Genomic DNA, 55,196 nt, shown 5'->3' on the forward strand with positions numbered 1-55,196 from the left:
GGGGGGGGGGGGGGGGGGGGGGGGGGGGGGGGGTCCCGTCCGGTGGTCACGGCTGTCCCGTTCCCGGAGGACGGGTCGCGTTAGCGGGGGTTCGGTTCCAGTTCCCGGGGAAGAATCCCGCCTGCGGGTGGGGGGCTCTCACTGTTGGGGGCGGGGGGTCCCCCCGCGGAGCTCACCCCGTCGGGTGCCCCCTGACCGCAGCGTTGGGGGGGACGCGGGGGGTTTGGGGGCTGCGGGGACCTCTTTTACAGGTATCCGGCCCCCCACCCCCGGACCCGGAGCGGCTGCGATGAGGCTCAGGATGATTTCGGCTGCCTCCGTCCTCGTGCTGCTCTTCCTGCCTTCGGAGAGCTGCTCCCCGCTGCAGCCCCGCTGGGAGCCGGCCGCCCCGCGCCCCCCCCATGGACTGTGCCGACCGCGGGGGGCAGCGCCCGGCCCGGACCCCCCCCCGAACCCCGCGTGCGCTGCAGGCAGGGAAGAGACGAGAAGGGAAACCCAACTCTCTCGACCTCACCTTCCATCTTTTGCGCGAGTTTCTCGAGATGTCCCGGGAGGAGAGACTGGCGCAGAAGGCGCTCAGCAATAAGCTGCTGCTGCAGAGTATAGGGAAGTGAGGGGAGGGGTCCCGACGGACGGAGGGGACGAAGCCCGGAGCAGCGAAGCGGGGACCCCCCCCACCCCCACCCCACCTCCCTCGGAACCCCCCCACCCCGCGCGGTGCTCCCGCTGCTGCTGCTGCGCATTAAAGTCTCCCTCGCACCTGCCCCGCTGCGCTGCTGCCCCGCGCTGTGGCGGCGTCGCCTTTCCGTGAGGGGGGGGGGGGGAGGAGGGCTTTCCCTGGGTCCCAAAACACCCGGGCGTGCGCGGGGGGCAAAGGCGATTCCCAGGGCAGGAGTGGGGAACAGGACGGAAGCATCTCACCCTACACTGGGGACCGAGACCACCCCAGCCCCATGGTGCCAAGTGCTCTCTCAGACCCAAATTTTGGATGCCCACATGTGCTCCAATCTCGCTCCCTAGAGCCCCACTCACCCATTCGTGCTGCAGGAACGTGGGGTGTATGTGTGTGTGTGTGTGTGGGGGGGGGGGGGGGGGGGGCGCCCCTGCACAACCCCTGTGCGCGGGTCCACCAGCAGAGCTTGAAATTTCACCCACAAAATGGAAGTATCCCCACTGGGCGGTGCTGGGGATGGGGAAAAGGACATGGGGGGCTGGGGGGCACTGCAGTAGGCACCCATGGGACAGGGGGCACTGAAACGTGTGGGCACACGGACCCAGCTCCAGCTGCTGAAAGGGCCGCGGGCACCACTGAGCCCCCACCATTGCGTTCTCGCTGATCTCAAAGCAATTTCTGCCTCTTGGGGTCACAGACATGGAGAGGGGGGATGAACCGGGGTTTGGGGTGCATCAGAATGGGGCTGAGCACCTGAACCCTGCACCAAGGTGGGGTTTTGCATGGGAACAGGTGGGATCTCTGGGAGACAACGAGGGAAGGGTGCTTGGGGATGAGGGCAGAAATGAAAAGCTCAGGTGATGAGCTGTGAGGAACGCACAGGTAACAGCTCAACCCGTCCTTACTGCAAAGCAGCCAAAGCATGGCTGCGTGCAGCTGTGACTGCTCTGTGCCCACACTCCACACTGCATGGTGTTTCCCAGCCCATGGGAGCAGCGGTCCACGGCAGGCAGCCCTGCACAGCCCAGGGGTGGTGGGAGCCCGTCCTGCAGGAGGGCTGCTGCTCAGCACTGAGGTTTGTGCTGAACAGAGCTCTGAGCATCACGCACTGCTGCAATAACGCACAGCTGCGACAGCTGCCCCAAAGCCATGAGCAAAGAGGCCAAATCACAAAGGGGAAACGGTCAACCCAAAAGAACCAGAGCTCCCCGATAGAAAGCAATTTTAAACGCGCTCCCAGACCCCACGCTGCTGAGCTTCTGCTCCCCTCACCCCCCAAACAACCCCAGCACTCACCCCCAGCTGCCTTTTGGAGGCTGGGTGGGTTCACTTCCACGGGGCTGGAGGGCAGGATGGGAAGGATGCTCTGTGGGATCCTTTCCCCATTCAGCACGTTGTCCAGGGGCAGAGCTGCGGTTGCCCACTTTGAAACAGGAAACAAAGAAGCCATCCTCCAGAATCGGGCTGTTGGTTAAAAAAAGAACAGCAAACACATTAAAAAAACCCAAAACCAAACCAAACAAAAACCAGCAACGGTTGCAAACAAGGTGTTTGCAGGAAGCACTCACCCGGAATGCACCGACAGCCCTTTGCTGCAGCACGCAGCGCTGGTAGCAGGGTGAGCACACGCACAGGGTGCACACAGTGCCCCACACAGCTCTGAACTCCCATCTCAGGAGCACAGAAATATCCCAGCAAACTTCACATAGGCAACTGAGCATCCATGCAACACCTACAGAGCAGCCCTCCTCCCATGCTGCCATCAATTCAGGATCCCAGATACAGAAAAGAACAAAGCCCACACGTAATTCTGCATTGAAAACATTTATTTTACAACAGTGGTTTCAGATAACTTAGCAATCTTTATTTTAGTTTCTATCTGGACATACGATACACAAATTACCATGCTAAAACATAAAATAATTCCTTCTGCTGTAACTGCAGGTATGTACAGGAGCTCAGTAGTATCCAGTGTTACAATCCACGAGGTTCCGACAGCCACATCTACTTACATACAATTCAAAGTATGGTCCTTTAGTAACATAACAAAATATATATATGTCTTTATTATAATTGCTTCTCAGATGCATTTATACTTTGTGGGGGGGGGGGTTTGTAGGTTTTTTTTTTTTGTATTTTTTTTACAGTCTTTTTTCCTTTGCTTTCGGCCACTGGTTCCCCCCCACCCCACAAGCAGCCCCCCACACATCCCCCCCCCCTGCACCCAGCTGTGCCTCTGCACAGATCACCACCTAGCTTCAGTTTTATGCTGTGCAACAGCTCCAAGTCCTACAGATCCCACCTGTGAGCACTACAGACTGAGCCTACAGACCACGCTGCGCCAACGCTCACGTCTCCATGCACCCCAACAAAGAGGGAAGGCTGCTTTTCCCTCTCCAAGCAGGCAGCTCTCCCATTTGTACCACCTGTTTATTTATACAACAGGAGCCTTCCATCACTTCCCCCATCAGTCACAGATCCCATCTGGTTTTCCCTGCAGCTGAAAGGTGGAAGCACAGCTCCGGACGCACAGAACCTGTCTGCCTGTGAGAAGGACTTGGGGCCAAATTCAGTGTTTTACCATCACAGAAAAACAGCAGCAAGGCCTGGGTGCACACCTGGTGTATAAACATGTACATATGTGCATATATACATACATACACACACGATGCTGCAATCCAAAACCTACAGCACAGCTTTGTGAGCCGACTCGCACTTGGTGAGTACGACGCGCTGACAACTGGAAGAGGAAAGAACCCGGTGCAGTTACCTCCAGAGATGGATCTCTCAACCGCTTTTCAAACACCCCACACACCAGCAGCACGAGCCAAAGCTCTTCCAGTGTCGCCCCTGGGTTTCAGCTCCTTCCCTACAGCAAAGCCAGAACGGTGAAGCCCAGCTCCTGTCAAGCAGGCCGGGGCTGAGGGACGTTGGCAGAGCTCAGATGTCGCCCCGTTTGGAAGCCATCGCTGTACAGCATGGTAAGCAACTGCTACAGACCACGAGAACACACCCACATTGCTGGTGGGGGGGGAAAGAGAGCAGAGAAGACAACAGCACTCAAAGAAGAATGGCCATGTTATAGAAGAGCTTCCTCTACACATGCACATATACATAAAACCACCAGAAGTCGCCAGCGTCTATCCTTGAAACAAGGAAATCCACTGCTCACGTTAACGTTGGCATCTTATTTTCAAACACAAGTTTGTCTTCCAGATGTATGGCATTTGGCTTGTGCAAACATAAAAGACAGACAGCTTCCCCAGCAGTTCCCTCTGGCACAGAACACATCCTTCTGGAATGCAAGGAGCATTTCGGTCCCAGCACTGAAGCTCTGAGCACAGCGCATGGAGCAGAACAGGTCCTGCAGGACTTGGGCACTGACAACTCCTGCCGCTGTGTCAGCTAAGAGTTACACTTCTTCCAGGGCATTATAAGCAGCTGTTGGTGTAGCAGAACACTACTAGATGATTTCCACTATAATACAGAGAAGCAGCACCAAACGAGGAAGCAAGTTAAGCTTACACCAACCTTACACTGCACACAGTGGTACTGGGGTTACGTACCAGCGCTCAGATTCTAGGATTAATGCACAGAGACAGCATCTGGAATTAAGAACACGAGGCAGGGGCTGCCCAGTGCCACCAGTCCTGAACCTCCTGTTCAACATCACGTCCAGTTGCAGTGAGTGAGGAGAACCACAGCACCGACACGTCCTAAAGGAGCCCGAAATGTCAGTGACACCAAAGGGCACCGGAGAGACCGTGGGCACCAAGTACGTGAGAACAGAGCAGCTCTCCTGGAGCCCAGTGCTCTGAGACACAGCCTGAAGAAGCACGCGTAGGTCCCTCTACACCACAAGACTTTAAGAATGGGACAGGAATGTATTTTCTGCCAGGCTCCCACCTGTGGACACCCCCATGTGCATTTATGGGCTCCGACACAGAGGGCTGGGAGAAGCCACCCATCCCACAGCACTGCTGCAGGGCAGCTGCTCACACCTCCTCCACACGGCTGCAGGCTGTGTGCAGCCCAGCCCTGCCCAGCATCACACATTACCAACACGATGAGCACTAATATCTAAAGCAGTTTAAAAATATTACAAATTTAAAAGTAAGACTAAAAAGGGAACGTGGCTAGAAAACATCACTGCGTGGTATCAGCAGAAATCTACACCGGATCGGACGCCACTGAGGTTCACTTCAGTTTATATACAGATAAATAATTCAGAATATCCTACACACGTCACTAACTCAATGAAATTGGCATCTAATGCCCTTTGTTTGCTTCAAGTGAGAGTGCAGCTGGGCATCCCCAGCCAGAGCAGCAGCTCCCTCTCCTCCTGGGCCCTGCAGCCTTGCAGAGGGGCTCCTGGGGGCCGTCCTGCACGAGGAGGAGCCGCAGGGCAGTGCCAGGAAAAGTGCTGCCAAGTGGTTCTGTGCACTGGGAGGAGGTTGGGCTGCTGACACGGAGGTCTCAGGCAACTCATAAAACAAAACAAACGACAAACTAACAGGAATGCGACCTACAACAACAACAGAAATCGAAGCTCAAGTTTTAATTCTGGCAACAGGCTGAGCAGAGAGTGGCAGCGCTCAGGTGGAGCTTTGGAAGGAACCATCCTGTGTCCGAGCAGTGAGCAGGGCTTGGTGCCCGCCAGGCTCTGCTGCTTTGCATCTGGCAGCTCCACCAGCCCACACCCCGAGCCACACCACATTTGTTCACCATTATTTCCAGCACAACTTTGTCTTCACTGGGATTAACTTTTGGCCATTTTGAAGTGCAACTCACGTTAGAGCCCGGGATGCTCTTATATCTTATCTACAGCAACACAACCAAGCAGGCATTCACCCATCCCTTATACAGTTCAGGAAGAAGCGCATTAATAACTTTAAACTCAGAGGGTAACGTGGGCAAACAAACCATTTCAAAAGAATCACCTACAAATGTGTTTTCTCCTCATTCCCCTGCGCAGCTCCCCTTGGAGCGCCCAGCACATCATGCTGGCACTAACAGGACAGGCCTCCCTTGCCGTTCACACACCACCCACAGAACAGCTGAAAGGAAGGCAGCAGCTCTTACAGAACTCCAACAGCCCCTTATCCTGGGTATCACCTTTTTCAAGCAGTGCAAAACACGGACAAAGGTGTCACCTCAGCCTCCACATGGCAGCTCTGCTGTCAGCAGTCCCACACAGCTGGTCTGTGCTGCACACCTGGATGGACACAGGGAGCATTACACAGCACACAGGGTTAACTTCCTCCTGCTCGTTCTACCCACCCAACCTCACCAACATGCTCATTTACACGGCCTCAAAGCACTGCCAGCTCCGTTACCAACAACGTGAAGTGACCCATGCAGCCTCTAAGGGCAATTTTAGCCAGTCAGCTCTGAGGGAGGAAGCCTGCAGATGGCTGTGCAGCTCAATATTGAGATGTGGCACCAGGCAAAGCCTACAAGGACAGCCAATGTGATGCTATTCAAGCTTTAAAACTGCTTTCCTTTTTAAGGGGTCAAACAAAAGCTTTAATTAAATAATGACCTCGAGCCAAATAATGCACTGCTGTCCTCAAGGCCACCCAGAGAGAGATTCTGAGTTAGAAGCATCTTCCAGTAATCCTCAGCATTTCAGGACAGAAGGACTACCAGCAAGGAAGGAATCACTAACAAGTGTGCTGCTTCAATCTAGTCAGTAAATTAGGAGTGTTTGGAATCTTTGGAACCTGACGTGGCACCAAAAGCATCCCTTATCTGCAGCAGGCTGACAGGCAGGCAATAAACGTGCTGGTACCCAAGCACACACCTCACAGTGCTCGTGTGCCTTCATGTCACACTTGCTGTGCCCTGCCATGTGCAGCTCATGCAGAGATGGAATGAAAATCTGTTCAGGATGGTTCTCTGGCAGCAGATCCCCCCCTTGTTTCCTGGCTGTTTCCTACAGACTGTCAGAGCTCTTTGCCCCCCTTCCCAAGTAACACCTGTATCTTGTAAAAGAGCAGCATGAAAGACCTCAAATGAAACCTGGGATGGAAGGCTGTGAAAAGCCTCTCCACAGAGACAGGTGACCAACAGGGGAGGGGAGATGGAGGTACAAAGGACAGGAGAGGCATTGTGATAGAAAACAGATAGACGTGATAGATCAAGGTAAGGAGAAGGCAATTAACTGCTAATCATGCCATGTGTAAGCTTACGAGTTGCTGTTCCAGATCCCGACCCCGTATCATTCAAACCAAGGTTATTAATAACAAAATATGCCAGCAATTCAGCAGCTAAAATGCCTATTTAACAGTTAAATCCCAATGAACAGCTGTTTCAAAAGCAGTATTCAAACACGATTTGGCTTCAAAATAGCTCAGGAAACTTTTCAATCGTTTCCCCACCGTTGTTCTGAGGGAAAGAAGAACACTGGTGTAAACAAGTCTAAAGGTAAGACAATGTGCAAATCATACAATAGCAACATAAAAAGTGTTTTGTTCTTAAAAAGCCATTTCAGTACTCCACAGAGATGCTCATGAGAAAATTAAAGGGCTAACATACTACAACAACCTTAAAGAACACCACAGGACACCCCACCTGTCTATCAGTATCTCAGATTGTTAGACAAAAATTAAAACCACAGCAATTATTAACGTTTATGCTGTCACCTACTGCCTGTGTTCTATTCACCTGCTAGTGAAAACCAATTAACCAGTTCCACTTTAACATTCTCACGCAGTCAAAGAAGCTGCACTATTTGGTGTGTAGCATTTCAGGAAAAGGACTGAACTCAAACCAGAACAGCATTGTGCTTGAAGTCCCACTGTCACCACCACTAAACCCATTCACAGCTGCCTTTGTGACAAACCACGCTTTGTGGTCACACCATCACTGCAGATAACCCTCGTGCAGAAAGAGCTGCTGATCAGTTTAATGGTTCCAAGAAACTCTCCCTCCTTGTTTCTCAAGGTGCATTCATTGAAGCTGTAAACCAGCATTAAAAGAGAATTCTAGCTTTGCAGGACTGGCATTTTTTGGTTCTTGGCTTTGTAAACTTGCTTCGTTAGCAATGCAGAAATAGAAGAAGGAATAGGATAATTGGCTTGTTGCACCCAAATACAAATCATGGACTTTCTTTTCAGGGTCTTTGACAGCTTGGCTGTATGAAAGTATGGTGGCTCCTGTGAAACTTGAAGTCTCATTTTAGGCCAGTACCACTGCTTAAAATGCAGAATGTCTCCATCACACGTACTGTGACAACTCAATACATTACACCACAGACATTTAACAGAACTCCATACATGCTATTAAAAAAAAAAAAAGAAAAAAAAGAAAAAAAACAACCAAAAAAAAAAACAAGGGAAGAGAAAGGAAACGTCAGACCGTAGCTAAACTGCTTTACATACTGCATGCTACAGCACTTCAGGTATCATGGAGATACGACACTGAAAGGTGACAAAAGGCTGAAGGGATTACAAAATACTTTCAGCAGGTTGGAAAGCTGCCTTCTAACTGTGGCAGAATTTTTCCCCCTCCCCATTCTCTACTTCTAATGTTCATGATTCTAGTGTTGAGTTGGCCATGTATTTTTTTTTTTTTTTCTTTTTAATCCGTTCTAATTACAGTGTTTCCTTAACTTAATTAAATCCATCAGTGTGGTAGCTAGGGTGAGAGTCAGCTGTGAGCTGGGTTGTCTCTGTGGCTGATGCTGGCTGTATCACAATAGGTGCGTCTGAGGCCTCTGAAAAGCAAAGACAAAAGGCTTAGTATGCCAAGGCAGAGGGAAAAAAAGCAGTGCTGTGTGCTTTGGTAAGCATAAGGTACCTCCCTCTGCAATGCTTTGATAACACCATTGTCAGGGGGTGAGCAACTGCACCCTGCATAAGCTGTGCTTATTCCCACTGTCCTTATTGTTTCTTTTCTTTTTCTCCCCTTTTTCTTTCTTATTAACCCATCCTTATCTCAACCTTGGGCTCTCCAATTCTCCCCGCCCCCCCCCCCCCCATTCTACTGTGGTGGGAGCGAGCAAATGGCTGCAAAGCATTTACCTGCAGCTGGGTTAAACCACAACACCCATTTCCCTGAAGCTGACCTCACCAGGTTCAGTGGAGTTTTCAGCAACTGAATTTCTGGTGCCAGTTACCCACACAACTGTTTCAACTCTTGTGCTACAGTGACTCCCCCTCAGGGACCCGTGCTGATCTGCCTACAGAACAGGCACTGCTCCTCACACAGCACCCTGAGCCCCCAGTCAGGGACTGACACACTGAACACCAGAGGTTTACAGTCCTACAAACCTCGCAGCTGCACTGCTTACCCCTTTCATCTGACTGCAACTGTGCCTCCAAGTCCTCTGGAGAGACGTAGTATTCCTGCTCCTCGCCTTCAGGAGGTTTAGGTTTACACTTCCCACAGCAGCAATTACAGCAGCAACACAGACAGCAGCAGCAGTAGCAGCCTGTGATGAGCCCACAGAACACAAACAAGGCCTGCAGGAGACAGAAAGCAAATTCCCCAAGTGAGAACAAACAGTTTTCAAACGGAGCCCTTGAAGCATTTGAAATGCCAATCCAGAACCATTTCTCTTTGTGCTTCAATTTACCTTTGCCCACCAGCTAGACAGCACGAAGTACGTGTTCACATTTTCTTCTCCAAACTGCTCTGCTACATACAGACCCAGGGAGCCATATTTATCATAAATGTTCCTCTTTGTCGCATCGGTCAATATTGCATGTGCATTATTGATCTCTTTAAATTTTTCTGCTGCCTCTGGATTATCAGGGTTTTTATCAGGATGGTATTTCAGTGCGAGTTTCCTGCCAAAAGCAAAAAAAGAGATTGTAGATTAGATGCTGGGATTTGGGTTCCTGGTTTCGTTTTGTTGGGTTTTTTTCAGTTCTGCTGCTTGTCACTGAAGGGAAACTTCCAAGTGCCAGCTGAGAATCTCTCTCCAAGGACAGTTTGTTCATTGCTCATTCACTTCCCTGTTGATTCCAAAATGCTACAGCACTGTCTAGCTTCACTCACAGGACTGACTTCAGAGTGTTGGACAGGATCCTTGGAAATCCAGTGAAAAAAATTAGGATACTGAAGACAAGAAGAAAGCACTTTGCCCCTCAGCTCCAGCGATTTCCACCAGCAAGTTTTGCTCCTGCTAAAGCAAAGGCCAAGCTAGCAGAAAAGAAACACACCACAAGTCTCAGATACAGCATCAAAGAACAAAGAGAAGCTACAACTCATCTACAGCATCTCAACACAAAAATAGAACAGAAGCACTTGTGGTTAATTCACCAGTTGCTTTGCAGGTACAAGGCACTTCAGTGCAAGGCTGGCTAGAACAGAACCAGCTTCAGGAAATCACAGTGTACCTCCCCACCTCATTCTACATCTCTTTCAACTACATGACAGCAGTTTGCAGTCCCCAGAGATCATTGAATACAGCACAAAAACTCAGATTAAGCACTGATAAATTTGCAAATTCAGACGCAGCCCAAGCAATAGAAGAAATCACTTCTGGCCAGGCATCTCCTGACTGCACGATTGCAGTTTGAGTCATTTGTGCTTCGAAGGAGAAAAATGATTCAGAATGATAGTTCTAATAGTTCTGCACCACCAAAAATGGCAGGTGACCAGCAGGGATGTACCAGCAGAGCCCCGTGTCCGACAGCCACACCGAGAGCCTGCAGACATTTGCACACCACAGCTCCTCAGGAGGGAAATATTCAGATAAATGTACAGTAAGGACTTGTGCAAGCATAGATTTGGGTGCACGCAAACACCACAGCACTCAAACAGTAAAGTGAGCTGCACTTGAAACATTTGTAGGCTGTAAATTATGCTGCTTGGGAAGATAACATTATTCAGGGCTGCCAAAGGTGCCACTGGATCGGAGAAGACTGAGATAACCAGTTTTCATAATTAGAGGGAGGGTATGTCAACTTAAAGAGGACCTAGCTACTACCAGGCTGTGATAGAGAAATACTTTTCATGTCACATTTCCTGCATACACACTGATCCCACAGGCCAGCAAAGGACATTCCAGATCAAATGGAACGAAAACAAGAAGTGGCCACTAAAAGAGCAGAAGAGGCAACAGGATTAGATGAAGCTCCAGGTGTGAATGAGGCAGCTCCTGAATCCCCCTTGAATCCAGCTGTGCCCTTCTCCCCTAGGAGAAAGTCTTCTAGGTTTCCCCCCCCATGAGGTGAAAGTGTTTTTCAGTCCATTGTGCTAGAAGATGATTGCCCCAAATGTGCACTGGAGGACTTGGAGAAGACACAGATAATTCTGGACCAATTTATTCATACGTTTCACTCAGTCATTGCTGGTGGCATAAAAAGTGGCTTTGAAAGGGAAAAGCTTTGGTAAACACTGAAGATTAAAACAAAACTTCTGAAAGGAGCAACCTCAAGTGAAGACGACTGCTGACACCTAGTGAGATGGGAAACACACTGCCACTGCCCAGGTAGTCCCAGCATGGCTGCAGCTCCCTCCTACAGCAAAGAACAGATTGCATGCAGGCAGGTTTGGAGGGAAGGTAGGAAGGAGGTGAGGATGGTTTGTTGTTCATTTAATTAATGGGGAACCGTTCCGTGTGACTAAGAAAAAGGGTTAAGAAAAAATGTTCTTTTAAAAATAACTCCACGGACATTTTCAAGATGTCAAAAGACATTTGGAACGTGGCTTTAGAAAAGAAATCACTGTTGATACCCAGTTTTCACTGTTATTTACATCTTTAATCTATACTTTGCTGTGCCAGAAGTCGAAATGATGGACAGAAGTACAGGACTGCCCACCTGTGGTCTCTAAACCACACGCAGAGCTGCACAACACAAAGGGAGAACTGAATTCTGGTGGCACTGCTATGGCTTTGTTCAATTTTATCTGAAGAGTTTTCAGAGCCACGCGGCACAGTGGAGAATTTCACCTGTTAAATCCCTGCTGTCATCTGCCCCAGCTCTGACACAAGATGCTGTCAGTGACAGTGACATGCAACTCCATGCAACTTCTGTTAAAGCAAACCACACGTTTCTCCTCCGTTTTCTCGCGTGCTTTTCTCACACAGATTTTAAATAAACCAACTGGAGCCTATATATAAACACCTCATCTGTTGAGCACCTCAAGATATTGGTTTTATTGGGTGATACTTGGAAGACTGGAAGCGTTACCTGTATGACTTTTTAATATCATCAGAAGTAGCATTCTTGTCCAGCCCCAGCACATGGTATAGTGACTCTCCAGAGGTAGACAGCGAGCGTTGCCTCTGGTCTGCCATCTTGGACTAACCTGAACAGAGAAATGTCCCTGCCAAAATAAGAAAGAAGAAAAAGATGAGATCAAGAAATGCTTAAACCAGAAAGAGCACAAGGCCTTGAACAAATCAGCCCTGAAACTGGAGGCTTTGGGGTAAGAAACTTATGTGAAAATTCACGTTTTAGGTCTTAATGGGCTTTGAAGAGAAAAGGCTTCTTAACACACGGGAAGTATAAAGGTTGCCAAAATATCAGGGAATTCTCAGCAAAAGCAACAGTTCCCAGCACAGGGCACACAGCCCAATCACTGCTGTATGTACTCAGCTCCACTCTTTAAAAAAAACAAACTCAAAATCAACAGCTGAGCTCCAGCTGTAAGGATCACACACACATCCCTGTTGCTACTGCACTGTCTTTCTCAGTCTCACTGTTATTCACTCCCAATAACACCTACATGAATAATGGACAACAGGCTGCTGTCAGGTGGAGCTGCCTTCTGCACTGCAGAGGTGAACTCAAAGTTCCAACTCCTTAACCTGGGCTTTTATTTGCATTCTCCATTGCATGCATTCCATACATTAAAAGAAAAACCACAACCACCTCCAAAAACCCAAATCTTATAACTGAAACCAGGCACAGCAGAATCTGTTAGCCAAAATCCAGCAGACCTAGGCCAATGCTGCTCTGAGAGAGAGAGAGAACACCTGGCTGCTTTGGGAGGAGGCAATCTCCCCTGTAACAACATCAAGTTGTGAACCAAACATTTAATATACATGCTAGATAAACCCTCCTGCTGGAACTTGACTTAACCTCCTGCTCTACAATCAGACATGCAAGACCCTCGAGGTGTCCCGAGCCATAGGCAGGCATGGTTATGTCCTCTAACATCCTTAGCAGCTTAGCATTTGCCATTCTTTAGCTGCAGAACTGCAGCAAGGATGAGCATTGGAGGGAAGACTATTGGCTATTTTTGGATTATGTCATTACAGTTAGCCCACACCAGATTATACAGACTTTGAAAAAGATATTTAAAGCACCAGACTTTTCTAATTTAACCCTTTATCTTATATAATAAAGCTAATAACTTCGGGTTTCAAAAGGCTAACCTCCAAGAGCTACCCTCAGACCTTGCTTGTTTCACTCCTCAGTTCTTTACATGCTCTCAGAGCACTGATACGCTTCACAAAAATACCAGTTCTGTTTCTGCCAACACACAGCTCTCATCCTTCTTGGACAGGGTGACCAAGGGGCACAGACAGGCAGCACAGCTCCCTGCTCATCTCCGAGCCTACCAGTAACTGCCCAGGTGTAGCAGCTTTAAATCACTTTAACACTGATACCTGCAGCCAGTTTCTTTCGCTGGAAGTGAAGTTCAGCACCTGCTGACCTTGTAAACTCTCATCTAATTTCCTTCGAGAAGTTATTCACAGCTCTGGTAAGTTTAATGAAATGCTATCTAATAAGGAAGCTGATTAATTAATAATGACGATAACAACACTGAAATACATGCAAAATCTGGAAGGCAAATAACGTCTTTTTCTTTTAACAACACAGCATAAAGCTACTGAAAACAACCCACAGAAGAGGAGAGGAAACTTACTAAGAAATAGGGCACCCACAGGAGGCATAGCCCTCAGGGAGCAGCTTCTCACACCAGCAGCCTCCCTGCCCCCTCTGCCTAAGCAGCCCCAGTGCTGAGGTCAAAGACTGCTGATCCTGACGTGGAGCTGGTAATCTACTAATCACAGTGCACAGCTGCCCTGCACTGCCTCTTGCACCCATGGCCAAAACCACCTCCCCTTCCTGACACCCATCCTGGGAATTCTCCCAGGCAGCTCCTGCCATACCCAGCAGCAACCAGCCCAGGGAAGCTTCTCCACCACCCCACCACGGTGCTACCTAGAAGTCTGTTGCTCCATTTAGGCCTAATGAGCTTCCTTCCTAGTCAGCCCAACATGCCCTGGGTGCACAGATGCTGCAGGTCACAGGTACAGTCCCTGTGTTCATTAATCAAACCTCCACCGTAAAACTGGGCCAATGGGTTTGGCAAAAACAAATTCAGCTCGATCCAGCTGTGTCTGTCAGTCTGCAGGCTGCCTGTCAAGAATAAAGGGAGACACAGGAGTAACATTTCCTACCGCTGCAGTTTTTAATCACTTCCATCTGAGAAGTTCAGGGTACCTGGGGGGGTCAGTGCAATGGGATGCCTGCATTTTTAGTGCCAGAATGAAAAGGGCACAGGCAGAAGAACAGAAGACAAGGTGCTAACTGGAATTCATCTGGGAAACTTGTTATTTAAAGGAACAGAATGGTCTTATTACAATGAAGGTAACCTTTGGCTCTTCAAACATGGAACAGGATTAGAAACACAATAAAGCTGCAAGCTTTCTGCATTCAGAACACTCCATAAAACAGGATATTACCTGTCCCACTGCTTCCACAAGTGGCTCTCAATCACAGCACCATAAGCTGCTCTGTGTTTTTAAGGAGGGCTGCATCCAGTAACAAACCATCTGCTGTATGCTCTAAGCAAGCAGGATTCCCTCAAGAGGTTTCTCTCAGAAGGCTCTGAAGAAAGGTAATCCCCCGGATTAAACAGCAGCTTTTAACCATCTGTGTACCAGCACAGCCTGCATCAGCCAACTGTAACAGCAAACACACCTGCTGGCAGCACAGCCACAACGGGGTCATCGGTGCCATCTCAACAGAGAGATTTAGGTTAGGCCTGACTGGTGATCTGAAAACTGGCCTTAGCATCTGACAGACATCAGTGGTAAGCTGGGCCCTTTTATAACCTGAGTTTAAGTAAGAAAAATAGCAAACTGCAATGACAGCAAAGAGAAATGGGAAGTTCCCTGCCATTCTAGGGAATTAATACTCACAGAACATCCAGTCCTGTGACATCACAGAGCATCCAGTGAGCGCCAGCACCAAGGATGACAGCAGGTCAGGCAGCCAAAGGCAGGACTAAAACTTTTAATTTTGGCTTCGTGAGCAGAGAGAATTCTCTAAGAAACTTTGAGTGTTGTTTCCTCAGCATTACACTGCATGTAAATAAGTGGGCTTTATTTTTAAGCTATAAGAAATCCAAAACTACAGCACTCACCTGGTACCTAGTTTGCCTATTCTAAGACAAGCAGTAGCTGCCTCCACACCCCTCTGGAACAGGATCTCCTACAAAAGACAGAACAAAAATAAATCACTTTTTCACTAACTCCTGCTGAGGACCTGTAGCAAAGTTGTCATCATCCCATCAGTTGAACTTAAAGCAGATCAGCACTGAGGCCATCAGGTTATGGGAGCTGTTACAGGCTCACAGCACGGTCAGCTGGCAGCAGGGAGCACATCCTGAGCTCTGTGCACCGCCAGGATGCTCGCAATCACACACTGCCCTGTGACACAAGTCCCAAATAAAGTCAAGATTATTTCTGTTGCCCAAAATGCTTTGTAGTAAATCTCCATGGTGGCACATAGTCAGACGTGATGGGCTGTCAGATGAAGGTACAAATACTTTAAGGTGCAGACCCAGGGGCTGCGTGTTCTATCTGTAGCTTCAGCCTCCGTTCCCAAGCCTCCTACTACACCAAAGACAAACACACAGCTAAAACGAGGCAGCTCTGAGCACAGAAACCATAACAACTGCTATCTGCTCCAGACTCCAGCCTTCTGCACCTTAGGCATTGGTGAAATAGCTGTACTTAAAACAAGAGAAGTGTGTTTTTTAAGTCTCAGTAATCTGTAATGTTGTTAGAGAGAGACTGCTAAAGGAGCTTAGCTGATGTGAGGGACTGCAAGCTGCAGCTGAAGAACCAAGTCTCACTTTAGCATACAAGGAATGGAACCGGAGAGGATCCAGCAGCACAAAGCAGCAGGCAGCCCTTCCAGTGGTTGAGGCACAGCTGCACCAATTGCTGCAGGACGCGTGCAGGTAAGAGGAGAAATGATCTACAAACCATCGATTCCTTGTGTAATCCCTGCCTCTTACATGTGAGGATCAGAAGAAAAGAGGAAAGAAGGCTGACTTATCAGCCGACAGACAGGAAGGCCACCTGAACACAAACTGAGATCAGCAATGGATTGAAGGCACGGCAAGAAGGGTTGTCACACAAACGAAGGGACACGCTCGGGAAAGTTGCCTGTTGTTCCAAGTGTCTCATTGCCCCAGAACCAGCTCCTCTAACCTCATCTGTCCCACAGATTTGGATGCGAGTCAGACAGTTGCTTCTCCTTACAGCAGTGAGCCATCACTCAGACCTGAACGCCTGCCTCTGTCTGCTCCCACCTCTCCCAGAGCTGCTATTATCCAACCATCTCGGGACAGAACTGCCAGCCCCCAGCCCCACACCTTACGCACACTTACAGGTAATTAAAGAATAACATCTAAAGCTGCTCACCACGCCATACCACAGCCAGCTGCAGATGGCCCCTTCTGGCAGCAAGCCCCACCTCCCCACTGCCTGAGCAGGGACAGCATCCACCCTTAACAACCCTGGGGCTACACTGAAACTTGTAACAAACTTAAGGGCAGTGATACCAGTCTTGTTCCCCTAATTAGCTTAGCAGATTAAAATTCAGCCGTGCAAGTCTGAGGGCAGACCTGTTACAAAAACCTGTGACCTTGTACTTACACAAGAGTGAGTTCCAAACACCCTCATGAATCGTTTCCACACCAAAGCATCAGATTCCCATCTTTCATCCCCCCTCCTCACCTACAGTCATTACTCCTTATTTGATTCTTTGTGCCTTCCCTACTTGGGGTTCCTTTGGCAAAACATTATTGTTTATGGCACTACAGTTGTTTATATGGCAGCGTGCAAGTGTCACAATCCACACATGGCTATATAGAAAACAACTGCATCTTACTCAGCTGTGTTAAAGTCTAAGGGAAACCAGCAGTTCTGCCTGCCCACCTTCTCATCACCCTTGCTTCTCTATTAAAAAACCTCTGCAGTGCTTTGAATCACCGACTTCTCATCGCATGCGAGTGCGCTGCAACCCACAGGGCAAAGCACTGCTCGCTGCTGGGGGAGCCATGCCAAAGGCACTGCTCTCCTACAAACAGCAGCACCTGATCTTCGTGGCCTTTTCCAGCCTTACTGACTGTGGTCACACTGATCCGATGACTCTGCTGCTGTCGTTCATGGGGGCAGATGGAGGGGCGCCATGGGAGCAGGTGAGCACGGCGTGAGCAGGGACCAACATTATCCCACAACCACTCCAACCAAACACACCAACCTTCCTATAAAAAGTGACAAATAAAAACACAGACAAAGCAGAAGCAGACAGCAGAACATACACAGCTGAGCTCCCAGATCCAACCACCCCCAGCCATGGCACTCGCAAGAGCAGCTGGAGTGCCTCTGCACAGCACCAGGAACCAATGGAAGCACTCTCTGAAGTTGGATCCCATTTTTTCCTCCTTTGCAGGTAACTACACCATCTCCCTTCCCCATCTAGACAGAAAGAAAGCAGCTTAATTTCTCTCCACGCACTTTTATCTCATGCATCCAACGGGGCCTTCCCTGCCCAAGGAGAGGAGTGCCTGTCACACGTACCCCCAAGCTGTGAGCGCTTCCATCCCAAAGGCTTTGCCTTTAGCCAAGTGGAAAGATCAAGCACCTCCTCCTGCCAGCTGCACTTCACCTCTTCTGCTGGTGCACGGGGAGGAGATGCCATCGTTTCCCCATTTCACTTCTCAAAGAAGCTGCCAAGAGAAATGGATGTGCTCATGTCACCCTGTGACAAGCAGAAAGCACAGGCCTTCTTTATTAGACCAATGAAACAAAGGCAAAGAAGCACCGTGGCTGCGCCATCTTCCAGAGTTAGACATGAAAACCTTAAGGCCCCTTCCAACTGAAGGCAGTTAGTGATTCTATCACCATAAAGGAGGTTAAGAAAAGATTTTTGTTATGAAACCTGAACTGCCCAGCGCTGCCTCCACAACCCAAACTTCTACATAGTGCCATGGCTGGAAAACACAGCGCCATTCCTTCCCTGGAGACACCTGGTTGGTGCTGGGGGGGCACCTCATAATGCAGATCTGTGCCAGTCTGTGCTCAGCTCGCTGCCTCTGCTGGGTTCATCTGGCTCCAAAACGAAGCCCAGCGGTTGGCCAAGAGGCCTTCATCTGAATGGACACTTTCTCATGGGGGATAAACTCGTTGGTATTTTCTAATTATACAGAGCCATTTCATCAACTACAAGATTTATTTTACACTACCTCCCTCCTACAGGCAGCGTGCTGATGGCTCCTGCTGTTATCTCACCCTGCAAACATCCCATCCGCAATCCATGAGATGAGCCATGTCCTCACAGCCCCACTCAGCCTAGCCTATATAAATAAAGACACGAGCCCATCATTTAGGAATAATAAGGGAACTGAGAGGTGCTTGTTCTGCCCATTCCCCCTACCTGGCTGTGACAACAGCAGCAAGGCTCTGTGGCCTCATCCTGCACAGCCAGCATGCAAGGAAAAGCCCCTCCTACATAGAGCATAGATGCACCTACAGTGGTGCAAATGGGATTATAAGCACAGCACCTAAACATGCATGCATGTTATAAACTTTTTTTTTTCCCCACCTGAAGGAACAGAGCAAAGCCAGGAACCTGCCTGCTTTCTGTAGCTGATGCTTCAGCTCCGTGGTGCTGAGTGCTGTTCAAGCAGTGCTGTCCTCACAGTGCAGTGGTTAAGCTCTCCCAGTCCTTACAGGGTTACCATTAAACAGCAGTTTGTACACCCATGCGTTACAGCAGCCTCATAACAGCAAGGAAGGAAGAGTGGAAATCACATCACTGGGAGATAATTCTTAACAGCAAGAGGCTTTGTGCAGAAGATGCCAACGGCACGAAGTCACGGGAAGAAGAGTGGTTGTAAGATAAGGGGCAGGAAATGGGGCAGAGGGATTTGCACCTACAGCACAGCTGGAGGAGACACCGGGTGCAGCATCCGAGGGGCTCTGTGCAGCTGTCATCCCACTGCAGGGCCAGGAGCAGACATGGGGCTGCCCCCATCGCCGTCCTGTCCCACAAACCACGCCGTGTGCTTGGGTAGCTGCAGCCGTTCACCTCTGCTGATTCCATCTGTGTGGCTTTTGTAAGTTAGCAAACAGTGTGTGGAGCAATTTCTGAGCGCTGTGGGGATGAACTCAGGGCGTGCAGAAATCAGGAACTTTGGCAGGCTAGAAAGAAGACTGAGGGGGGTGGTTATTACAGAGAAGTGATATCTCCTATTGCCCAGGCTGAACGTTTCTGCGCTTCGTGCCACTCAGTGCTCAGCGTCTGTCAAACTGAACGCATCATCTTTTCCCAGCAGTAACTTTGGGGCCTCCTAAAAGAACCCATGTGTTGCACCGAGCCCCCAGGATCAGCAGATCAACGTTCTGAAGAAGAGACGCGGTTTGTCACCCGATTCTCTTCCACCACTCAGCCCCATAACGTGCTGCAGTCACACCTGGCCGAGCTGCAGCCTCCCCTGTCACAGACACAGGCAGGTTGGTGTCGAAAGGAAAGCAGCCCTGTAGCTCAGGAGGAGCAAACTGGGAGCAAACCTGGAGCAGCCAAGCCTTGCACTGCGTGCCATGCACTCAGACGGTGGCACAGAAACAATATGAGATCACAAAATATTTCTGAGCATAAACACAATTGCTGAAATATGACTGCCATCACAGTAACAGAAAGTCCTGTAAGAGGAGCAACGACAGATGGAAGGGAAAAGAGTATTTTCATTTGAAATACAGCCAAAATTTCAAAGACTCGGAAAGGGGAAAACAAACAGAGCTGTGCAGGTTTCTACTTTTTGTGCCCTCAGATTATCACTGAGCTCTGGACCTGACTGGGGTTTTTATTGCTGCTCTGGACCTACTGCCTGCAGTTCTTCAGCACAACACAGCAACAATTTAGGAGCAAAAAGACAGTGCTGCAGCATCTCTGCTTCCACTGAAATGCCATGGATGACACTAAGGAGGGAGGCAAGGAAACAAACTCCTTTTTGTTTGCAGAGCGTCTCACCTCCCAGCACTGAGTTATCCCAGAGCAGACCCTGCAACGCCAGCACTGCCAGAAGTTGTCCTGAAGTCCTTTGGGCACCACAGGAAAATTGCTCTTTCAGTCCACTCTGCAATCAATTTCTCTTCCAGTCCAACCTGGGCAATCCCTCTCTTTCCTCCCTCCCAACGCGCACCGTACTTAAATTATTAGAAGCAATTCATTAGTGCAATTGAATTTGGCACCTATTCCTCAGCCACCTTATGCAGGACCTGACCCGTTTTCTACCAGAAGCCAACAGCAAGGCCCAGCCCAAAACCAACAGCTGCCATAAAACTTCCCAATCCTTGTGCTGGAACTGCAGCTGGTGCGATGCTCCCAGACACAAGTGGCCAACAGGACCCACATGAGGACATCAGAACCGCTGCACACCAGTGCACTGCATGCACGAACACATGGCCTTCTGACAGCTGTACTGCAGAGAGCGGCTATTCAGCACACCCAGCAGCATCTCCCACATTAACACCTCCATAAAAGCAAACCCAGAGATAACACTGCCTGCTTTGCTGCTCAGGTCCGGCCCTCACCTCGCTTCCCAAGCAGGAAGCTCCACGGCATCGTGCTGCACCCAGCAATGAAGTCAGCAGCATTGTGTCAGCCAGCAGAGAGGTGTCGATGAGGGATGAGCACAAAGGCAGAGCGCTGCCTCATCCCTCTGCTGCTCCCGGTTCTATGGTGCATCCCCACAGCATCCTGACCGGAATCCTTAATTCCAACACCGCCCAAATAAAGGGAATTATGCTGCATCCGCAGCTTTCTGACTGGAAAGGCTTTCTGGCAATACGTCATTCGTTAATGGCATCGTCACCAAGCAGTCACAAATTACATGTAAAACATCACAGGGAACCACGTAAGGAAGGGGAAGCACAGAGATCCCCCGAGCGATCCTCGATCGCTGCTCACCCGTAACACAAACACTCTGCATTCAGAATTCACCTCTCCAGACCCTCGGCTGTGTTCTGGGGGGTCTCTGCAGCCCCACACCCCAACGCCGCCGCTTCCCCAGCAAAGCAACGCGCGCGCAGGCAGCGGGAGGACGGGATTTCCACCCCCCCGAACACGAGGTTCCCACGGAAAGAGCCACGACGCCCGTAACGATGATGCTTTTTTTCCCCAGCCCCGCATAACGAAGGGATGCTTCACTAATCGCGGCGGCTCGCTGCCCCCCGGGACACCCCGGCCCATCACGGAGCGGCAGCACGGAGATGCACTGCCAACATCCCACCGGGCCCCGCCGCTGCCCGCCCGCCCGCCTCCCCCAGCCCCCAGCCATCCCCGTTCCGTCACAGCCCCTTCAGGCCGCTTCCCCTCAGCCCCACGGCCTCCATTCATCCCCGCGCAGCCCGGGGCTGTTCCCGCTCGCTCCCTCAGCCCCACGGCGGCCCTTCGAGGCTCCGTCCCCCCCCCGGCCCCACAGCCTCTATTGAAATCCCATCCTCCTCGGCCCCGCACAGCCCTTCAGGCCCCACCTCCCCGGGGCACAGCCTCCGTTTGGGCCTCAGCCCCGCGCCCGTACAGCTTACGCCTCAACCCCCCCCTCCCCCACCTCGGGTCGGGCCCAGCGCTACGAAGCGAGGCCCGATCGGCCCGGCGCTCACCTGCGCCCCGCGGAAGGGCGGACGGGCGGGCAGCTGGGGCCGCGCAGCCCCGGGGGGGGGGCGGGGCAGGACACGGCCCGGCGGCTGCGGCTGGCGGCGCAGCGCCCAAAGCGCTCCGCAGCACCGGGACCCGGCGACGCTGAGCACGGGCGGGCGGGCGGGGGAGGGGCCTGCGCGGCGCGCAGCGTGTACGGCGCCTGCGCGCGCTGCCCCGCCCACTTGTCGCCGCGCGAGCACGCGGAGCCCCGCCTCTCCCTGCCGGGAGCGCGCGCGGACGCGGTGGAGCGCGCGGAGAGTTAGCGCGGGATGGAGGGGGTGGAAGGCGGGGCTGCGCGCAGAGGAACGCGCCCTATTGCTGACCCGGGAGAGAAAAGTGGCCCCTACGGGGGGGGAGTGGCAAAAGGCATCTTCCCTGACCGGGAATCGAACCCGGGCCGCGGCGGTGAGAGCGCCGAATCCTAACCACTAGACCACCAGGGAGGGCTGAGAAACTCATTTGTTACCTCTCCCTAAGCCGAAGCACAGAGCCCCGCCAGGTACTTTTTGTAATTAGCTGCTTCTCGGCTTTGCTGTTCATCTGCTCTGTGCTGCCCCGTGGGACAGAACGACCCCGTTCGCTGCAGCCTCCAACCCTCTACTCGAAGCCTCTCCATCTCGTGCTCCTCTGCAAACCACCTTGTATTTAGGTGCGGGTGTTACCCAGCCCCTGCAACGCAGCACGGTTTCCTTCTGATGCCTCAAGTGGCCTGAGAGACGCGCAACGAGCTTTCTCAAACCCTGTCCTTCACCGTGCATGAACCACGGGGGGCAGCGGGGCTCCCTCTGCTGCCCTTCTAAACCTAAGAGCGGCTCCCAGCCCAACTCACACAGCCGTCACTTCGCCTCCACGGGGACCGTTTCAATCGGAGCTTCCAAGCTGCTGATTGATTCCCTGCGGTCCCCAGCTGCACACGTGAGCCAGCACCGCAGCTGCTGCTTCTCCACCTTACATTCCCCCAGCTCCTGCTGTCACTACTCGGGAAGCCCGAGGCACGGGCAGAAAAGGGAGCAATGTGACATCACCTGGTGCAAATGTGGGCCTGCCACTTGAAAATCAGAGCATAAACACTTCTTAATGCATTGCTCCACGAGATGCAGGCAAGGCAGAGGGATGCTCCGTGCCTCATCCCCGCAGGAGGCCAGGACTTCCCTGCCAAGTTCACAGCGCACACCTAAAAACAGACCAGTAGCATTACAAGAAATAAAACACTCACCCCGTTTTCTCCCAAAGGAATGCTTTATTGACAAGATTCCTCAGAATTGATCTGTGCAGAGAAACAGTTCCAGACCCAATCTCCAGCAGCGCCCGTCTCCCCGCTCCTCGCACAGAGGCCAGCCTTGGTCAAACAGGGCAGGCTGGGACACTCCACTCCTACTGCCAGCACATCCGCTGCTACTCACACTCAGGGTCCCCATCAGGAGGGGAGCAGGGGTGGGGAACGTGGGGATTAATCAGCAGAAAAGTGTCAAAACTTGCTTCTCTAAGGAAGGGCCAGGCAGCCCAGTCCCTTCAGGGTGATAAACCACTAAAGCTACCAGATATGTACATAGGCAAGCCTAAAGACCTGAATAAGTCCCACTTGGCCTCTAAGGCACAGAATTGCTCACTCTATATGGAGGTACGTTGCCTAGAATAAGCTCAGGCCTCTGTAAGACAACTCACAACTTATCAGCTCCCAAGCAACGAAGCTGGGCATCAAAAGAGCAAACCATCTGCTCTGGGAACCAGTGAGCTCTGCGACTTTCTGCTGGTTTTGTAAACCAAGGTTGCAGCTGGGGCTTTCAGCTGAAAAACCCACACGGTCACAGTCAGATGTACCAGACGGAGAGGCCCACAGAGAGCAGAGTCCTTCCAGTATAGCATAGTACTGCTAGCAACAGCTTTGTCCTTTTTAAACCTGGCCCCGTTGCTAGCAGCCTTCAGACTTCTTTTCCTCCAAGAACAAAAGCTGAGAAGGGAGAAGCAAGTTTTATACACAGGGCAATAGAGTGCACCACTGAACGTTTACACAAAAACTGGCTCACAAGCATGCTGCTACTACTGAATGATGCAAAACTCCAGTGCTCAATATCCAGCTTTATAATCCTTATAGTCTTCTCTATAGAAAAAAAAAACAAACAAGTAAAGCATAAAGTGATGTAAGGCTTGCAATTCAGTTTCAGAGTCCAAGGGAGCATTTCCCTAATATGATGCCAAAGCTTTTTTTGCTGTTGTTAAGCTTTATTTCTTTAAAGTTCATTGCATTTAAAAATAAAGATCTTAGTTTTGTTAAAGCTAGAGCATTAGTGTAATAACGAGGCAGCTGCTAAGTGAAGTTTCCCTCTTGGAAGCCCAGAAAAACAAGTGTTTGCCCCATTTAACAGACTGCTCCAATGAGAACCAGAGGAAGCAGTAATAGGAGAAGCCTGGGAGATCAGGGAGTAACTGCATGGCAAGCCCTGAACAGAGAACACAGCCAGAAGCTGAAGCTAAGATGCCCCTCCTCTTGGTTTCTCCTCTAACTGCCCTCCTCACACTGCACGTGGCAATTTAACTGTTCCAAGAGACAACAGAAGTGGAAAAATGTTTTTTTTCTACACCAGTGGCATTTCTGAGCTACTTTAGGGAAACTCCATCTTCAGTGCTCTCCCAACAGGATAGCACAGTGATACAATTCATCTACAAACTTTAGTGTAAAATATTATCTGTGTACAAAACTTTGCATTCTCTTTATTTGACTCAGATCCAGCAGCAGTGTCTATGAATGAGTTATGGATCTCTCCAGACTGGCTCTCAGCCCCTTCATGGATTTGAATGTTGTCGCTGTTGTGAAGATTTGGGAGGGAGGAGGCTTGCTCTTGGAGTCGTGCACAGCTGTGCAAAGCCACACTGCAGGTCTAGAAAGGAGCGTTGTCCTGGGGGGGCTTGTCTCCAGCTGAGGGGGACTGGAGGCCATCAGTGCTGTTTTCCCTGCTGCCCACCACTCTGGACTGAAAGGAGAGAAGCTAGTTAGGATAACAAGAAACCAGTACTGAGATTACCAAGCCAATCTCCCTCGTCAAGGTCACCTACCGTACAGCAAAGACTCTGTGCATCTGAGAAGCCATTTGCCTCAACAGCAGTTTACAGAACACTATGGAAATTTAAATTTCTGCTTAAGGCTTCACACTGTACAAGGCAAAGCAGATAGTTACCTTTATGGTCCCAACTCTATCTTCAAATGACTTGAAGGTTGCAGAATTCCTTGAAGAAATAGGAAAACAAATCAGCTCTTAAGTAAACCAAACCACAGTGTGCCTGGGCTCCCTGCCCGTTCCCATGCAATGCCAGAACACCCACCACACTCCCAGGTCCTCACCACGTTAGCCCTTGGCACAAGTGTCTCATGCACACCAGACAAAAAAACCCCACATACAAACTGTGAAGGAAGACATTTCTGCCATGTGCAATCTATTCATAAGCTAAAAAATTGAGGGCAAAACATCCTAGCAGTCTAGGGAATCAATGCATGACACGTAGAGAAGAAACCAGTCCTCAGTCCTTCAACTAAAAGCATGCTTTCTTAAATAATGGAAATGAAAAGCTGACAAGGGTTTGAAAAAAGTCTTCATTTTCCCACCTTGCATCCTGCTGGCAGGAAGGGGAAGGGCCACGTGCCTGAGCTTATGGGCAGTTCTGTTACACAGGTGTGGTCATAACATCAGGAACCCTTATAGAAATCCCAGTGTGATAAATTAATCAGCAAAGAAAGCCAGGTCAGTTGTTTGGCACTGAGAGGTGGCTTCGTTGGTGAATGTTCCCAGGGGAGGGCTGAGCAGAGCGCTCTGCTGGACAGTCATGCAGAGCCTTCTCCCCAGGATAGAATGCATAAGCAGCATGAGCTGGGTGACAATAAGCCTCATCTCAGGCATTTCGATCCAAATCAGCACTTTACATTTCTGCCACAAAATAACATCCGCTGAGCAGGAATGAGGATGAACAGAGAGGGGGGCTTCTGTGGGCCTTGCCCAGCTCTGGTGACTGCTCCTCTTAAAGGATCACCATCTAATGTACCACAAAGGCACTCTGAGAAGGGCACGTAGCTCCCGAGGTGGAGACAGGAGACTTAAGCTAGGATTCAGTATTAGCTGTGCTGTAAATGGCAAGAAAAAGGCTGTAATCCCTCCCTCCCCTTCCTGGAACCTCTGAAAGCTGCAAATTTCAATTCGACTTTGGTACAGTTGCAACACACTTAGTCCAAAAACAATGCAGGTGCTACCAACCATAAAGAGAGATGGAGTAAAAACAAAAACCCCAAATTACTTAAAGCTCGGGGCACAGTTACCCCATCCTCTGAGCAGGGAAGCACTCGCACAAACCAGAACAACAAAGGCAGCCACAGTCTCCCACCAACCCCACTGAGGAACCACGGCTGTGTGTGACATTACCTCATTGCTGGCATACTTATCGAGTGGCGAATGGAGTAACTGCTGCTCGGAAGCATTCAGAATAAGGAGGAAAAGGTTAAATGACAGTTTTAAACAGAAGCCACGCACGAGCAGCACGCCCCTAATCCGGCCCATACACAGGCTGCCAAGGGTGAGCATGGAGCTAAAATCCTTCTTCTCCCCTTCTTGACAATGAGATTATTTAGATATTTAGAAAAGGGTTTTCCAGCTATGCCCAAGACATGAGAGCTCAGGTGCCAATGCTCAACAGCAGAAATTGAAAGCAGGGACAACTGCAGGACAAAAAGGTGCACAACTGGTCTGCCTGTACAGAGCCACTCAAATGAGTGGGTTTTCACTAGTGATGGTTTCTGCCAGCCAGCTGTTCCAATACAAAGCTGACAAAGACAGGAAAAGCACGCAGTAAGCACTGCCAAAAGGTACGCTGAGTTAGGTGCTATCAAACAGCAAGGTGTTAGCAGCTGCTCAGGAGTTAAGAGGAGCCTTCTAGCTGCAGCTGTACCATATGGCAAGAACTGCAAACTGCAACCATGATATAAAAGCCAATTGCCAGGCACTGGATTGAGCTAGGTTTCTCAATCCATGTCAAAAGTGTAGGCGAGGCTCAAATCATCAGCTTCCCCTTTAACGCCTGCAAGGACTTGGCACAGAAACATCTGCTCTGAGAGCAACCTTGGAGATATCTTACCTAAAGGAATGCGAGAAGGGGTGAGCCCTGAGAGAAGCCATTGACAGCAAAAAGAGAAAAAGGAAGCAACAGTCAGGCATTGTGCAGACCTGAATGCTAAATGCAAGGCAGCTGAGCAGGGACACAGTCGCGGGATCACGGCACAGTAGAAGACTCCTCCTTCAGAGGAAGCCTCTCAAAACAAACTAGAGAAGCAAGTGAAAAAACCAATTGCTTTTCATTAACTCACCCCAGACTACGCTTACCCCCCCATTGCTTTTACTTGATTTTTTCCCTTAGAGCCTGTTTTCCTAAGCTAAGGTTTTTACCAAGCACCAGCTGATTTGATAAAAACATTTCCTTCCCCTCTGGGCTGTGGCACAAGGACAGCAGGGCCAGGCTTTCTGGCTGAGACCTCCCATAACGGCGCCTGTGTGTTACCTTGCCAAGCCTGCAGACCTGAGTTACAGCTCAGAGAACAAATAGATCTCAGCGTAATAAAGATAAGAATATCTGGATGAAAGTTATCACGCATACTCAACACCCATTCTTAAAGTGAATCATTTGCCACCACGTTACCAGTTTCCACATCTGATTTTGCAATGCAGCACTGTCTCAGTCTGAAGTTGGAGTAAGCTTTCCTACTGCCACTACTAAGATTTCCAGCATGTTTTGAAGAGGCTTCTCCTTCTAGAAGCAGCATTTTATTCCACTTCAATATCATTTTTGTTTCTGCAGCTGGAAGCAGTCACAGCAAGTTGAATGTGAAGTGCTTGGCAAGGAGCACAAGGGCTTTTCCTTCCAGTCTGAGCAATGACATTAGGCTTTGGGATTTCATTTCCCCCGTATCCAAGTTGGCCCTTTGGCAACACAGACCCCTTGAGACGCTGTCTGTGCGTGAGAAATAAATTAACTTCCTCCTTGCTCTCTGTTAAAGGAGAAGAACACAGATCACACGTCCATGCAGCATGCTGCTCTGCGTGCAATACCACAAGCACTGGTGGGCCTGGAGACTTCTTGGCAGTGACCCTTTTTCCTCCAATCGTAAGGATTTAAAACTTCTGTAAATTCAGGAGTTTGGGAGCTCCACCTTACAATAAACGTGCTTGTAGTATTATAGACAGCAGCGAACTCAGGCACCACAAAATGCACTGGGAGACAAAAGCACAAAGCTTTTATCTGGCAAAAAGAAAACACCTTCAATTTGCAGTTTACTGGGGTCAGTAAAATGCAGGAACGCCTAAAAGCCAGTTTACTTTTCAACTGTAAGTGGAGATAACAGAAAGAGCTGAATTGGCCAGGACTTCCAAAAATCCCACCCATTAACTAAGCTGTTTTCGTTACTTGTGGCAATCTAATAGAGCAACAGCACTAATAAGTACATTTAGTGCATGGTTACTGCGTTCACCTCACGCTCTCTCCTTGCAATTATAACAGCCTTAACATTTAGAAGTATTGTGACCAGAATGCAGGAACTGAAGGTTTAACCCAGGGCCACGTTACTGTACTTCACACCATTTCAGTGCACACATTTCTAATGGAATTACGACTACGCCCTCTGCATATCTAAGGAGATTGCCCATTTATCACACCTTCCTTGTATTTATCAACCGGTGAAGGCTGACTAAACAAGGAAATCCCCTCTGTTATCTCAACACTTCCAGTGCTGGAAAATAAACCTTCGTGGAATGGGAAAAAGCAAGTACAGTAACTGAGGTTGTAGTGTTGGCTGTGAGGCCTGGAACGGAGATTCTTGGAACACAAAGACCATCCCCCAGCAATCAGAGAAGTGATCACAGCAGGATGACAGACTTCACTCTGGAAGCTCTGATTGCATATCAAAACCATGTAAAGTTTCACCTGGGGTAGAAAACGAGCCAGTTCCTGCAGAAGCTTACACTCAGAGCTAAACTTTGTTCAGAATTAGAGATATCGATATAGATATATACAAAGCACATCCTCCTGAAGTAAATTTGGCAGGGATATCCTCAAGAAGCTGCCTCTGTTTCCTCATACATCACCCCAAGTATTATCTATAGAAAGGAATTACATGCTTTGAAATTGGTGACTAATGCTGAGCAACGCCATGGCCGCAATGGCCTGACGTGTGAGCAGTGAGCTGGGCCAGCACACACCAACAGCACGGTGGCTGTGTCAGCCCACCTCCACCACCAGGGCTAAGTTCCACTCCTCGCTCAGCTGTGCATCCCTCCCTCCATCAGCTGGCCCACATGGTGAACTTGTTCTGCCAGTGAAGAGATGCCATGCTGACGAGATTGATCCCGCACATCTTCTGGTGGTAATGCTGGCTGGGAGCTCCCCATTAGATCTAGAGGGTACAGTTCTCATCCCTTTGCCACAACAGCCTGACCAGACTGCAGAATTTAGAAGTTCACTTCACCATTACCAGCTCAGGAAGAGCTATTACCACACCATAACATCTTGCACCAGCGTCTGTCTGCTGATGTCACAAGTGATTACACATAAATATCTTCTTCCCATAAAGAAGGCAACTTCCAGGACAGAAAAATTAAACCTTGAGTACTGGAAGGAGCAGGAAGTCAGCCAGTCCTCTGCCAAATTCAGACAAGTGAGATGCTGAAAACGTTCACCAACATTACCCTCCAGGAACACAGTAAATGAGTCAGTGGGGAGAGATCTAGAACGAACCAGCACTGTGTGATCAGAGGCCAACAAGTTCTTACCACTTGGGTAATCCCAGCCACAGTGGAATAGGAAATTCCCTACAAAGAACAACAGCTACCAATTCAGTCCAAGATCTGGAACACCATATTAAATTCAAGCTCTAAGAATTCTTCTTTAGTCATTTAGGTAGCTTGCAGGTTCAGAATTAACTCTCAGTTCCAAGAAAAGCATCAGCAAGATATTCCACGTGCAAAAATGTGCACAACGCCACCATTAATGGAGAAACAATCTTTAGCTTACATTTCTCCAGACCAGGTAAATCATCAGTTCTAACCTTCAGCTTTTTAACTCCCAGAACCAGAACCCCAGCCAGCAACTGAGGGAATCAGCTCTTAACTTTTCAGCCAAGAGAGTTTTAAATACGCAACTACTTCAGCTGCCATCTGAAGGCATCTAAAGAACCACCAACCAGGAGAAGTCCTTAATATTATCATCTCTTCTGCATCAGCTCATGGCTTCCAAACTACACGACATAACCATGCTCAGAAGGCATGCTGCTCTCCTTCCTAGAAAGCTGACACGTAGGGTTTGTAACTGCATGATAAGCAGCATCCAGACTTTGCTCACTTTAAAGCACAGAATAATAATCCTGTTCTAATCTTAAGCCACAACAGTGAGAAAATACACCTCCACCATACAATAATGAATAGAAAACACAACCCTTAATACTAGTTTCTTATGTATGGTGAAAAAGCTGCAGTGAAACTATGACAGTAAAAGAGGGAAGGGAGCTAAGAACGTTCTGCTGGTTCTGCTAAGCGGAGTCACGCTGTTAAGTGCCTTGAAATGGGTTAAAGACTGGTTTGAGGGGTAAAAAATAAGTGTTTAATCTGTTCTGAACAACGATGTATGGGGCCACACATAAGAAGGTGGTCCATCAACAGCAGAGTGCTGCCAACTAAGCAGAAAAATGGAAAAAAGCCTTGTTATTGTTTAAAGCTTCATTGCTGTTTGAAACCGAGATCAAAGCACCAGAGCACAAAACAGAAACCTTACCTCATGTCCCCAAGTTTCCTGCTGATAACAGAACCTACGTTGGAAAGGGCTGCTGAAGTCTTCTGTCCTGCTTGGGAAAGGGTTTCTTGGGTCTTCTTATAACTAAGTAAAGAAAAAAAACAACCAGTAAGCTGAACTGACAGGGTTAGGCTCTGAAAGTGAAAAGCATCCCCCAGTTTTAAAAAGGAGCCCACGTTAAAGGGAAGAAGCTAGGTTAGTGAGCTGCACTAACTTCACTGAAAGAGCCCCCTCCAGTCTGACATATAGCAGTCTTGAAGTTTTAAGAAAGCAACAAGTGCAGGATTAACCTTTCCATACATAACTTCTGTAGTGTTACCATCTTGATCACAATGTCTTGAATTTGACAGACGGTTGCAAAAAGAAAAAGCCAATTTTTCATGTGGCAACCTTAATATTACAGCATTGTAACCTATTTGCTCTGTTATTTTGGACACTGAGAAAATTAAGTGTAGGAATCAATCCCATAATATGCCCTGAAGAAGCAATAGGTTGTGGTGTCAGGGTATGGAGGATAGAGGCAAGACTAAGATCACTGTACAGAAAAGGAAATGCAAGAATCAGCATAACTCCTATAACCACAGTTCAGAATTAAATTGGCAGAGAAGTTTCCTATCAGTTACCATTAACCACAGTAAACAAGTCTGACAGCTTGCATTTATCAGCTGATTACATTTGAGTTTCTGCAAGTGCTGCAGTCAGACACTTGAGAACCTTTGTTTCCATAAATGAGACCTGCTTTAGGAACAAAGGTTCTTCAAGTCATTTTCTTTAACTGATACACTCTAAGCTATTCCACAGCTGGTGATTAACATCCACATTTAGGGCATTCTTACGAGACTCAGTCTTGAAAACAAGTCCAAAAATGTAAGCCAAGTTTTCTTTATCCAAGCACATCAGCTTGAGATGACTTTTTTGCCCAACTGCTTTTAGCAGAAGGACATTTATAAACAGAACAGAATATCCCAAGTTGGAAAGGAGCCACAGGATCACCAGGTTCAGCTCCTGGATTCACCTCAGCAGCCTACTGTTCCCACCTCTGAGCTCCCAAGGCTCGGAGCCCCATGATGACAGCTGTATCTGCTTCTCATTTGCTCCAAACAAAACAGTGGAAGGCAACATCTTGAACTAGATTCCAGCAGTGCCAACTACATTTGTTTCTTTTGCTTTTTGGTTTTGTTCAAGATCACAGCCACCTATTTCTGAATCAGGAATGCAGTCCCTCTTGCAATAGCTGGGCATGAATCCTGGGGTAAAAGCTTCTTCAGAAGAGGAGCATCTCAGCCCTCCTTCTGCAGTCTGGCTCCCTAAGCCCTGTCACTCACAGCTGACAGGAGACATGGAAGACCTTGTGCTCACTAAAACATGCTGTGCTCACTAAAACAGCCATGCTTACTGCACTGCTTGGCGCTCAATTCTCCCAGATTAGCACTGAGACCAGAGCAGTGATGGGAGGAAGAGTTTACAGAGGACACCATCACACCTCGCACACATTGGAAACTCTTAGCTATTATGTTGAGCTTTAGCAGATGAGAGATTTTCCAACTGCTTTTTCCACACTTGACAGCAGGATTCTTAAGACAATCCAAGATTTAGCACTCAGGTGTTGCTCCTTCCCCCTGAACGTGCTCCTGCATGATGCCAACACAACCGTGAACTGACATGGTGGTTTAGATCAGGGAACCCACCTGGCTGAAACAAATGCTTGGAAAGAAAAATGAAGATAGCAGACATCAGTTCAATCCAGTCCTGCATCCACAGCTCCTACACACAGACACACCTCCACCACTGCAACACACGAGGCAGAGCCAGGAAAGCGCAGCAAAGATGAGAAGCTCCTGAACCCAGAACTGCCATCCATCAGGCAGATGTGTGGAACCGTGTCTGTAAGCAGCAGGGACCAGGCTACAAAAGCCTCCAGTGCAACTGAACAGCGCTCAGCTCTGACCCAGAAGTCACAACTACCCTCCTGCAAGCGACACAGCTGGGTACAGCATCTGTATCAACTCAGTCATTCACTTCCTTCCCTCAAGCACACTGGAATAACCCAAACCTGGGAGCAGTTCAGTATGAGCTTTGTAAACACCTCTCTATACCAACAGGCAGCTGGCTGCAGGAGAAGCTGCAGGAAAGGTCTCTGCCCTGAGGTATGCATTCTGCAGTACTCACACATTTCATTGCATCCCTCTCCTACCAGAGAAGAGCCAGACACAAATCCTCAAATCCTCCTTTATCCCAATACCAGCCTCCTCTCGCTTGCTTTTATCCAACAATCACTGTCTGTACCAATTCAGTCACCTTGCATCCAGTTTACCACAAAACCAAAGCTACAGACAGAGCTGACTGTCTGTCCTTGCCCTACTGCACACAGAGGGCAAGTCAAGCTCCAAGGCCAGAGCAGCAGCCACCAGGAAATCCAGCAGAGCACAAAAGCACATTAAGGTCCCGGGTCAGTCAGGATGCTTGTAAGCTATTAGAGAAGCTCCAAAACAACAGGAAAGAGGATTCATTTACACAACAAACCCAAACCACACAACTGAAAACCTCTTCTTTGGTTCTCTTGAACTTGGCTCCTAGCATTTACCAAGCTTTAGGGAAAGGAAACCGTTCCGTTTCTGAAACACTGCTGGAATTTTACATTTCAAGCCCACTGGTCTCTCTCATTTAATTGGCATCCACCTTGTTAGCATGAATTGCAATGCTGCCTAGTGCCAAAGCAAGCAGGAAAGCTGGCATGCCACAACTATTCAGGCCCTGAGCACACTCCAGAAGCTTGCTTCCGCCACACACTCCTGGTGCTTATTGAGTGCAAGGAAACAGATATAATGAGAAGCTTTCTATTCCAGCAGGCACACCCAGAGAGGAACTCTGATTAAACACCACTGCAGTCAGTCACACTGTTGGTGAGCATAAACACAAGTCACTCTATTTAGCAAGTAAAATAGTGACTATTTACATTTTCTTAATCTAGAAAACATTCACAGAACTTTGAAAATGGAACCTGCATGCATAAGTAGTGTCAAAAAACAAAACAACTGTCACCTACCCTCACCCATCTAATGAAGAAAACCTTCTATTCACAAGCACTGAAAACAAGAGACCAGCCTCAAAGGACTGAATTTCATGCCTACCCCAGCGAATAGGAATATCCTGCTTACCTAAGACCCACCTTACCATGGTTCAATCAGCTCAGAAAGCAACAGCACAACCTACCTGCTTCCACCGCACTACTGTAAAGGATTTCCCCTACATACAATGAGAAGGATGAAGGCCAACTTCTGTAACACGCTTCTGTAATTCAGCCCAGATGAGAATTTAATTCCAGACACTTAATAAAAACATAGTTAAGAGACTTTTGCAGCCAATGAATGCAGTACAACAGCTGTGAGGTTTAAGCTGTTCACATCCCTTTGGAGCCTTAAAATGTCAGAGCAGCTGCCTTGGACACGAAAGCTTCATTTGTTCTCATCAGGTACCACAGGTAAAAGAAGAGCACAGAGCGTGCTGAGGGGTGAAAAGAAGAGATCAGGCAGACTATTGCACAGCTCATCAGTTGAAGTTACAAAACCTGGCATGCAGCTCAGGTACCCAGTGGCTTCAGCCAGTTCTCCAAGAGCAGGCAGCTGTTTGAAGAGCATCACCTGAACCACAGTGAAACCATTCAAAGACTGACCTGAAAAAAAAAAAAAGCGCTCCCTCTCTCAGAATAGACTTTTATTAGGGTAAAAAAAGTGAAAGCTGGAAGAAAGAAATGCTTAAATGGATGTAGTGAAAGGACAGGACTGCGAGCAGGGGCACAGAGCATTAGTGGTAGCAGACTGTCATGAAGGCATTTGTTAACGCTGAAGGTTAAGACACTCACGCTTCTGATTGAGTTAATTTCTCATTCCAGTCCTCCAGAGTGCTGCTGGCTGAAAGATATCTACAAACACAATGGAGGTTAGATACAGGTACAGTGCCAAGATTCACGACTGATGCTTCTTCTGACCGCTGTCTTGCTGACTTCCCACATTAGTGTCTCTTTACACTGACAGCACTGCAGGTTTCATTTCTCTGATAACAGCCTTCCCCCTTCTCTGTTACAGACAGAAGAAAAGGAGCTGTTGTTTGAGAGGCAGGAAGACACCCCAGCTCTGGCTTCTTTCTTATCCAAACACCTCCAAACACTGTGCAAAAGGAAAGTCTGCAGTTTTGAAGGCGTTGGGAACTGAAAGACTTCAAACCTTCTGCTCCCTTCATAAATTCAGCATGGGCAACCAAACACCAAAAGTTAAAAGCAAGCAACAGAGAATTGAGCACAGTGCCAAGAAATCTGACTGCCATCCCCACAGCTGCATTTTACCTGTAGAGGATGAACTGGACAAACTGTTACAATGCACTTCATTCTCTCATCTTTAGAAATCACGTTATAACAAAGTATCTTTGGGATTGTGAGAATTAACACTGAATGTACAGAAGAAGTGCTATGAAAGCATCTGCTGCCACATGTAAAAGTGCTCAGAGGAGGTACATTGCAGGCAGTTCCTGTTGACCATGGAAAATAACTATGCCTAGTCAGATCAGAACTGCTGACAGGAAGCTTCTAACTCACATTCTCTCAGCTAAATAATCACTTTCTTAAGCACAAAATGCAGAATGGGGAGAATCCCCAGCACAGCAAACAGTCAAGGTCTCCTTTATGTTCAGTTATGTAAGAATCAAAGTGATTTATGACTAAGGAAGAGAGGTCTAACATGACTAAAGAATACATTCTAGAGACAAAAGCAGGCAGCAACATTTAGCACCTGCTTGTATATATTGCAAAGACTAAAATGAATTGCTTTCTAGTGTTGGACAGCATTCAGAAAGGTTCACATGCATCAATCAGTCACAGCATGGCAGCTTTCAAAGCCTCCTGTACACGTTTACATTTGCAAAGCCCCTGTTTTCAGCTATGGCCTTCAGGCATCCTATTTCCACTGTGGCCAAACAGAGAGGTAATATTCAAACTGAAACCTACCACATCTGATGAGAAAAGAAATAATTTCACAGTAAAGACAGAAGTTCACTGGTAAGATACCTAATCACAACAGATCAGTCCAACAGTGATCAGTTAAAGTGAGACTGTGGTTGATTTCTTCCGTTATTTTTTAATCAAATGTGGTTTGGTAACTGATTGGAATTTTTCTTCAGCAGTGGCAAGACTATAAGAAAGATGATAGCAGTAACTTTTACTCATCTCCTCTGCAACTGAGGAGTGCTTATAGCTGGATGTCAGGCATGCTGCTAAGAACAGAGCTCTGCTGCGCCTCCAGCTCCCAATCAACCCCTGATGCCTGTGAGAACAAGGAGCAGCACAAATGGGGAATGCAGCAAGGAGCACGAAGGTGCTGCTGAGCAGCCCGAAGGAACTCACAAGTCAGACTGTGTCACTTTGTCATTCCACTCTCCAAGTTTCTCAGATGTTCTCACATAACTAGAAACAGAAAGTGTTAATGAATATAACTCCAAATATTCATTCCTAGAAGACAACGACACATTTCAGTTACAAAGTAGTAACAGAAATCCAACGGGGGATAGGAGGGAAGATGGGGAAAAGAATGAGCAGTGAAATGAACAGCTGAAGACCTGCCCTGCCGACGTGATGGCAGTAACTCCAAATTCCATTTCAGTTGCACATGGCTTTTTAGACTGAATTATATCCCTCTGGGTACCCAAGGACCCTTTACATCAGGCAGCTGTGCTCAGATTTACCCCACTCTCCTTTTGGCACTGTCAGACAGTGCAGCAGTCACACACTTCGTACCTGTTTAGAAATGGTCTTAATTTCAAACCCTGTTTAGGCACAGATGCCCCTGCATATGGCATTCATAGCAGACTAATGATACAGACTTTTTTTCCCTAGGAAGTGCAGGCTTTTTAATTCAAGGCACACAGCCCAGGAAGCAGTTTTCGAACTAACATACAGCTAACATTCTCAACTAGCACCATGCATTACTGAGTGAGCTCTGGCATTTTTTGCACTTCTCTTTGAGCTCGAGCTCAGAACGAGGCAGCAGCAGTCTGCCTCTCAGAGAAATGGGAAGACAAACTGAGCTGTTGAGTAGTGAGCAAGCCTTTCACATCGTGCAAGAGAGCATCCAGCAACAAAGCATTCAGACCACAGATACGAAAATCCTTTAAGCTGACACAAGATCCATTCAGTTCACTGCTTTTTAAAACCATCTTTTACTCTATGTACCTATCACAGCAAAACCCTCCAGCCAGTTGGAAAAGCTCTGCAACAAGCTGCAGGGAAATAACTGCTGCAGTCCCTTCTCCATGTGAAACACACATCACAAGCAACACTTACGCGTTGGAGACCTGCACGTCATGCCAGCTCTTAGACAGGTTTTGCTTCAACCCATCCAAGGGAGTCAAACCCAGCTTCCTCTTCAGCTCTCCACAGTGCCTCTCTTTAGCAGCCAGAACTTGTCTGAGAGTACCAATTTCTTCTTCAACCTTGGAAAGAGACAGAAGCACATCTCAATACCACGCTTTGCTACGATTCTGGGAATTAAGCCAACTTTCTGCCTTCCTGAAAACTAGCACAATTCCATTAACACGAATGTAAGGAACTGGTAGGAACTTGAGGTGCACGCAGCAATTCAACTACACATCAGTGGTGCTGGAACAGTGGCTCAGATTTCAGCTAGAAAAACATATAAGAAGCCATTGCACTGGTGTTTCAATGGCACTAAAAGAACTCATTCCCTGCACTGTAATTTCAACAGTAGATACCATCTAAAAAAAATAAGTTACCAAATACTCATTTAACTGAGGTTTCAATCTTATGATCGTTTTCCTCTGATGTCATTAGAACAAAGAGCTTTTCCTCAGAGATCTTTCTTACCAGATTTTCAGAATACTCTGGAGCAGTTTCAGAGCAGAGAGAATTCATTCCTACTTCTTAATTAAAGTTTACCAAGGCCTGCACGGCCATTCAGAACAGTGAAAACCTCCCTTGCTAAAACATGCAAAGCAGAGAACCAGCATGAGATTATCAAGTGTAGGAAAGAACAACCAAAACTACCTTCAGCTATATTACACATACAAATTATAAACTGAACTTTAAAACCCAGAGGGTGCCTAAAATTTGAGGTCTTACATTACAAGCTCTCAGCTTTAGAAAAGCATAAAGGAATCTAAAACAGCAGCCCATAAAATGTGATAAATATTTAATAAAAACAGGCTGAAGAAGAAAGCACCTTAAGTACCCCATTGTTTCAGCTTCCTAAGGAAAAAGGAGTTGTTTGCATACCGCTCACCTAAAGTGCTGTTTTCCTGCTTAGAGCAGAACTAAGAGCCTAAATTAAGCCAATTATTTCTTTAGGGCTCCACATTAAGCAGTTCTGTGCACGAGCAGGCAGTCTGAAATACCTGCCAGCTCTGTGCATTTAGCAAAGAATGCAGAGATCCGCAGGCAACACCACTGCAAGTTCTTTCTTTACTATGACAGTGGTGAGGTGCTGGAACAGCTGCCCAGAGAGGCTGTGAATGCCCCATCCCTGAAGGCTTTCAAGGCCAGATTGGATGGGACCTTGGGCAGCGTAGTCTGATATTAAACATGGAGGCTGGTGGCCCTGCACGTGGCAGGGGGTTGGAGATCCATGATCCTGACCATTTCTGTGATAAGAACCAAAAAATGCATCCACCAAACCCTCATTTTTCCTCCCAGCAGGGCAGGATCCCAGGCTCAGGTTTTACCTTGGCGATCTCAGCCCTCAGCTCCTCCTCCTCAGCAGCACTCAGCCCCTCGGGCGCTGCCGTCCTCGCCGCTGCCGCGCCGTCCACAGGAACGTCCATCATGGCATCCGACAGCAGACCTTTGTTGGGAGAGTTAAGGTTGATATCTGTCACAGACGAGAAGCACAGGGCACACATAGTGAGCAGCCAGCAAGCGAAGCACGATATGCAAACCTTGAGGGGAAAGGTGAAACACAGGGCCCTGTGCTCGCAGACAAAAAAAGGAACAGAAACCCTCAGCCGAATTCCCCGAGCCCGCACAGAACAGAAGCGCCGCGCTCCGCAGACCGAGCAGAGCGGCTATCGCACAGCGCCGGCCCGACGGAGGGGAAGAGCCGCCTCCGAGCGCCCGCCCGGCAGCCCGCACAGCCTGCCCGTGGCGGAGCTCCCCGAGGCCCGGCCCGTTCCCCCAGCGGCTCCTCGAGCACCGCCGCCCCCCTCGCGCGTCCCCGCCCCGAAGCGCGGCCGCCCCTACCCTGACCCGCGCTCTCCATGGCGGCGCCCCGACCCCGTTCAGCCGCCGCCAGCATTGCCCTGTGACGCAATCACCCCGCGCCGCCCGCTTCCGGGAGATGCGGTGAGAGATGACGTCACTCGCTGCGTCGCTACGGCAACGGCGCCACGTTCCTCCCTCCCCGCCTTTCCTCGGCCGCCGCCTTCCGCCAGCGGAAACGGCGGCGGGTGACGTCAACGAGAAGGGGATGAAGTGGCGTCACAGGGGCGGAGGGTTCGGAGCGGCGGTGCTGTGCGGGCGGCTGGAGGGAAGGGGGCAGCAGCGGCACGGCCTTGGCATGGCGTGGCTTTGGCCTGGTGCGGCGCGGCCCGCAGCACCCAGGGCCCCGCTCCGCTCCGCTCGGTACAACCTCCCCTGGCGCAGCTCCACGCCGTTCCCTCAGGCCCTGCCGTTATCACAGAAAGCAGAGCTCAGCGCTGCCCCTCCGCTCCCCTGGAGGAGCTGCAGTGCCTCTCGGCCCCCTGTGAGCCAAATGAACCCAGGGACCACAGCTCTGGATGCCTCCCGTTCCCAACGCGGGGATTTCTTGCAGGGAGCCGCCCACCTGCTGTGAGCAGCACTGAAACTGGGAAGCGATAGCAGGGACAACACGCGGCCAGCGCTCCTTGCAGCCCGCAGCTCTTTGCCTTCTGCTTTCGCTGTCTGTGGGGCTGCTGGTAGGCTTGGAACCAAAACCCCCCAGCTGTGTCAATGGGGGTTCTGGCCTGCTTTGGGGAAGCCCTCAGCCATGTGCTGGAGAAGCCCTGGGTAGCTCCACTGATAGAAATCCTGCAGCTCACCCCGATAAAAACCCCACTTAGCTCTAATTGTGTCACCAGCTACTTTCATCTCCAGAGCTGTTTCTACCTGGTCTATTTTCATTGCCCAAGACGAGCGTGAAAAGGGAAGCGAATATAAATGGGGAAACGTGCATTAATTTTTCAGAGCTGTTTCCAACAGCACATGCTGCATCTGAGCAAAGGGTTTGCAATTAGCATTGGTGAGAGCTGCTGGAAACACCCAGTGAGGGCTGAGCAGGTCATCCTAGACCCACATCACAAAGCACCCGGCCACCCTGACTGCTTCCTTTTGCTGCAAAGAACAGGGAGCACCACGAGAGCTCACTCCTTTATTGCTGTTTTTAATGTAGGGGGGTTATACAGAGTCTGGCACTACTCTGGTTTCAAAGCTGGGCTCTGTGGAAATCCAAGTGTTGAACCCACATGGAAATCCGGAGCAGAAGCAGCAGGAGGCGCAGGGCCTGGCTCACAGGGAGAGCTGCAACAGCTCTGCCAGGAACAAAAACCCAATTCAGCTCCAGTCCTACTGCTGCCAGCATCAGGGTGTGCCTCCACGGGAAGCACCACATTGCCCTCCCAGCACCCGCTGCTCCCACTGCTAATTTTGCTGTACCTTCAAGCGCTGGATTTTAATTAAACATATTCCAGTGCCAATTCGAGTCTCCATCCCAAGCCTTGCATGCGTATTGGGGTGGGGAAATAGAGAGCAACCCTGCATTTGGAGTGGGGAAAAAACTCCTTGTTCCAGGATCACTGCTGCTGTTCAAAGCGACTGTGGGGGCCAGGATGTGGGGCAGGGCAGGAATTTGGGGCAGCAGGCAGCATGCTGGATTCCCTGTAACAGGGGCTGAGGCTGGCTCTGGCTGCTGTCATCCCCAAGCTGCCAACAGAGCTTTCCTGAGGTTTCAGGCACAGCTTATGCCCTCCCTGCTGCCCCCAGTTCTCCTTTTGCTGCTGGGACTTTCACTCTCTTGGGGGTTTTCTTTTGAAATGTCAGCCTGGAGTCAGTTCCCATCACTGATGCCCCCTCTGAGCTGCTTTGGCTCCCACACAGAGGCAGTGGGGAGGGATGTGGATGGCTGTGACGGCTGCAGGGATGTCATGTTTGGGGGGCAAGCAGCATCAGCCCTGTGCCTGGGCACCTCTCTGTGTCACAGCAAGGACACGTCCCCTGTAGCATGTTGCCCACAGCTCCCGAGTCACAAAACACAGCTGTTTCCCAGCAAAGCCAGAAGCTGTGGCCAGCCCTGCAAAGGGAACTGCGTCCCAAGGCTCTCGCCATTCCTGTTTGCCCCAATCCTGGACACCCCAGGAGGGCACGGACATTTCCCGGCTGTTCCGTGCTCAGGCAGGCGCTGCAGCTCTGCTGCTTCATTTGGAAGCTGACACAAGCTGGGCTCTGTGCCCCTTTTAGAGAAAGCCCTGACCTAGATTTCACTGCCCACTGCAAAGCTGTAGCTGTCGCTCCTCCCTGCAGCTGGAAAGGGCCCAGTGGAGCAGTCCTGGCTCGCGCTTGTTAAGCTGGTGGCTATTAGCCCTGCAGGGAACGAGCCTGCACAGGCTGATGGGCCCCCGTCACATTTTGCTCCTGTTTCCCAGGCACAAGGCACTGCTAGAGCTCACTGCTCTGCAGGAGGCCACCCTGATGTTGCAGTGAAGCTCTTGGCCCCCCCTGCTCTCCCCGTAGCCACGTCCCCATCCATCCATCCTTCCATCCATCCGTTAATCCAACGACTGGTACTCCCACCCACCCATCCATCTGTCCCTGTGTCCATCTGCCCATCCATCCATGTGTTCTCCCACTCTTCCATCCACTCACACACCAGGAGCAGAGCAGGTGCTACCATGCTGTCCCCATGTCCCCACTGCAGCTCCCCGGCAATCTGTCCCACTTGGCCTCCTTTTTGGCCACAGTCCTTCCTTGGTTGGCTCTAAGCTGCTTGCTATCCCCCATACCAGGCTGGCATTTACATGGGTGCATTAACCATGCATCTAAAAAAGCCCCGGAGTGCTTCAGGTGGGAGAGATCTGCATCCTTCAGCCCATCTTTGGCAGCACTGGGGCCATGGGCTGGCAGTGATGGTGACATTCCTCTTTCCCAAACCAACCCCTGTCCCTTCGCCCTGCCATCACCGTGTGCTGCCTTCCTCTTTTCTCAGCACCCGAAATAACCCCGGGGCCGCAGCAGGGGGCTGCCAGAGGTGACACTTCCTCTTTCTGAAACATCACTGGGGAAGGGATGGGGTGGGGGGGGATGCAGGCACGGCTGGATCCCGATTTTCCCTGCTGTGTTGGGAACCCCCAGCTGGCAGCCAGGCTGTCCCATCGGATCCCCCTTGCTTCTGAACATTGAGCTTCTCCCTGATCCCGTAGAAGGAGTGCAGGACAGGGCTAGAAACAGGTTTTAGCTTCTCTCTTCTGAGGCTAGTTTCACACCTCCTCCGGGAAACAGAGCCTTAATTTCTGCCCCCTTATCATGGCTCATGTGGCTGCCCTCAGCCCCAAAACAGCCCTGGGGCTGCATGGGGATTGCCTGAGCACTATGTCCCCACTATGGGTTTTCTCCCTTTTCCCCACCACGTCACACTTTCAACTACTTCACACCACTCCACCCCCAGCACTGGGAATTCCCCTGACAGCATTTGGGGCAACACTGCAGTGGGGATTGCCCCTCTCCAGCTCTACAGAGTCAGCCCTGGAGTCCCCACTCCTGCTGTCCCTTGTTCCACAGTCCTTGTACACCCACAGGGCTCTGCTCGCCATTGGCACCATGCACTGCCATGGGGCAGTGGGCAGCTGAAGGATGGAATGTACTCCCATGGTTGCACCGCGTGCCCAGGACCTCACAGGGCAGAGCATCATGGCCAGCCCTGCAGCATCCCATTGGGACATAGGCTGGAAATCCACTCCTCCCCTCTTCTGCCTGATTTCCCCTGCTCTGCTCTCCCAGGGCTGTGTCCCATCCCTCTCACCTCACCCTGGGACCCATCCGGTACCATCTGCTGCCTGCAAACCCTCTGCTCCCTAAGCTGCTCTAATCCCTCGGATCCTATCTGTGTCGTGGTGCGAGCTGGCAGCCCCGGGCATCTCCCCCAGGGTTGTGGGGATGAGAACCCAGGGGTTTGGTGACGTTGCCCCACCAGTGGTGAGGGAGTGGTGATGGAAAACGCAGAATGCAGGATTGATGCAAAATGCAGAATGGATGCATTTTGGTTCTATGTGGTTTTCCAAGACAAGAAAGAGGGATAAAATGTGCCCAGAGCCTCTCCAGCTGCTCCCCACTCCCTGCCCAGTCACAGGGTGAGCTGTGTGCCCCCAGCAGCAGAACACAACCCCCAGAATGTGGCTTGGCAGGAGAAGAAAGGGGGCAGGGGAGTGGTGTGGGACCAGGGGGGGCCTTCCTGGAGGGTGTGGGGTGGGAGGAAGTGCTGCAGACAGCTGCACAACATCTGGCAGCACTCGGCCCCCCGGGATCCCAAGGTTGCCGAGCGGGCTTCCTGCCCCCCCACTGCCAGATGTGCCCCCTGCATCCCACCCTTCCCTCCAGGCCGTGCCCCACACCTGTGTCCCATTCTGCCCCACTGCTCCCATGTCCTCCTGGCCCCACAACGCCCATGGGAAAGGCGGCCCCATCACCTCCACCACCTCCATCCTTCCATCCTGGAAAACCCACCCACAGGAGCCACGGCCCCAATTCAGAACTGGTTATGGCTGTGGGGTTTGGCCATGGCCCCGTGACTGGGATATGGGCTTTGGCCATGGTGTGGGGAGCGCAGACTGCCAGCCCTGCCCACCAGCAGCCCCACAGCGTATGGCTGGATGGTCCCTGACCCCGATCCCATGGGGCCTGACCCTGCAGAGCTCCGGGTGAGGTTGGAAGGAAGGGATGAGCCCCAGGCAGCAAAAATAGCCTCTGTCCTTCAGGATCGCTTCATGGGATTAAAAATAGCAGTGTTCCCAACAGCAACGCTCAAGGGGACGCGGGCAGAGGGGACAATTGGCTTTAGAGTCCTTGGTGCCACCATGAGAGGGTGGTGCAGGATAAAATCCAAAGGAAAAGGGCCTGTGTCCCCATCTGGGAGCTGGGAAAAACCTTAGGAGTGGGGCTGGGGCGCAGACAAAGCCCTGACTGCATTTTGCTGGGATGCATAGGGGATGTGGTGCTCCCCCCGCACCCCTGTGCCCCGTGGGGCCGCGCTCCTGGCTCCCTGGGACCGGTGGCTGGGATCGCTCCCACGGCCGGGGAGCGGCGGAGGTGGCGGCTCAGCCTCCGGAGGCAGGAAGTCGGCACTCGGGGTATGCGGGGACACGGGGACAAGGGGACGTGGGGAAACAGGGACGTGGGGATACGGGGACACGGGGACACGAGGACGTGGAGATACAGGGTGCACAGAGAGCCGCAGGGATGCTGGCCCGGTGGGACACGGGTGACATCTGGAGCCCAGTTTGTCCTTTGGGCGAGCGCTGCTGGATCCTGTGCCAAAAGCCCTCGCAGCAGCACTCGTCCCCATTTCCACTGCTCCCCTACGGGTGAGCTGCACGGCTCCTTCCAGTGCCGCAGGGAAGTGGCACCGACGGCAGGATCCGGTGTCCCGATGTCCCCGTGTCCCGATGTGCCATTGTCCCTCCCCCTGCCATGTCCCCGGCACAGCACTGACTGCAGGGTCCGGCGTTTCCCCTCCTGCTCTCTCCTCTCTGCTCCCCTCCCCTCGGGGCCTGGGAGCCGCTTTTCTTTCTCTCCGTGTTTTCTTCCCACGTTTCCGCTCGCCATGGCAGCGCTGCGCTCTGCACAAGGTCTGCTCGGAGGGAGACCTCCTCCTCTTCCTCCTCCTCCTCCTGCTCCTGCAGCAGCAGTCCTGGGCAGGGTGCAGGGGACAGGAGCTGCAGCAGTGACAGCATTTCAACAGGACCATTGCAAAGGAGAAATCTCAGCTTCTTCCCTAAAGCTCAGAATCTGGGGCAGGCATTTTGCTTCCATCCCATAACGGGAATGGGATGGGAACGGCCCCAGACACCTTCCAGCCCCATGTAGGGCACGCGGGGGGACAATGGCACTCGGTGTATCTCTGAGCATCCCTGAGAGTGTGTGCATGGAACGTGGGTGCTCACAGTGTGTGCCTTCACCTGCACTGTAGGCCAGCTCTGTGGGACACGGGCTGGGGTCACAGGATGTGGACATGGGGTGAGGCCACGGCCATGGAGAAGGGATGGCTCTCCCTGGGCATTATCCAGCCCCAGCCAGGCATTATCCAGCTGATCCCCCTCACAGTCCCTAAATCCCTTATGGGGGTTACAACCAGCAGCTGCCAGCCCTGATCCCAGGAGACCCTCCGTGCCCCCGCTGTGCTCACATATGGTGAGACTGGAGCCCCCTGTACCCCTGCTCCCTTCCCCCGGCTCCAGCTCCGTGGCCGGGACATGAAAGCAGGGCTGAGGCGTGCTGCCCTCCCACATCCTTCCCTGCAAATTCCTCTCCCTCCTTCATCTCTCCGGGGGTGCCCGGCTGCGCTTATCACCACCGTGGAGAGGGCCGGAGGAGACCTTCGCATTTTCCCCTCTGTTATAAATAGCATGAGATTTATTTTCTGGCAGCATGGAAAGCCCCCGGGGCGTAAGAGAGGAAGCAGACGGGCTGGGTGGGGGGTGGGCAGCGGGGGGAGAGTGAAAAGGGCAGGAAATAACCCCCCGGCTGCAGCGGCCCCGCAGAGGGGAAAATGCTTCGATGCAAACAGAGTGTGGTTAATATGGAAACTCCCAGGGCAGAGCCGTGCTGCCCTGTGTCCTGCTGTCCAGCCCTCAGCCGTTTCCTGCCCCCTGCCTGGACACCCACCCAGCACACAACCCCCACCCGGGGGGATGAGCATCTCCGGCCCCACTTTATACAGGAGGAGATGGGGATGCTCACGGACCCCCCCAGCCCACAGCCTTCCCCTCTGGGCCGTTCCTTGGGTTTGTCCATGACCCCCGCTCAGAGGCCGAGCACTGTGTGAATCACAGCAGCCCTCTCCATAAATCACTGCAGCTGCTTCCCAGAAGATGCTCTCAGCGACCCCAACCTCACCGTGCTCCCCCGCTGTCCCCCTGCCCACCCCCACTGATGTCCCTCTGCCACCCCCTGCCCCCTCCCGTAGGACACAGCGCCTCACATCCCTCCCTTGGTGTCACACCCCACTGACCCCAGCCGCCCCCGGTGACCTCCCTGTGCCACCGGGGGGGGAGGGGGCTGTTCCTATTTCCTGGGGACGTTTGGTCACAGATTTTCCCCCTTCCCCAGTCCCTGTGTTATCGGCCCCGCGATGATTTCCTCCCTGCCCACCCACCTGCTTATTTTAGCCTCTTCTTCCTTCCTCCCAGCTGCTCTCCAGCCCCGCTCCGTCCCTGCACCCCCCAGCCCTGTGCCCCCCCAGCCCCAGCCTGCCCGCAGAGCCTCTATTTAAGGCACGATCTTTAAATTGAAGCCTGTAGCCACCGTTCAAAGCTCCTTGGCTCTCTGTCCCGCTCCTGTCCTCTGCCTGAACTCTACTGCCAGCCCCACTGCCTGTGCCCCCCCCCAAAATATTTGCTGGCTTTCTCCAAGGCGAAGCACTTGGCAGCGAACCCTCATCTCATGAGTGACAGCCTCACACCCGGCGTCCCTGCATGCAGAGAGGGTCCTGGCATGGGGACATCCGCAGGGCCGGGAGGTGCTGGCAGTGATTTATGGCAGTCAGCGTCCCCGTGTCCTTCAGGAATGCATCCCCTCAGTGATGTCCCCGGGGGAGGACGCAGCCCCCAGAGCTGCTGCACGACACTGCCACGGAACAGTGGGGACATGGAGACGTGGGGACATGGAGACACAGGAACACGGGGACAGAGGGACATGGGACATGCTCCCCAGCGGCCTCACCCCATCCCCAGGTTTGGAACACAGCAGTGCTGGCACACAGGGGACATATCTGCTGTCCCCACCCAGGCACGGTGCCGAGCTCAGTGCGCCTCGCATGGCCGCAGCACAGGTCTCTGCGTGGTGACAGGGACGAGTGGCTCAGGCGCTGTTTCCAAGGTAACCCCAGATGAGCGCGGCCTCCGCATCCCTGCGTGCCCCCACAGATGGAGGAGCCTCCAGGGGCCTGGCTGCAGCGGGGGCTCAGTGAGGGCAGCAGGGCTGGAGGCAGGGCTGACTTGTGGGGACAGCATAGGGATGGGGTGGGGTGGGATGGGATGGGATGGGGTGCGGTGGGATGGGGTGGGGTGGGATGGGGTGGGATGGGATGGTGTGGGATGGGGTGGGATGGGGTGGGATGGGATGGGATGGGATGGGATGGGGATGGGGATGGGGATGGGGTGGGATGGGGTGGAATGGGGATAATGGCAAGAATGGGGATGGAGACAGGAATGCAGACAGAGATGGAAGCAAGGATAGGAACAAGAATGGGGACAGTACTGAGTGTGAGGAGGAGGGATGGGGAAGGAGAAAGGTGTGAGACATCCCTGCACTTCTGTTCCCAGCACAGCCATCCCCTGGGAGAGGGTGTGTGCAGCACATCCCAGAGATGGGACCTTGGGGACGTGGGGGATCAGGTCAGGGTGTTCCGTCCTCCCGTGGGCTGGACCCTGGGCACCTCCCATGGAGAACACCAGAAATAGGAGCTGTGGGTCCCCACCCAGCTGTGGGCATGGGGCCACGGCTTCTCACCCCGGGGACGCCCACATTGGAGCCCATCCCTGAGCCTCTCCTGTTCTGCAGAATGGGCTGTGCTGGAGTCCGCCTTGAAGTGATGGTCCCAGCACAAAGCTGTGGGGCTGAGTCCAACCCTTGCCACCTAGACCCGGGGTCACATCACCGCTCCCTTCCCCGTCTGCTTTGCTGTGCTCTCACACACACGGAGAGCCCCTGGCCCATTGGCAGCAGCTATTTCTTATTACAATACGTTCCGGTCCATTGCCCACAAGATCTGCATCCCAGGGACCTATGTGACTAGGAATTAGATTCCTCTCTGTTAATGAGTTTATGCTGGTAAAGGGCTCTGAAGATGAGAAGCTCTGTGTAGGAGCTGAGCCTCATCTGTGTTATTGATCCCACTGCAACATGGATCTCCAGTGTAAAACCTTCCAAGCCCAGAGGAGGTGGTGGGGAAGGAGAAGTCCCCAAGGAGTGACATGTGGCTCCTGGATGCTGCCAGGAGACCCACACCCACCAACCTCTGCTTTAAGCATCTGCACTATTGCTCATTCAGCCTTATTATATGGCTGGTATCTCCAAGCTCATGTAATAGGACTGTTAAGGCAAAAACCCCACATTAAGGAGCGAGGAAAATGTTCTGAGTCCTGCTCAGCTCCTAGCAAACAGAGCTGTCATCCCTGCAAATAACGAGTGGTTAATTACAGCATCCGCCAGCGAGTGAAGATGGGATAAAATTGCTTCAGGTTTATTGTACTTGGCAAATCCCCCCTTTCAGTAAATAATTGCTGCACTGTAACGAGGCTCCTTTAATTAAATAAATTAATTTATTCTTGGCCTTTCGTAAGACTTCAGATGCTTCTTTTCTTTAAGAAGGAGTAAACAGGCTCGTGCTGTACACACAGGGCATCATCAGGTTGGGATGCGATGGCTTTAGATGGAAACTGGCTCTTCCTCCTGCCTCCAGAGATGCTGTGACCATGGCACACCTGCATGGAACCTCCTGCTGCCCAGCATGGGAAACTGGGAAGCCATTCATGGTGGTAGAATGATGGAGGTACCCACGCCATGGAGGTCCCTGAACCATGGAAGTCCCCAGGTTGTGGAGATCTCCAAGCCCCAGAGACCCCCAAGCTGCAGAGACCCCCAGGCCATGAAAGTCCTCAAGCCATGGAGGTCCCCTAGCTGTGGAGATCCTTGAACCCTGGAGGTTCCCAGGTCCCAGAGGCCATGGCCATGGTGGTGCTGTGGGTCTGTCCCCCGTGCAGGAGCTGCAGGAAGCAGTTGGAGCTTTTGTTTGGCTCTGCTGGCAGCAGCTGCGTTGGATGTCCTTGATGGGCTGTGCAGCCCCATCCCAGCAGTGGGTAACAAAGAGCCAAACTCAACCAGGCGAGCGTTGGGTGCCGGCGCTGCCTCACGCGTGGGGAGGATTTCCTGCTGGCCCAGGGCACGCTGCCCCTTGGCCTCAACCCCTCCCAGCCCCACATTTTTGGGAAACGCCTCCTGGCTGCCGCCCTTGTTTCCCACGCAGCCCCCCCTCCCAGCAGCGCTGCGGTGAGATGATGGGAGAGCAGCTGGGGTGGGAGCCGAGAGAGAGGTGATGTGCTGAGACCAGAAGGTGGGAGGGGAACTGGGAAGGGTGGCCGCGAGAAGGGCACCAAAGGGAGCTGTCTTCCTGCTGCAGCCGTGGGAAGGCAGAGTTCGCCTGGCAGAGCACCGCTTTGTCCCTCCCTGCTGTTCTGGTGGGGAGGAAATGATGCTGCTTTCCCCGAGTTCAGCCATCCCTGCTCTCACCAAGGGGAGGAACCCTGCTGGGCTGTGTCCTGGTTGGTGTGGGACAGCACACCTTCCCTCTGAGCTCCACAGCTTTGCCCTAAGCTTCCCCAAAAGGGCAGCTGTGCCACCCATGGCTGCAGGTCCTTCCAATGGATGCCACCATCCTTCCGTGAAATCCTAATGCCCTTCCAGTAGATCCCAAGACCTTGCCATGAAATCCTAATGCCCTTCCACTCGATTTTAGCCCCCTTCCATGAAATCCTAATGCCTTTCCACTCAATTTTAGCCCCCTTCAATGAAATCCTAATGCCCTTCTGATAGATCCTGTTGTCCTTCCCCAGTTCTCCCAGCGGCTCCTTGGCCCCGGTGGCTGTGGGAAGGGGATGCAATGACCTGGCAGCTGCTTCAGGAAATGGCTAAAAAAAGGCAGGTTAAAAAAAAAAAAGAAGCAAAAAGCAAAGCCTCGCTGTTGGTTCCTGCTTTGGGGTCTCCAACAGCTGAAGGTCCCCAAGCCTGGAGGATGCAGTTTGGTGCAAGAGGGAAATATCCCCTCCATGCTGTGTGCATACAGTGGTCGGGATGGGGCTGCCCAGCACTTGCTCAGAGTCTGGTGATTTTTAGTGGGGTTTCCATAGCTCCTTTCCCATGGATTTGCATTGGAGCCCTGCTGTACCCCGGCCATGCACAGGATGAGGATGCAGTACAGGGCACTTCCCCATCCCACCTCTCAAGGTCATGGCGCTGGGCAGCTCTGGGCCCAATTCTGCTTGCTGGGGGAACTTCACTGCCCTGATTCCCATAAATAAAGCACACAGGGAACAGCCCCTTCTCTGTCCCAGTAATTCTGGACCCCAGAGGCCACTCGTTGTGTGCTCAGCAGATTGCCAGCTCTGCTCCTCTGCTCAGTGTGCTCGAAAGCCCTCAGTTCCCATCAAATGCAAAGTGTGAATTGCTTGGAAGGCATTTCATGGAAAAATCATTTGTCCATCCATCCCACACCTGTCCCATCTCAGTTCTGCCCCACCGCAGGGGTTCTCTTTGGATTTCCATCCGTGGTGTCCATGATGGACCACAGCATCCCGTGGCCATGCAGTGTGAGCACAGTGGGGGCACAGCAGCAGGGCACATCTCCCCCCACACACAACCCCAGCCCCACCAGCCCTACCCGGCGGTGCAGGGCCCTCATTTTCAAGTGACTCAGACTCACCCTTCCTTCCTCAGGAAAACCTGTGATCAGATAAAGCCATCAAACTATCTGGTACGAGTAAACAAGCTCGCATCTGCACGGATGCAGGCTATACCCCCTGTAATCCCAAGCAGAGAGCAGGCAGCACGCCTTCCCCCTGCCCTTACTGGGGCCAGCTGCAAACCTGAGCATGCAGACACACACACAGACACGTGCAAGGATGTGCAGTGAACTCCCATTGCATTTGCCCTTGCTGCAGGTTGGCAGGATCCAACGGCAGCATGGCTCCATCCTCCCCTGTGCTGCACGGAGTTGATGCACGGTGCCTGCTGGGGTCAGCAGCGCTGGGCAGAGGAGGGAGAGGGAGGGAGGGGGAGAAATGTTTAAAAACTGCAACTGGTGACAGATGGGCACCTGCCCCCGCGGAGGTGACACACTGCCAGGCTGGGAAAGAGCAAGGGGAGGTGTGAATGGCTCTGAGAGCCAACTGGGAGCACTCAGCGGGGGCTGCTCCCCAGCTTGGGTTGGGGTGGGATGGCACAGGGGGCTGACAGCCCTATTGCAGCCATCCGCTCTGCCCAGCCCTGCTCCTTCCCCATGGAAATGTTCCTCCTTTCCTCTGCCCCGGCACTGCTGTACTGGGGGAAGGAAAGATGAAGATGAAGCACGGTTGCAGCTGTGCAGTGGGAATGCAGAGCAGAGGCGCTGAGGCTGCTTGAACTGGGCAGGGTCGGGAGTCAGAGGGGTTTCTGTGGGGCTGCTTTGTGCTGAGGGCTATCGGTGCAGTGCTCAGGGCAGCAATGACAGCAAGTAGGTTAGGCTCAGAAAGAAGCCGTGGGCATTTTTGGAGGTGATTGGAATGACTGCATCCACAGGAAGGAAAACGAGGATGTCTCCAGCACCGCCACTCTGCTGCTGTGATTGTCCTCAGCCCCTATGATCCCAGCTTTGCAGGAGCAGCGCTTGTCTCCCTGCCTGTCCCCATTTTTATCCCATCCCCATCGCCACCAGATTTCCTATCCAATGGCTGAAACTGGGTCACACTGTCACACTGCAGGGTCCCATAGGACCCGTGGCAATGGGAGAGCTGCCTCTCTCCGACCTGGGGATGCTGGACAGCACCAACAGCCTCTGAATTGCCTCTGGTAGAACCGATTTGATGGGCAGCCACATCACAACCTCCTGACAAGCAATTGAATGATTCAAATATTGTGAAAAAAAAGGTTTCTTATTTACTTAATAACATTTTTTGGACATTTTGCCTTGGTCCTCCTCATTCATTGCCCCACATTTTCCAGCCATGCCCGGAGCTCTGAGCAAACAGCAGCGAAATGTGGCGTACCGTATTTAACCTAGATAAACCTCAAACGTGGCCTAAATTGTTAGGTGAGCCACCAATTGCCGGGCTAAACCCAAAACCACACTCCCCAGCCCTTCACAGTTATATATATATTTTCACTGTTGCTCTGTGCTTTCCAAGCGCAGCTCCATCGCATGCACTATTTATATCGTTTGCATGGAACAAAGGGCTCAGAGACAGACCTGCAATTTGTTTGGGTTCCAAGGGAAACAAAATCTTTGCAAGCAGAAGAATATACTTGAGATGAATCTCTCTTAAACACAGAGTAGTTTGAGATACTGCAGCAAAAAGGATTTGTCTTGAGGAGCAAGCTGTGATCAGAGGGATGCCGACATGGGCGCATCACCAGGGGCCTGGGTCTCATGGCTGGCAGGAGTGGATTTGCTCATTGCCAAAGGGGCTGCTGGAGGTGTGAGATGCTGCAGACATCCAAATTCACTGCATCCTTCCTGCATGGTGCTGCTGGCATCAGACAGAAGCACGCTGCAAGCACCAGTGTGCAGAGAGGCGAAGCTGAGCCAAGAGTTGCAAAAGAAAAACTCCAATGGAAGAGCAGCTGCTTGCAAACCATCCCAAAGCACTGCTTGGCAAAAGGGAGATGCCCCAGATCAGCACCTGGCAAAGCAGGGAGAATGCAGAATGCAGCCAGAATCTTCATGCAGGCACTAGTCTGCCTGGGCTTCCTATGGAGGAAATAGGAATTGGGAACCAAAATGGCCTCTGGGATTCCCATGGGAAGAAAGGAGACTGGAAACTGAAACGGCCCTCAGGCTTCCCATGGAGGGGATGGGGATTGGGAGCCAGAACAGCCCTGGGGATCCCCACTGTGGCCACTGAACCCAAATGCTGCTCTGGGGGCTGTGCTGCTGCCAGCAGCATCTTGGGCTGAGCTCAGAGCCAGCGAGCGGGGCTCAGAGGGGGATATTCCAAAAATATTCCCCCTATATTTTTGGAGACGAAAAACTGTTTGCTGACGCGGCCAACCCCTTCAAGAGCAGCACCAGAGGAGGTCGGGGGGACGCAGCTGGCCAAATGCTTTGTGCATGAGCACCATCCTCACCCCCTGGCACATTGGCAGCCCTGGGACCCCTGCGAGGCAGCTGCGATGGGAAGTGCACTGGGATGGAAGGAGCACCGGACCAGCAGCAGCACGAGGAGGAGCAGCATTTATTTGGGGGTGGTGCGGGGCAGCCGGGTGGGAAGAGGGAGTTTTATTCTCCGGGGTTTTTTTGTGCTCTCCCTTCACCATATTTAGTAGGCTCACGACTTGCCCTCGCTCGTTCATGGAGAATTCCCCCAAGTGTTTACTCCCACAACCCAGCAAATGCCTCCATACACATCATGGAAAAAACACAATCGACACGCTCACTCCCACTAGAGCAGGAATTCCAACTCGCCAAGCTCCAAGCGGGAGTACGTGCATGCAACAGAGACAAACGCAGTTCATTAGTGCGGCTCAGATGTGGTTCACTCCTAAAATGACCTGGTCAGGGCTGCACACCTCCTCCCTCCCTTCCTTTGTGGTAAGAAACCCGCTGACCTTTGGTCTGAAGCAATAGGGACAGGAATGTGGGTCCTTAACCCTTCTTTGAGCTGCTCTGAGCTCAGCGGATGGTCCCAGGCTGTGCAGGGCTGAGGGCAGGAGCCCTAAAATCGCTTCCTTCCTGCAGGGCTTGGAGAAGAACAGGCTTTGGCGATGGAGCATTCTGGAAACAAAAGGGGAACTCTGCAAGCAAAGCTCTCGGATCACAGATCTCTTGGGATTTTTCTTTTGCGCTTCCCTTTCCCCTAAAAATTTTACTAGGGAAACAAAAAAAAGCCCCACAAAAACAGAGTAATAGAATAATGAGGCCACTTGGCTTTTTCAGCACGCCTCCAAACTAACCACAGGACAAAGGCACAAGAAATCAGCTCAGTTTATTGAATGCAAAATCTCGTTCTGTGCGCAGTCTGCACTCCCTGACACTCCTCCGGAGGGGTGATGGCTGTGCTTTTCCCTTCTTCCAGGTCTTATTTACGGTGGCTTCCACACCCAAAATCCCATGAACTACTGTTTTTTTTCCCCTCCAACTCTCCTTTTTTTCCTATTCGTTTATTTCCATGAGCGTCCAATTTATGAGGAGAAATCACATCATTTCTAAGGACAGAGTAATTGCAGTATTTACCTAAAACACAATACAAACTTCTAATTAAGGAGGGGAGGGAGCTACGTGTGATCAGCAGAAGGGGACAAAACCTTCTTGAGACCGAAGCTGCTGATGAATTCCAGGCTCCCCAGGCAGCTTCTGCCAGCAAAGACCTTGAGCAGGAAAAGGGATTTCATAGAATCATCGAATGGCCTGGGTTGCAAAGGAGCACAATGCTCATCCAGTTCCAACCCCCTGCTGTGTGCAGGTCACCAGCCATCAGACCAGGCTGTCCAGAGCCACATCCAGCTTGGCCTTGAATGCCTGCACGGATGGGGCATCCACAACCTCCTTGGGCAACCTGTTCCAGTGCCTCACCACGTGTGTTACCCATTGGTGACAGAGCTGGGAAATGTTCAGTGACGTGGCCAGGTGTGTAGGAAGGGCAGGTGGCAGCGGGAAACTGTGCTGTGTTCAGCGTTTCGTAAGGCTAAAAACTGTCCTGCGTCGTAGGAAGAGCCAAGTTCTGCAAACTGATCATTTGCATTTTAATGGAACTCTTTCTAGGAAGGTGCTGTTTGGACTTCGTTGCAATATAAAATAAAGAAGTAATTAAAAACACGCCGGAGCTGAAAGGCGTTTCGTTTTCATTAATTGGGTTTATTCGCGCGCTTTTCTGAATTCAAGGTACTGAGGGTACGTGGGACAAAACGGGGGAGGAAAGCACGTGCCAGATACAAAAGCAGAAAGCACAGCTCTGAGATGGAGGCACCTGGCAGTGCGAGCAGCAGCCGAGCGCATCGGATGAGGGAAGGAAACCACAGCCAGCACTTTCAGAGCTCTGGCACGCCGTTATCGCAGCAGCGACACCGAGGGCACAGAGCCCAACCCAGGGCTGGTCCGTTACCTGTGCGTTTCCCTAGGCTGGGCTGCAATCACAATATGTGAGCACCGATAAGCGGCCTGAAAGCTCAACACCATCCCAACAGCTCCACAGCCCGTCCTGCAGAACGTGACACGGCTGGGGGGCCGGGAGGGGCTCCTCGGGTGCTGCCCAACCCAGGGCCGAAGCCCGCAGGGCCACGGGCACCTCAGACCTCACGCGAGGCCCCGGCCCGGCCCACGGCCCTCTGCTGGGCCAGCTGGGGGAACCGGACGGCTTCCGGGGACACGACGGCCTATTTCTCCACACAGCCTGCAGCAGCCTTCGCCCCAGTCGTTCCCACCCGGCTCGGACGCGGCTCTGAAGGCCCCCCCGGCGGGAGGAAGCGGCCCCTCACACCTGCACCGCAGCCGGTGGGACTTCGCAGGACCGCGGAGAGGAGCGGTGGAGGACCGAACCGCTGCCCGAGCCTCAGCGCCGTCCCGGCGTGCCCCGCGCCGCCGCGCCCGGGGAGAGCGCCCCCTCCCTTCCTTTCCCTCCCTCACTTCCGGTGTCCGGCAGTGGCAAAGCCGGCGGCGGCGCCCCCGCTCCCCCGGCGCAAGGGTGGCGGTGGGAAGGAGGGAGCAGTGGGCGGGGAGATGGGCGGAACTTAGAGGGGCCCGGGCGGGGCGTCAGCCAATCGGCGTTCTCCTTGAGGCGAGAAGGGGCGGGGACAGCGCCGGCACGCGCCGCGCGGCACCAGCCCCCCCCCC

General features: G+C 51.5%; 2 protein-coding genes and 1 non-coding gene across 12 annotated transcripts; all 3 read right to left on the reverse strand.

Annotated features, from left to right (window-relative positions):
- Nucleotides 1-2,893: 2,893 nt before the first annotated feature.
- On the reverse strand, nucleotides 2,894-21,593 carry DNAJC5 (DnaJ heat shock protein family (Hsp40) member C5). Its single transcript, XM_042894359.1, has 6 exons — nucleotides 21,543-21,593; nucleotides 15,008-15,075; nucleotides 11,818-11,953; nucleotides 9,252-9,465; nucleotides 8,967-9,138; nucleotides 2,894-8,390 (listed from the first exon to the last, which is right to left on the reverse strand). Exons 3-6 carry the CDS (start codon nucleotides 11,922-11,924, stop codon nucleotides 8,287-8,289), a joined length of 597 nt encoding a protein of 198 aa, XP_042750293.1. The 5' UTR covers nucleotides 11,925-11,953; nucleotides 15,008-15,075; nucleotides 21,543-21,593; the 3' UTR covers nucleotides 2,894-8,286.
- Nucleotides 21,594-21,950: 357 nt separating this feature from the next.
- TRNAE-CUC lies at nucleotides 21,951-22,022 on the reverse strand. The gene has a single exon. It is a non-coding gene; the product is annotated as a tRNA-Glu (tRNA).
- Nucleotides 22,023-22,799: 777 nt separating this feature from the next.
- TPD52L2 (TPD52 like 2) lies at nucleotides 22,800-38,743 on the reverse strand. 10 transcript variants are annotated; one of them, XM_042894344.1, is made up of 11 exons: nucleotides 38,636-38,743; nucleotides 38,122-38,267; nucleotides 36,728-36,876; nucleotides 35,792-35,851; nucleotides 34,259-34,318; nucleotides 30,379-30,480; nucleotides 29,382-29,420; nucleotides 26,698-26,724; nucleotides 25,989-26,030; nucleotides 24,756-24,804; nucleotides 22,800-24,551 (listed from the first exon to the last, which is right to left on the reverse strand). In XM_042894344.1, exons 1-11 carry the CDS (start codon nucleotides 38,688-38,690, stop codon nucleotides 24,459-24,461), a joined length of 822 nt encoding a protein of 273 aa, XP_042750278.1. In that variant the 5' UTR covers nucleotides 38,691-38,743; the 3' UTR covers nucleotides 22,800-24,458. The 10 variants fall into 10 exon arrangements, with proteins under 10 accessions (XP_042750278.1, XP_042750279.1, XP_042750285.1 ...); XM_042894345.1 differs by having other exon boundaries at nucleotides 38,122-38,240; nucleotides 38,636-38,732; XM_042894351.1 differs by lacking the exon at nucleotides 38,636-38,743 and adding an exon at nucleotides 38,335-38,422 and having other exon boundaries at nucleotides 38,122-38,240.
- Between the last annotated feature and the right edge of the window lie 16,453 nt (nucleotides 38,744-55,196).

This window comes from Lagopus leucura, unplaced genomic scaffold, assembly GCF_019238085.1.
Source record: "Lagopus leucura isolate 7727_CA_CO unplaced genomic scaffold, USGS_WTPT01 130-3_obj-0_obj, whole genome shotgun sequence".
Lineage (NCBI taxonomy): Eukaryota > Metazoa > Chordata > Aves > Galliformes > Phasianidae > Lagopus > Lagopus leucura.

What these genes read in the sequence shown, in the direction of transcription:
- DNAJC5 (XM_042894359.1), bottom strand. Translation starts at nt 11,924, where the DNA reads ATGGCAGACCAGAGGCAACGCTCGCTGTCTACCTCTGGAGAGTCACTA. An exon ending in GATATTAAAAAGTCATACAG is followed by an intron (nt 9,466 to 11,817) that starts GTAACGCTTCCA and finishes TGCTTTTGGCAG; the next exon opens with GAAACTCGCACTGAAATACC. An exon ending in GTTGCAGTCAGATGAAAGGG is followed by an intron (nt 8,391 to 8,966) that starts GTAAGCAGTGCA and finishes TTTGCTTTTCAG; the next exon opens with AGGCCTCAGACGCACCTATT.
- TPD52L2 (XM_042894344.1), bottom strand. Translation starts at nt 38,690, where the DNA reads ATGCTGGCGGCGGCTGAACGGGGTCGGGGCGCCGCCATGGAGAGCGCG. An exon ending in CATGGAGAGCGCGGGTCAGG is followed by an intron (nt 38,268 to 38,635) that starts GTAGGGGCGGCC and finishes CGTCTGTGACAG; the next exon opens with ATATCAACCTTAACTCTCCC. An exon ending in ATAAGTATGCCAGCAATGAG is followed by an intron (nt 24,805 to 25,988) that starts GTAATGTCACAC and finishes TATTTCTTCAAG; the next exon opens with GAATTCTGCAACCTTCAAGT.